This window comes from Macaca mulatta, chromosome 12 (genome assembly GCF_049350105.2).
Source record: "Macaca mulatta isolate MMU2019108-1 chromosome 12, T2T-MMU8v2.0, whole genome shotgun sequence".
Classification (NCBI taxonomy): Eukaryota; Metazoa; Chordata; class Mammalia; order Primates; family Cercopithecidae; genus Macaca; species Macaca mulatta.
Window position 1 is genome coordinate 136,841,496 of NC_133417.1, and position 70,055 is coordinate 136,911,550.

The window sequence follows — 70,055 nt, forward strand, 5'->3', positions numbered from 1 at the left end:
CCAAAGTGCTGGGACTGCAGGCATGAACCACCATATCTGGCCTTATTTTTTGAGATGGGGTCACACTCTGTTGCCTAGGCTGCAGTGCAGTGGTGCAATTACAGCTCAGTGTAGCCTCGAACACCTGGACTCAAATAATCCTCCCGCCTTGGCCTCCCAAAGTGCTGGGACTACAAGTGTGAGCCACCATGCCCAACCTCCTGCTTTTTAAAGTAATATAACAATCTTTCTCCATGTTTCTGTGGAGGCTTTATACAGCCGCATAATATTCCATAAACTGAGTTTACCCTAAAATAAGAGTATTTAATTATTTAATTGGAGAGTCATTCTCCCCAAGAGAAAGGAGTTGAGTGCCAGGCACGGTGGCTCATGCTTGTAATCCCAGCCCTTTGGGAGGCTGACGCAGGTGGATCACTTGAGGTTAGGAGTTCAAGATCAGCCAACATGGCAAAACCCCGTCTCAACTAAAAATACAAAAATTAGCTGGGCGTGGTAGCAGGCACCTGTAATCCCAGCTACTTGGGGGGCTGAGGCAGGAGAATTGCTTGAACCTGGGAGGCGGAGGTTGCAGTGAGCTGAGATCCCGCCACCGCACTCCAGGCTGCAGCCTGGGGGACAAGAGCAAGACTTTGTCTCAAAAAAAAAAAAAAAAAAAAAATTAGCCAGGCATGCTGGCAAGTGTCTGTAGTCCCAGCTACTTGGGAGGCTGAAGCATGAACCTGGGAGGCGGAGGTTGCAGTGAGCCGAGATCATCCTACTGCACTCCAACCTGGATGACAGAGTGAGACTCTGTCTTAAAAGAAAAAAAATGGGACAGAGAGAGAGAGAGAGAGAAAGGAATTGAAAAGAAAGCAAAGACAAATTACTTGAGATGAATTTCCTCTTATGAGAACTACATGATAAAGGTAGAGAACTCTTTTTACAAGATGATGCCAAAGGCAAAGAAGGAAGCTCTTGCCCCTCCTAAAACTGAAGCCAAAGCAAAGGCTTTGAAAGCCAAGAAGGCAGAACTGAAAGGTGTCCACAGCCACAAAAAAAAAAGATCTGCACATCACCCACCTTCCAGCGGCCCAAGACACTGCGACTCTGGAGGCGGCCCAAATATTCCCGGAAGAGCGTCCCCGGGAGAAACAAGCTTGACCACCGCATTATCCTCAAGTTTCTGCTGACCACTGAGTTGGCCACAAAGAAGATAGAGGACAACAACACACTGTGTTCATTGTGGATGTCAAAGGCAGCAAGCACCAGATCAAACAGGCTGTGAAGAAGCTCTATGACATTGATGTGGCCACGGCCAGCACCCTGAATAGGCCTGATGGAGAGAAGGCTTATGTTCAACTGGCTGCTGATTATGATGCTTTGGATGTTGCCAACAAAAATGAGATCATGTGGCTGGGTGCGGTGGCTCACACCTATAATCCCAGCACTTCGGGAGGCCAAGGAGAGTGGATCACCTGAGGTCAGGAGTTGGAGACCAGCCTGGCCAACATGGCGAACCCCTGTCTCCACTAAAAATACAAAAAAATTAGCCAGGTGTGGTGCTGTGCTCCTGTAGTTCCAGCTACGCGGGAGGCTAAAACAGAAGAATCGCTTGAACCCGGGAGGCACAGGTCGCCATGAGCTGAGATCGCACCACTGCTCTCCAGCATGGGCCATAGAGCGAAACTCTGTCTCAAAAAAAAAAAAAAAGGCCAGGCGCAGTGGCTCATGCCTGAAATCCCAACACTTTGGGAGGCCAAGGTGGGCGGATCGCCTGAAGTCAGGGGTTCGAGACCAACCTGACCAACATGGAGAAACCCCATCTCTACTAAAAATACAAAATTAGCTGGGCATGGTGGCACATGCCTTGTAATCCCAGCTACTCAGGAGGCTGAGGCAGGAGAATCACTTGAACTCGGGAGGAGGAGGTTGCGGTGAGCCAAGATTTCGCCATTGCACTCCAGTCTGGGCGACAAGAGTCCATGAAACTCCATCTCAAAAAAAAACAAAAACGGGATCATCTAAACTGAGTCTGGCTGGCTAATTCTAAATATATATATATCTTTTCACCAGAAAAGAAAAAAAACTAAAAGTAGGAAAGTTTTGAACTAAGTTAAGATGGAGAAAACTTTCATATATATTTTATTTTGTATTTTATTTATGTACAGAATATATCTGAAATATATATTGTCCACATACCAGAATAAATATCTTTTGTTCTATACTAATCTCATTTAATATTTCTTTACAAATAAATAATCCTTTATATTTTGTTTCCCAATTTTAATAAATCTCTCTGCCTTTGCCATCAGTGCCTCTTCATTCCACTGGAGTCTTCCTTGGCACAGATTTTCAAGCATATGGAAACTTTTTTTTTTTTTTTGAGATGAAGTTTCACTCTGGCTAATTTTGTATTTTTAGTAAAGATGGGGTTTCTCCACTTTGGTCAGGCTGGTCTCAAACTCCCAACCTCAGGTGATCCACCTGCCTCGGCCTCCCAAAGTGCTAGGATTACAGGCATAAGCCACTGCGCCCGGCCCAAGCATATGAAATGTAACAAGGGTCAACATAAAGTGCAACATGTAGAATCAAAAACTGAATTCCAAATACAGAGTTTGTCCTCGGTGCCTATAAAATGCATGATGGTTTTAGTGGGCCACATGAGGGGACATCAAAAACTTTCTAACTATTCTCAACACACACACACAAACACACACACAAAGAAAGAAAGAAAGAAAATGGCCAGGCGTGGTGGATCATGCTTGTAATCCCAGCATTTTGGGAGGCCAAGGCAGGCAGATTGCTTGAGCCCAGAAGTTCAAGACCAGCATGGGCAACATAGTGAGACTTCATCTCTACAAAATATTTAAAAATTAGCCAGCCATGATGCACACACCTGTAGTCCCAACTACTCAGGAGGCTGAGGTGGGAGGATCCCTTGAGACCAGGAGGTCAAGGCTGAAGTGAGCTATGATTGTACCACTGCACTCCAGCCTGGGCAACAGAGTAAGACCCTGTTGAAAGAAAAAAAAGAAAAAAGAGAGAAGGGGAAGAGGAAAGAAACAGAAAGAAAAGAAGAGAAGTGAAGGGAAGGGAAAGGAAGGGAAAGAAAAAAGAAAAGAAAGAGGAAGGGAGGCAGGGAGGAAGGAAGGAGGAAGGAAAGAAGGAAGGGAGGGAGGGAGGAAGGAAGGAAGGAAGGAAGAGGGGAAGGAGGGAGGGAGATGGAAATGATGTGAGGTGATGGATATGTTAATTAGCTTGATTGTAGTGATTATTTCACAGTCTAACGTACATCAAAACATTAAGTCAGCCAGGCACAGTGGCTCACGTCTGTAACCCTAGCACTTTGGGAGGCCGAGGCAGGTGGATCACAGATCAGGTGTTCAAGACCAGTCTGGCCAAGATGGTGAAACCCCGTCTCTACTAAAAATACAAAAATTGGCCAGGCGCAGTGACAAGCACCTGTAATCTTGGCTACTTGGGAGGCTGAGACAGAAGAATCGCTTAAACCTGGAGGCCGGAGGTTGCAGTGAGCTGAGATCGTGCCACTGCACTCCAGCCTGGGTGACAGAGTGAGACTCCACCTCAAAAAAAAAAATGAAGTCATATACCTTAAATATATAGGTTTTTATTTCCTGGGTGAAGATAGGGAGCAGGGAGAACTTTCTAACTAAAAGCAGGGAGCAGTGTGGGGTGTGGGGCTTTGGAGTCAGACGGATGCCACTGACCTTGCTATGTGCTTGGTTTCTCTAAGCCTCAGTTTCCTCATCTGAAAAATGGGGAAATAACCCCTGCCCAGCATCAGGCCTACTGGCACTCAGTGCCTTATGCTACTCTTGATTGTTTAGGACTGGGAAATATTCAAACACAGACCAACCACTTGACAGGGATCTTGTAACTGTTAGAATTGGATTAGGATTACGTGTAGCTGCATGTAATAGAAAACCAAAAATAATCATTTGGGCACATATAGTGTTATTTTCCCTCACATAAAGGAATTCGAGAGGTTGGCGATAGTTTGGTCTGGTGGCTGCCAGACAGCTCCAACCATGGGACCCAGGGTCCTTCCATCCTTGCTGGGTCCACCCTCTTAGTGTGTGCCTTCCACCCTCAAGATTACCAAGAGGGTTGCTGGACCAATCCTCTTGCTGGACCAAGAGGGTTGCTGTTGCTCCAGCCTTCACATTCCTGATAGGGAGAAGATCAAAAAGATGTTAAACACTTTGAAGGATTCTTTCTGAAGTTCCACTCAATACTTTCTGCTTACTTCTCAATGGCCAGAACATGGTCACATGTTCTTACCTACCTGCAAAGGAGGCTGGGAAGTGTGTTCTTTTAGCTAAGACATAGCGGTTCTCAATAAAATCAGAGTCCTGACACTAAGTGTCAAAAGACAAAATTACAACAAGTTTACTTTAAAGCTGTCAGTTGGCTTTGTGATTCTAGAATCAGGCAACACTTGATTTCCTAAAATAGAATAAGGGTTCCAATGAATCAAGCAGTAAAAGTTGGCTTTACAGACAGGAAGAGGGTGGAAAAAAGCAGAAACTAAAAAACAAAAACCAGGCTAGGTGCAGTGGCTCACACCTGTAATCCCAGCACTCTGGGAGGTGAGAGGTTCACTTGAGCCCAGGAGTTAGAAACCAAGTTGGGCAACATGGCGAAGCCCCATCTCTACAAAGAATTTTTAAAATAGCCGGACGTGTCGGCATGTACCTGTAGTCCCAGCTACTCAGGAGGCTGAGGTTGGAGGAGTGATTGAGCCCAGGAGTTCAAGACAGAAGAAAAAAAACAAAATAAAACAGAGGGAACTTCACTATCATGCCACTTGAAGATTGAAACTGGCCTGTTTCTGTAATGTCACCACTTTGGGAGGCTGAGGAGGGCAGATTCCTTGAGCTCAGGAATTCAGGACCAGCCTGGGCAACATGGTGAAATTCCATCTTTACAAAAAGTAAAAACAAAATTAACCAGGTGTGCTAGAGTGTGCCTGTATTCCCAGCTACTTGGGAGGCTGAAGTAAGAGAATTGTTTCAGCTCAGAGTTGCCATCACACACTGAACTCCAGCCAAGGCCACAGAGCAAGATGCTGTCTCAAAAAAATACCCGGCGAGATGGCTCACATCTGTAATCCCAGCACTTTGGGAGGCTGAGATGGGTGGATCACCTGAGGCCAGGAGTTCGAGACTAGCCTGAGCTGAGGCATGAGAATAGCTTGAACCCGGGAGGCAGAGGTTGCAGTGAGCCGAGATTACGCCACTGCACTCCAACCTAGGCAACAGAGCAAGACTCTATCTCAAAAAAAGAAACCGGCCCATTTGGGAAACTGGCAATCATCTCTGTCTCCCGGTGATTTGGAACCTCAGTGTGAGTGACCCCATCTTGACATTTAGTCCAGTCTGCTGGGGCCTGGTGCAGGAGCCTCATCCGAAGCAGTAGCCTCCTATAATTTCTATTTAGCAATTGTCTGACACTAAGGAAGAAGGTCATCTGGGATGGGCAGCCATCATTCTCTCTAGGACTCCTTCACAAGCTACAGGCTGTACTCATTGGCCCCTCACACTCCAACAAGCCTGGGTTTGCCCTGTGACCTCTGAGGTGGCGGCAGGGTATCTGCGGTGAAAATAAACACTCAGTGAGCGAGGAGCCTGGTGTCAGAAGTGCAGCCAGCCTCAGAGGGTTAAGGTGGAGGCCGGCTGGGCTGAGTCAGTAAAAGGAGTCTGAAGGGAAGGCCTGATCCCAGAGCAGTGGAGGACGGAGGGAGCCAGCCAGGAGAGGCAGCAGGAGAGAGGACAAGGGCAGAGAGTTTCAGGGAGGGGAATTTTCCATACACGTATGACCATGCTGCTGATGGTACAGCTCAGCGCTGACAGCAGCTGTCACCTGCTGGTGTGGTGGAACCGGTTCTAATGGGAGGCCTCTGCCTGCATCAGCCAGCATCATTACCATGCCAGTCATTAGATATGTCTTTTTTCTTTTTTAAGGCACAGGATCTCGCTCCGTCACCTGGGCTGGGATGCAATGATGTGATCATAGCCCACTGTAGCCTTGAACTCTTGAGCTCAAGAAATCTTCCTCCTGGGTCTCAGCCTTCCCGGTAGCTGGGACTACAGGTATGCACCACCATGCCCAGCTAATTTTTGTTTTTTTTTGTACAGACAGGGTCATACTACTTTGCCCAGGCTGGTCTTGAACTCCGGGGCTCGAGCAATCCTCCCACCTTGGCCTTCCAAAGTTCTGGGTTACAGGTATGAGCCACCATGCCCAGCCCCTCATTGAACATTTTTAATATGCCTCCTGGGTAAGAGAGAGTGCTGGAAAGCTTAGTATTGAAGCCAGACAGGGTTCAAATCCCAGATTCAGCTCTTATTAGTAGTGTGACTTTGAGTAAGTCACTTATTCTCTGTGAGGCTCAGCGTGCCTGTGTGTAAACTGGTATACTAGTAGAACGGTACCTACCCAGAGTTGACGGATGATGGGAAGGATGCTACGCGCCTTTTCCTGCCCATAAGCTGTCACTAAATGTTAACCGATAACCCCTGGAGAAGCACACACACAACAGACTGAGTCTTCCTCTCCAACCATCTTCTTAATATAGGTTTTTTTTTTTTTTTTTTTTTGAGATGGAGTTTCGCCCTTGTTGCCCAGGCTGGAGTGCAATGGTGCGACCTCGGCTCACCACAACCTCTGCTTCCCGGGTTCAAGCGATTCTCCTGCCTCAGCCTCCCAAGTAGCTGGGATTACAGGCACACACCACCACGCCCGGCTAATTTTGTATTGTTAGTAGAGACGGGGTTTCTCCATGTGGTCAGGCTAGTCTGGAACTCCTGACCTCAGATGATCCGCCCGCCTCAGACTCCCAAAGTGCTGTTATTACAGCGTGAGCCACCGTGCCTAGCTAAGTACAAGTAGGTGTATCGAACTCCTGACCTCAGGTGATTCCCCGACCTCAGCCTCCCAGAGTGCTGGGATTACAGGAGTGAGCCACCATGCCCAGCCTAAATTGGGGTCTTGAGACACCAGTATAGACAGAGAGGTGCCGGGAGGGGTCCCTTATAAACACTGTTCTAAATCAACATCTGCATCCCTTCTCATTTGTCAAAGTCACAACTCTCACTCCTGTGGCCCTGTGGCTGTACTTGCCCCTGTACACAAGCCTCCAGCCCTTTCCAGAACATTTGTCATTTTTTTCCCTATGTACCAGCAAAGTTGGCAACAAACTGTCCTGTAGACTTAGCCCACCTGGAAGGCTGCTCCAGAAGCTCAAGACCCTTGCTCTACGGGTACCTGTGACATCACCAGTGGCCACAGTCCCTTGTGACCTCACCACTTGGACAACTCAGCCCAGCTGGGTTGCAGCCACTCCCTCCAACTGCCACAAATAGCAAAGGGCATAGATGACCCCAGGAGAGCCCTCGGGAGAGGCCGGCTCCACCAGCAGCCCCACACATGGCACTCCCGGGTCCCCCCTGGGCAGCGTGGCTGACAGCGTGTCTAAGGACAGCACAGCAGGAGGGCCCCAAGGTCAGGTCCCACTCACAACAGATGTCTTGGCGGTGAGCAGCTCTGCCGCATCCACCGACCAGCAGGATATAGATCAGGCCTCCCTCAAGACGGCCACCCCCGAGGCCATGTCAACATCTGGAGACAAAGACAAGGGTGCAGTTGTTCCAGAACATGGCCAGAAGACACCTGGAAAAATCACACCTCTGCTTCCCAGCCAAAACCCAAGTCCCCTGCAAACATCTATGAGCCTTGAGAATCCAACGTGGGACAGGCAGGTTCAAGACACAAGGACAAGTCAGAGTCTAGTGGTTTTCCCAAGTCACCTCCTGGGTAAGGACAAGACGTCACAAATGGCGAGTGTTCCTGAGAGAGAGCCAGAGTCAGCCCCCTTGGCCCCCAGTGCTGAGCCACAGTTCACCCAGCACACGGAGGCTCAGCCCGTCGGGAGTGATGCTGACGTCACCGCAGGTGTCAATGGCCAGCATGGCCCTCAGGCTGCCAGCACCACCAAGGCTGCTGAGGAGAAAGCTGAGCATCCAAAGGCCCCATACCCTGAAGCTGAAGTTTTGCCATCTGATGAGTCCCCAGTGGCAATGGGGGCAAATGTGGTGGACGGCTTAGGAGACCTGCAGGCTTGGTTCTTCCCTCCACCTCCAGTAGGCAGTGTGTCCCCGTCACCTGGCCCCCACGAGGTGGCCCTGGGGAGGAGGCCCCTGGACCCCAGCCTGTACATGGCCAATGAGGAGAATGGCTACATGTGCTCCATGACCAGTCTGCTGGGCAGGGGCGAGGGCTCCATCAGCTCCCTGGCAGACATCCTGGTGTGGTCCGAGACCACCATGGGCATGGCCATAGCCACAGGCTTCCTGGACTCCGGCCACAGCACCGTGGCAGATCTGCTGCACAGCTCGGGGCCCAGATTGCGCTCGGTCCCCAGCCTGCTGGGAAGCGTCAGCTCAGCCTTCTCCTCCGGGCTGATGTCAGGGACTGGCTCAGCCCTGCGCACCCTCACCCATGTGCTGGAGACAGTGGAGCAGAGGACGGTGGAGGGCATCCGCTCGGCCGTGCGATACCTGACCAGCCACCTCACCCCACGCCGGTTCCAGGCTGACCCCAACTATGATTAGATCCCTGCACAGGGACCCCCGAAGCCCTGGCTCAGTGACCTCCAGAGATCCCTGGGACCCTCACACCCTGCTCCCTTGCCCATTCTTGCTCTGGACGGTTCCCCCAGCCCATGCAATAAATCACCAGCGAGCGTTTATTTCTAAGCACCAGCCTCCTCCCTTGGGATGCAGTGAGCAACAAAACAGTGACAGGACAGGAGGGCTCAGGGTGTGGTGGAAACAATGTCTCCTGAGGGTTTCTCAGGCTGTCCCATTCAGGGGCTGGGGGCAAATGTGCAGACACAGAAGAGCCTGGGCAGAGCTGGGGGCAGTGTGGTAGGGGGTATCTCAGACCTGCAAAAACCCATCCCCACTGAACCTCCACCCAGGTAAGCTCTGAGGAGCCTTCCCTGGGGCCTAGGCTGGCCCAGCAGGCTCAGGCTGAGAGGCACAAGAGGCTGTACCATTGACAGTGCTGAGTCAAGCCATGTGGGTTCAAACCCCAGCGCCAGCACTTGCCCTGGGCGAATCACGTCACTCTCAGCCTACTTAGCTGTAGAAAGGAGAGAATAAATCCATACCGTGACGCTGTTATAAGACAGAAGGGAAGCGATGCAGGCCATAATGCATGGTGTCTGGCACTTGATAAGCCCACACATGGTGGCTGCCATTATCATTATCCTCCGATGAGCTGGGGGTGCAGGGGGAGCAGGAGTCTAAGCAAACCGACTGTCCCGGTTTGCCTCGGACTAAGGGGGTTTCTGGGTTGTAGGACTTTCATATTTAAAACTGGAAAACCCCAGGAAAACTTGGATGAGTTGCTCACCTTAGATCCAGGTCTCTTTACATGGTGGTTACTCTTGTCTGTGAAGATATGCATCTGGGAAAGCATTAGCAAGGCCCAGCCTTGAGTGCAGCGATGGTGCAGCCATCTGCTTCGGAAGCCGTTAGCCCACCCTCTGGCTAGACCCTGTGCAGCACCCGGTGGTGTGACCTGGTGAGTGATGCCCCAGCTGGATGTCCACTCCGGCCCCACCCTTAGCCGAGTGCCCTCAGCAGCTGTCACCCGCACGCTTTCATGTGCGGCCCTGGCCACGGATGGTTCACTCGTCCTTCCTGGTTCCCAGCAGAGTCTCCAAATGGGAGCTCTGGGGCCGCAGCCAGCCGACTGATGGGTTGTTTGACCTACATAGTGCTTCTCCAATTGTAAACTAATCGCTAGCATTTAAAAAATAGATCTTACAGCCGGGTGGAGTGGCTCATATCTGCACTTTGGGAGGCCGAAGTGGGTGGATCACTTGAGCTCAGGAGTTCGAGACCAGCCTGGCCAACGTGGTGAAACCTGGTCTCTACTAAAAATACAAAAAAATTAACTGGACATAGTGGTGCAGGCCTGTAATCCCAACTACTCAGGAGGCTGAGGCAGGAGAATTGCTTGAACCTGGGAGGCAGAGGTTGCAGTGAACCAAGATCACACCACTGCACTCCAGCCTGGGTGACAAGAGCAAGACTCCATCTCAAAAAAAAAAAGATTTTGCGTTAAAATCTGGATTTCTGCTTCTCTGGGAAAATCTAGGGCCCTCATTTCTTCAGGACCCCAGGCAGCAAAACTGCCTGCTTTAGGGTGTATGTGCTCACTGTCCACCACAGCACACCTGGCATGCATCAGGGACCCATGTCACCAGCCCCGCCCTGCGCTGCAGAAGGCTCACATGAGGAAGGGTGATGCCAGGCCCCAAGGTAGATACAAAGATGAGCCCGGTGTGCATACCTGCTTCCTCCAGGAGCTGCCACTTTCTTTTTTTCTTTTTTTGGATGCAGTCTCGCTCTGTCACCCAGGCTGGAGTGCAGTGGGACACCATCTCGGCTCACTGCAGCCTACATCTCCCAGGTTCAAGCAATTCTTCTGCTTCAGCCTCCTGAGTAGCTGGGATTACAGGTGCCCAGTACCATGCCCAGCTAAGGTTTTGTATTTTTTAGCAGAGATGGGGTTTCCCCATATTGGCCAGGCTGGTCTTGAACTCTTAACCTCAGGTGATCCGCCCACCTTGGTCTCTCAAAGTGCTGGGATTATGGGCATGAGCCACCTTGCCCGGCCCAGGAGCTGCCACTTTCTGTAGGTGCAACGGGAACTGTCCCCACGTCATGAAAGCAACTAATTCAGAGGAGTGAGATTGTAGATTTAGATCCCAGTAATCAGGGGATTCTCAAAGAACCAATTAAACCAGTCCCTAAAAGAGAGAAGGAGGATGCCTCCTAGACAGACGTAATAAGAACAAAAGCCGAGGCAGGCATGGTGGGGGTGCTGGGGGGTGGTTGTGAGCAACTAGGGCCCACTGCAGAGGGCAATCTAGTTGCCAGGGTGACCTCAAAATGTGCTCATTCATGCTTTCTTTCTTTTTTTTTTTTTTTTGAGATGTATTCTCACTCTGTCACCCAGGCTGGAGTGCAATCTCAGCTCACTGCAATCTCTGCCTCCTGGTTCAAGTGATTCTCCTGCCTCAGCCTCCCAAGTAGCTGGGATTACAGGCATGCACCACCATGCCCGGCTAATTTTTGTATTTTAGGAGAGACGGGGTTTTGCCATGTTGGCAAGGCTGGTCTCATACCCCTGACCTCAGGTGATCTGCCCGCCTCAGACTCCCAAAGTGCTGGGATTACAGGCATGAGCCACCATGCCCGGTCTCACTCATGCTTTCAATAAAATTTTTTTTTTTTTAGATGGAGTCTTGCTCTGTCACCCAGGCTGGAATGCAGTGGCGCAATCTCGACTCGCTGCAACCTCCGCCTCCTGGGTTCAAGCAATTCTCCTGTCTCAGCCTCCTGAGTAGCTGGGATTACAGGCACGCACCACCATGCGCAGCTAATTTTTGTATTTTTAGTACAGTTGGGGTTTCACCATGTTGGCCACACTGGTCTCGAACTCCTGACCTCAGGCAATCCTCCCTCCTTAGTCTCCCAAAATGCTGGGATTACAGGCGTGAGCCACCGTGCCCGGCCTCAACAAACATTTTTTGAACATCCACTATGTACCAGGCACTGCTAGACCCTGAGACCACAAGGGTGAACCAGCCATCAGACGGAACAGAAACCTAACTCAAACCAGATTAAGCAAAGAGATGAGTCAACCAGCACAACGGCCGGGTGTGGGCTGGGCCGGGCCAGGGCCAGGGCTCACCCTGGTCCTCAGGGCTCTGCCGTTCCGACTCGGCTCCCTGGGGCTGGCCCCCTCCGTGGTCAGGAGGCTCAGTCACCTTCCGAGAAAAGAGAAGCTTGTTCCCACTGGCTCTGGCAGGAGAATTGGGGGAGGACGCTGCCGGGCCTGGCTTGGTGCCTGTGCCCTCCCCTGAACCAATCACTGAGGCCACAGGAATGAAATCTCTCATCACCTGGCCTGGGGCCAGGGTCAGACCAGAATTGGGGCCCACAGCCAGCAGAGTGGTAGCAAGTATGTCCTTTGGGTCCAGCTGTCTTGAATCCTGACTCTCCTTCCCACAAACTGTGTCACCTTCAACTTCCCGTGCTCAGTTTTCTCACCTACAAAGTGATAATAGTACCTTCCCACAGGACTGTTGTGAGGATTAAATGAGTTAATGTGTCAAGTGCCTAGAACAGTGCCTGGCACGTAGTCGAGTGCTATGTGGTCACAGTCGTCCTGATGATTACTGCAGACGGGCCTGCGCAGCTGTGTGCCAGGGCATTCATGACTTCATTACAAGGGGAGTGAACATGGGGATGCGGCAGCTGCACACTGGCAGTTACCTGAGCTGAGTCTTTGCTGTTGGAGAGAGAAGGGCAAAGGCCTGGCAGCATGGCGATGGTGCCACCCTTGTGCAGAAGGGTGATGGGGGTGGGGGCTGCTCTATGAAGAGATAGTCCAGACCTGTGGCACTCAGGCTGGCAGGGAGGGGTGGCAAAGCAAAGGGAAAGGAGACATCGCAGGTGACCAGCTGGATTGAGGGGCCAGGAAAATAACCATCATGATTCCTGGGTGGCTTGAGCCTGGGCAGTTAGGAGACTTGAGGTGTCCCTGACAGATGGTGGGACATGAGGAAAGGGTTAGTGGAGGCTGGTGGGAAAGGACTAGATCATGTGTTTGTTTTTTTGTTTGCTTTTGTTGTTTTTTTGTTTGTTTTATTTTTTTAATTATTATTATTATTTTTTGAGACGGAGTCTCGCTCTGTCGCCCAGGCTGGAGTGCAGTGGCGCGATCTTGGCTCACTGCAAGCTCCGCCTCCTGGGTTCACGCCATTCTCCTGCCTCAGCCTCCTGGGTAGCTGGGACTACAGACGCCCGCCACCGCGCCCAGCTAATTTTTTGTATTTTTAGTAGAGACGGGGTTTCACCGTGGTCTTGATCTCCTGACCTTGTGATCCGCCCACCTCGGCCTCCCAAAGTGCTGGGATTACAGGCGTGAGCCACCGCTCCCGGCCTTGTTTTTGTTTTTACAATTTTTTCTCGCTACGTTGCCCAGGCTGGTCTCAAACTCCTGGGCTCAAGCAATCCTCCTGCCTTGGCCTCCCAAAGTGCTGGGTTACAGGCATGAGCCACTGTCCCAGCCATGTTTGCTTTTAGAAATGTTGAGTTTCAGCCAGGCACGGTGCTGTAATCCCAGCACTTTGGGAGGCTGAGGACAGTGGATCACCTGAGATCAGGAGTTTGAGACCAGCCTGGCCAACATGGTGAAACCCTGTCTCTATCAAAAATACAAAAAAATTAGCCATGTGTGGTGGTGGGAACCTGTAATCCCAGCTACTCGGGAGGCTGAGGCAGGAGAATCGCTTGAACCCGGGAAGCGGATGTTGCAGTGAGCCAAGATCGCGCCATTGCACTCCAGCCTGGACAACAACAGTGAAACTCCATCTCAAAAGAAAAAGTGGCAAGCGGCCGGGCGCGGTGGCTCAAGCCTGTAATCCCAGCACTTTGGGAGGCCGAGACGGGCGGATCACGAGGTCAGGAGGTCGAGACCATCCTGGCTAACATGGTGAAACTCCGTCTCTACTAAAAAAAAAATACAAAAAAAAAACTAGCCGGGCGAAGTGGCGGGCGCCTGTGGTCCCAGCTACTCGGGAGGCTGAGGCAGGAGAATGGCGTGAACCCGGGAGGCGGAGCTTGCAGTGAGCTGAGATCCGGCCACCGCACTCCAGCCTGGGCGACAGAGCCAGACTCAGTCTCAAAAAAAAAAAAAAAGAAAAAAAAAAAAAAGAAAAAGTGGCAAGCTAGCACACTTTTTCCCATCAAAGTGTTTATGAGGGGCTCATATTGACACCTAGAGGTCACTGCTACTCAACAAGGACATAGCTCATGCCCAGAACAGGGAAAAGTTATGAAGTCCCACTGGAACCACACAGCTCTGCCTTGCATTGCATTCTGCAGGGCCAAGTTCCCAGTCCCCCAGGGGGCTGTGACAGCCACGCCACATTGGTTGCTTTGAGTCTCCAGGGCCCCACCCCGGCCGACTCACTCTGTGCTGCCTTGAAACCCACTCAGTCCAGTGTCTGCTGGATGGACCCTCCCTGCTAGCTCTTCTTGATCCTCCCCTCCTTGCTGTGGGGTAAACAGTTGTGTTGGCAAACCCACCTGGCAACACATGGGGACCCCCAGGGATCCAAGTACTATCATACCTGGGGAGGCTGTCAGGGCTGCATGCTCAGGGCCGGGGTGTCCAGTACAGAAAGAAAGGGTACGCTCCAGCTCAGGATGGATGGCTGAGGGAGACATTGTAGAGTGAGAAAGAAAAAGCCCAGAGACAACAGAAGAAGAGGAAGCAGTTCCCAAAATAAAACACAGGAGCAGTCGGCAAGCGGGGTGACCTGGCCCATCAAGGGGACCTGGGCTTGAAGGCATGGGGATCACCCCCAAAATATGCCACTTTGGCATAAGGATTATTTGAGCTGAAGGCAATTGAGAAAAAGCAGACAGGATGAGCTTTCTGCCCTTTCCCTTTCTGCCTGAAAAACAGGGTGTGTATTTCCTTGTGAAGCCCCCTCACCTTGCCCATACCAGGAAGGGGAGAATGGCCTTATCACTGGAGAGAGATGGAACCGAGAAGCATCTACACAGACAAGCCTTATTAAATAGCCCTATCTACCATAGTGTCCCCTATATGTTTACCTTCCCACAGCTTACCACCCTTAAAAAGTCCAGAAACCACTTTCCTTTGCCTTATCACTTCTCTACAAATTTATCGTCCTTTGTTAGTATGGTATAAAGCCATCAAGTCTGCTTGGGTTTCTCTTCTATGAAGCACCACCACCTCCCCCATGCCAGGTAACACTTTTAAGGAGTCACGCTGAACCTATCCTGGTTTAGGGGTCCACTCGATTTGAAAAACAAAAATAAAACTTTTAACATCAAATAAAACATGTATGTCTTTTCTCTGTTTTGTTTTTGTTTGTTTGTTTTTGTTTCTGTCGTTTTGAGACAGAGTCTCACTCTGTTGCCCAGTCTGGAGTGCAATGGCACAATCTCGGTTCACTGCAACCTCCGCCTCCCAAGTTCAAGCAAGTCTCCTGCCTCACCCTCCCAAGTAGCTGGGATTCCAGGCATGTACCACTATACCTGGCTAATTTATGTATTTTTAATAGAGATAGAGTTTCACCATGTCTGGCAGGCTGGTCTTGAACTTCTGACGTCAAGTGATTGGCCTGCCTTGGCCTCCCAAAGTGCTGGGATTCCAGGCATGAGCCACTGCACCCAGTCCTTTTCTCCTGTTAATCTGTCATTTGTCCAATTATTTTGCAGACCCAGCTACTGAACCTAAGAGGGTAGGGAATACTTTTTCCTCCCCTACAAAGGCCCCATGTGGTCCACTGCATCCAACGGATGAAAACTGAATAAGGGGGGAGCACTATTAACTATTGAGGAGAAGCAGTTACTAGAGACAGAAGGAGGGGATAAAGAATGAGCAGTAGAATAAAAAGATGGCTGTGTGTAGGGTCCTCTTCTGTGTTGAGAAGTGAGGTATAACAAAGCCACAAATTCATCCCTACAAAGCCTGGCATTTCCTCACTCAACATATCAAGGAGCCTGGTTCTCGGCGCCTTCTGTTTATAGGTTAGGGTTAACGTCTGACAACAATCAGCATTTCTCTAGGATCAATAGCCATCTTTTTGGTGTGTTCTGCCAGGAGACATTGGCCAAGTAAGCTGAGGTCTGCACCAGCCAATAGGCATGGAGGCTGGACCAGGAGCCAGCAGGGCAGGCACAATGTCCTAACACCTGAGCCCAGTAGGGGATGGACTAAGGGGAGGGCACCAACAAGTCCTGGCAGACATCAGAAGGGTGTCTACCAGGCCGACCCGGCCTACCCGGCCTCCACCCCAAGGTTGGACTGTCCTGACCCCCTCAAAGAAGGCCTTGCTCCTCCAGCCTCTGGGAGTACTGTCATTGGATAGCCTTCAGCCTCAGCTTCTGCAGAGAGCACCTCACCCAAGGTGGTGAGGTCCCGGGTGGCCCAATCCCCACACTGGTCTGTGCAGGGGTCTGAGGTCTGACTATCCTGACCCAGCTTGGGATAACTGCAGCTCCAGAGCTCCCGCGGGGCTGGCTGGGCTGTTGTTGAGCCTGCACTACAGGATCGACCTCTCCCTTTCCCACTGTCTTCATTCTGCTCCTCTTCACAGGGCGTGATCCCAAATAGACATCCTGTGCACCAAACCCTGGCTCAGGGCCTGCGTTCTGGGGAAACCAAGATATTACCATAGGCTGCTAATTTCTCCCATCTGAAATGTGCTGCGGTGGGGATGAGGGGGGGAATTCAAAACATAGAAAAACTTCAAAGATTTTTTTTTTTATATCTCTCTTTTTTAAAAGTTAAAAATTTGGGGCAACTTTGAGAATGGTAAAGAAACCAAATCTTTGTCAGTGTTTGTACTTGCTTCGTAAGGATAATTTTTTTTTTTAAATTTTGTCAACACATCTCTGCTGGCAGGAATGTAGGACAATATTTCTGTTTAGTCTGTGGGCCCGTAGGTAATGGGTTAAAATTTCTATGCGACTGTCGTCCAGGTTATAGGTTTGGCTGGGTGAGGTATAGCTTCTATCAGGGAAAAGAGTGTCTCCAAAACAAAGGGATCACACATAGGACACTCCCCCAAGGAGGATGTGATAAAGTGTAGAGGTAAATGAAGTACTTAAGTACGTATTTAACTATTGAAATGAAAGACTTCCCCCTGGCTAAGAGGTAGCCCTATTTCCTAGACTGACTTGATCTTGAGCTTCCAGAGCCCCTAAGGACACGGACTGCGCCCTCTGCTGGAGGGAAGGCACCACCAGCCCACACTATGGGGGCCCAAGGGCGCTGTGGCTCAACCTGTAAACTCAGCACTTTGAGGCCAAGGTAGGAAGATGGTTTGAGCCCAAGAGTTCGAGACCAGCCTGGGCAACATAGCAGGACACCATCTCTACAAAACTAAAAAAAAAAAAAAAAAAAGAAAAGCCAGGTGTGGCAGCACATGCCTGTAATCCTAGCTACTCAAGAGGCTGAGATGGGAGGATCACTTGGGCCCAGGAGGTTGAGGCTATAGTGAGAAATGATCATGTAACTACACTCCAGCCTGGGTGACAGAGCGAGACCCTGTCTCAAAATAACAATAATAATAATAATAATAAAGTAAAACATAATTTTTAAACATTTTTTAAAGAAAGGGGAAAAAAGGACACAAGGACAGAGGGGCATAGACCCTCCAACTGAAGTGACTGCCAGAGCTGAACAGCACAGCAATGTAACAGTGCTCCAAGACTCAGACCTCAGAAAGCCCAGAGTCCTCCAGGAAGGACCCAGACACAGAGCAAAGGTCTTCATGGGTCGAGTCTGACTGAGGGGTCTCAGGGCAGGCAGGGCCCACTGACCCTGTGCCTAGAAGCACGCTGCCCCACCCTGTGGAGTCCTGCACAAGTGGACTCTGTGGCCCTTAGTGTCTCCAAACCTGTTTCCTCATCTGCAAAGTGGTTCTTCCATTTACCTCACAGAGATGCTGTGGTCAATAATGACTTTTTTTTTTTTTTTTTTTTTTTTTTTTTTTGAGACAGAGTCTCATTCTGTCGCCCAGGCTGAAGTGCAGTGGTGCCATCTCGGCTCACTGCAACCTCCACCTCCCAGGTTCGAGCAATTCTCCCACCTCAGCCTCCCGAGTAGCTGGGATTACAGGCACCGGCCATCATGCCCAGCTGATTTTTGTATTTTTGTAGAGATGGGGTTTCACCATGTTGGCCAGGCTGGTCTTGAACTCCTGACCTCAGGTGATCCGCCTGCCTCGGCCTCCCAAAGTGTTGGGATTACAGGCGTGAGCCACTGAGCCAGGCAGTAATGCATATTTTTCAAAAACAGCATTTAACAGTGGGCATGTGACAAATGTCAGTTTTCCTTTACTGGGATTTTCCACATGATCTGTGTATTGGTGAGGAACCTCTTAATTGAAAGTGACAGAAACCCAGCATGTAGTAGCTTAGGCGCAAACCGGATTAATGGGCTAGGTCAGGAAGGGCTAAGAGGAACTGGCTGTGAGGATGTTGGGTAGGAACTCAGTGCTGCCAGTACTCTGTTCCCATCACTTGTGTCCTCCACCTCCCATGGAGCTTCTTTCTCTCCACCAGGCTTCTGCTCCTTACAGGGACAGTGGCTCCTGGAGACTCCAGGCCCACAGGCTAGTCCTTGAAAAACCAGAGAGGAAAAGTCTCGGTTTCCCTTGTTGGATCTGATCAATCCTAGGAGGAAGGACCCTGGTTGGCCCAGCCTGGACCCTGTCAGAGCAGGCTGCTCCCAGAAAGGGGAAGCAGGGACCCAAAGCAGCCTGTCGCCTGTGGCTCCCCTAAGTCCCCCACTGCAAGAGGCACTGTCCTAACCCCCATCCCTCCTATATCTGAAGATTCTCCAGCAGATAATTGTTGCCTTTCCCAGAAAAATAGGCCAGGACTCCAGATGGGGTCCGATGTTCGCCTAAGGCCACACAGAGCCCACTCCTAGGTTCTGGGACCGGAGTGTACACACCCACGACACACAAACTTGCCTGTGTATGCCCTGCACACAACCAGAACCTTCCTTTAAACACATGCTTTGGAAAGAGCAAGGCACTCAGATCTTTCAATATTCAACCCCCCAACCCCATGGATTATATTCCTTTGCATCTCTGAATTTTAAATGTTAATCAATGAGGAAATAGAATTCACCTAAAATTCTGCTTTGGCTACTCACCTCCTGTATTTTATTAGTACTTTTCAAAATACAGTCTTCGGGGAGGAAAAACACCTCCCACCAATGGGCTCACCACACTGAACTTGAACAAGGTACGCAGGGTCCTTCAGTAAGAGATGGTTGGGATGACCCCAGCAGCAGATGGGTAAGTCGAGGCACAGCAGGGCAGGGGCATGGTGGCCGATTGCCGGTGGCCCCTGCGCAGGTTATGAGCCTTGTGTCCTGTTGTGGGTTCTGGCTTCAGCACTTTATATTCTGCTGCGGTGGGAACAGCCTAAGAACAGGGCCCGCCCAGAAACTTGGAGGTGGTCAGTGCAGATCCCTCTGGCCCCAAAGCCCTCACCCAGGGGTGGCCTGGCCTGGCCTGGCCTGACTGCCCCCAACCCCAGGCAGCGGTGGAGGAGAGGGATGTCACACAGCGCAAACGCCAGGGGGAGCACAGGAGTGGGGAGGGCAACCAGGGATGAAGCAGAGTGGAGTGCGCAGGCCTCGCGTCTCCTCCCCCAGGGCAGGTGGCCAAGCTCAGAGATTTCCTGGGTGATTAGGGGGAGGGGCGCGAAAACGCCCCTTGCTGCCACCTGCTTCTTGTTGCCAGAGCAGGAACCCAGGTTGGGGCTTGGGGAGCAAATGAGGCTGGGACAGAGCACGGGGCAGTCAGATGGGGTGAGGCGAACAAAGGCCTCTCTCTGCGAGAGAAATCCCGACTGGCTGCGGGGCGCACTCAGGCCACAATGGGGCTTTCTCCGGCCACAGGCGGCCCGGCCAGCCCGAGGGCAAGGCAGGGCGTCTGCGCTGCCGCGGGCCAGGCGACACCGCTTCCGCGAGAGAAGAGCAGCTCCCGTGCCGGGGCCGGAGCCGGGGCCGGGGCCGGGGCCGGGGCCGGGGCCGGGGCTCCGAGGCGGGACCAAGGGCGCGGACGGCCGGCAGGGCCGGTGAGATAGGCCGAGCACCCCCAGCCCCAGCCCCCAGCCCAGCCCCGCCCGGCCCAACCGGCCCTGCCCCGCCGTCTCCATGGCTACCGTGACCTCAGCGCCTGGACGGGGAGGGAGAGGCTGAGCCGGTTGCTACGCGACGGCCCAGTGACGTCAGGCAATTGAGTTTGGTTCCCAAGGCAACTGGCCGGGCAGCTGGGCCGGGAACTATTTGTGTCTGTCCCCAGAGGGGCTGCGGAGCCTCCAGGGTCTGGCGCAGCTGAGGAAATGCACTCCTGGCCCGGGGCAGGCGGGGGCCGGGACACAGAGGCCCTTTCAGCCCCGGGAGGCCGCGGGCCCGGGCGGGGCGGGGCGGCACCCTGCAGGAGGACGCCCGGCCTTCTCCCTACTTCTGCCTGGGAGGCCCCTGGCCCGCCGGGCTTTGTCCTATTTATAAACGTGCTCCTGAGTAAACTCCCTGAAGAAAGGGGCCTCTGTGCGCAGCAGCCCGGCCCACAGCGCCGCCCTCGGCGCACAGTAGGCGCTCAGCACGGCCTTCTCATGGGACTGAGGACAAGCACCAATCCTTGGGAGCTGCCAGGTGCCTCTAGCACCCAGAACCCCTGACATCGAGCGCCTGGACACCTGTTCGCGGCGCCCTGTGAGCTGATGGGCTACATAACCTCTGGGCCGCAATGCTAGAATAAAATGCGTGGCCACTTGTTCCAAAACGATGGAGGGACGGTGTGGGAAACAGGCCCCAGCCCTGTCGACTGAGGGTGAATGCACTAGTGAAAGTGACAATACAAGGGTAAACTGAGGCAGGCGGCATCAGCCATAGAGGAGAGAGGATAAGGTTCCAACCTGGGGCGTAAGAGGAACAAGATGCGACAGGAGCAGAAGGACCATTAGGTGTGCAAAGATAAAGCAGAGACCTAAATTTGGGTCTGAGAGCTAGCCCAGGCCTGCCAGTGGCAGTGGCTCAAGACGTGGGGCGCAGGGACTGGGTCTCAGGCGCAGGGACTGGGTCTCCGACCCAGTGATGCCATCCACCCAGGCTTCTCCCAGGCTCCTCCCCTGGGCACTCTGTCACTACAGGGTGACATCCAGGCCCCTCACGATCTGTCTCCAGGGAGCCACCACCTCCCCCAGCCCAACAGGCCAAGCACTGACATCCAAACCAACTCCCTGCCCAGAAGGCAGGGCATGCTTTGTCTGTCTGGCCCAGGGAGGCATCTGCCCATCCGTGTAAACCGCAGCGTCGCTCCTCAACAGTCAGCGACTGCCTTCTGACAGCCTGACCAGAGGCTCTGCGTGTGGGAGGCTTCTGGTATCTCTGAAAGAGCGGCTCCAGCCTGGCTTCCAGGGCAGGGACTCTCCACTGCCAGATCTGCAGACTCTCCACTACCAGAGCACCTACTGCAGTTGGGAAAAGCCTCAGATCTATGTCCTCTCCTCTCTGGGTGGAGCAGGCACCATGATCCCTGTTTCATGCACAAGGACATTGATGCTCAGGGACTACAGGACTCGTCCAAGGATGCATCCGAGCCCATGTCCCACCTAGGTTCCCCAGTCTCTCCCAGACAATCCCTCAGAAAACAGTCCTCGGCCCCAGGAACCAGAGCTGCTGACCAGGCCCAGCTACGTAATTTGTGGAGCCCAGTGCAAATTGAAAATTTGAGGCCCTTTGTTAAAAAATTAAGAGGAGGCTGGGCACGGTGGCTCACATCTGTAATCCCAGCACTTTGGGAGGCCAAGGCAGGCAGATCACTTGAGTCCTGGAGTTCAAGACCAGCCTGGCCAACGTGTCGAAACCCTGTCTCTACTAAAAATACAAAAATTACCAAGGCATGGTGGCTGGTGCTTGTAATCCCAGCTACTTGGGAGGCTGAGGCAGGGAGAATTGCATGAACCCAGGTGGCAGAAGATGCAGTGAGTTGAGATTGTGCCACTGCACTCCAGCCTGGGCGACAGAAGGAGACTCTGTCAAAAAAAAAAAAAAAAAAAAATTATGAAGAGGCTGGGTGTAGTGGCTTATCCCAGCACTTTGGGAGGCCGAGGCGGATGGATCACCTGAGGTCAGGAGTTGGAGACCAGCCTGGCCAACATGGTGAAATCCAGTCTCTACTAAAAATACAAAAATTAGCCAAGTGTGGTGGTGCATGCCTGTAATACCAGCTACTTGGGAGGCTGAGGCAGGAGAATCGCTTTAACCCTAGACGCGGAGGTTGCAGTGAGCCAACATCATGCCACTGCACTCCAGCCTGGGCGACTGAGTGAGACTCTATCTCAAAAAAAAAAAAAAAAAAAAAAGAAGAAGGATTTCAAGACAATGTCAAGAGACCATCAAACTAAGGATGGGACCCATGTGACTGCACAGGTCATACGCTCATGAAGCTGGCCAGGATGGCAAGTCCAGGACGCCAAGCCAGCCTCCTTCCTGGGTACCGTCCACCTCTTCCCTTGCTCAAGGTCCATCTAGTGGCCAGTTCCTGGGATTTCTCTGACCCGCCACTCCACGCAGGCTGGACATCCAGGGCGTCCTCAGAGAGGTCCACTAGATATTAAGGGACACTGCCCAGTACTTTCCCATCAAAGACCAAGACCACAGAACACTTCCGGAAACGCTTCCAGAAATGCTCAATCCTGCCAGCACTGGAAGTTTGCCTGCCTATTTTCAGCTGAAGAACATTTGCTCTTGAAGAAAATGTAGCAGGGCCGTCTACCTAAGGTGAAACGTACCAACTGACAGATGAAAATCTGACACTGATCAACATTAAAACAATATATAAGAACAAAAGTCAAGGGCATGTTTGTGGCCTCCTAGAATCCACATCATGCCCATGATTTGTCTCACTCTGCCCTTGGAGAGCGAGGGGAGGGAACTTCTGCCTTGGCCCACCTGGGTTTGTCTGCCCTGGAGTCAGGCCACGCCTACTCCCCTTCCAGTCTCTGCTGGGGTCCCTACACGCTCTGTGCTCTCTTCCAGCTTGTCTGAATCCTGCCCTCCTGTCTGAGTGCCACGTGGTGGGCAGCTTGCTGGGCTGCCCAGATGCCCCACAGAACTGCAGGGCTGCTGGCCTCAGACAATATGGCCCTCCGCTGTCAGATGCCGCCAGAGATGGCCTCAACCAGAGGAAATGCCTCTCAAAAGCCCACATCTCCCTTTCTTGGGTTCACTCAATGACTGGTGAGCAGTGGCATCCTGATGAGTGACGAGGCAGGTGAAAAGGTCCAGCCCCCTTGCCCCAACTCAGGACAATAATACAAGACCCACTGGGTGCAGTGGCTCACGCCTGTAATCCCAGCACTTTGGGAGGTCAAGGCGGGTGGGTCACCTGGCAGGGTCAGGAGTTTGAGACCAGCCTGGCCAACATGGTGAAACCCCATCTCTACTAAAACTATGAAAATTAGCTGGGTGTGGTGGTGTGTGCCTATAATCCCAGCTACTCGGGAGGCTAAGGCAGGAGAATCACTTGAACCCAGGAGGCAGAGGTTGTAATGAGCCAAAATTGTCCCACCACACTCCAGCCTGGGCGACAGAGTGAGACTCTGTCTCAAATTTAAAAATAATAATAATAATAAAAGACCATCCCTGCTCCAGAGCTCCCCTTGGGGTCAGCAGGGCCTTCCAAGTTCTCGCTCTGCCCCTCCTGCTGCCTTCCCCCAGAGATGCTGACCCCAGGAGCACTCCCTGATGAACCTCCTCCCTGACAGTCTCCCTCTCAGAGTTGGCTTTCTAGGAAAGCTGACCTGCCTCCACGAAGCCGCGTCTCCCCTACTTGGGGCACCTGTGGGCCCCTCCCACCTCTTCAAATGCCCTGTAACAGTCATCCATTCAGCAGATCCTCATTGAAGGCCTACTATGTGCCAGATGCTGTTCTGGGTGCTGACAGTAAAGCAAAACGAAGCAGACACCCCTCCCCTCATGGAGATCAGGCCTGCAGATGAGCAGGCAAAAAGCAACCAAAATTTAATACAATGACATTAAACATCCTACCACAGAATGATACAACAGAGAATCTGACTGTAGCTGGCGGCACCTGCTTTAGATCACACTTTCTCTGGGTCAAGAAAGGTCTCTCTGAGGAGCCACGTCTGAATCAGAGGCCAGTTCCTCGACAAGTTGAGAGATGAACATTAACCAGGCAAGTTCAAAGGCTCTTGGGTGGGAAGGAAATTGAGGTGTTGGATTCAAAGGAACAAAAGATAAATCGGAGTGAAGCTGATGATGGGAGATGAGGTGAGATGCAGGACCAGAGGGCTGGGGGGGTTGGCTCACGGTTGTAATCCCAGCACTTTGGGAGGCCAAGGAGGGCAGATCACTTGAGGTCAGGAATTCAAGACTAGCCTGGCCAACATGGTAAAACCTCATCTCTACTAAAAATACAAAAAAATTTAGCCAGGCATGGTGGCGCGTGCCTGTAGTCCCAGCTACTTGGGAGGCTGAGGCATGAGAATCACTTGAACCTGGGAGGCAGAAGTTATAGTAGTCCAAGATCATGCCTCTAGGTGACACCAGTGAGACTCTCTCAAAAAAAAAAAGAAGAAGCAGGACCAGAAGATGCAGGGCCTTGAAGAAGAATCTAGAAGAATCTAGCTTTCTATTGTGAGTGAGTTGGGAGCGTCAGATGGTTCTAAGCAGGGCATCATGGAATCTTTTTTTTTTTCTTTTTGAGATGGAGTTTCGTTCTTGTTGCCCAGGCTGGAGTGCAATGACGCGATCTCAGCTCACCGCAACCTCCACCTCCCAGATTCAAGCCATTCTCCTGCCTCAGCCTCCTGAGTAGCTGGGATTACAGGCATGCACCACCACGCCCCGCTAATTTTGTATTTTTAGTAGAGATGGGGTTTCTCCATGTTGGTCAGACTGTTCTGAAACGCTCGACCTCAGGTAATCCACCGACCTCAGCCTCCCAAAGTGCTGGGAATACAGGTGTGAGCCACCGCGCCCAGCCTGGAATCTTTACCTGTTTCAAGCCATCACTGGCCGTCAGACAGAGAATGAATTCATCACAAGAAATACCTGCTGTTTGGCACGTGAGCATTTCTGGAAGTATTTCTGGAAGTGTTCTATGGAATGGCTGTAAGGTTTTGGGTTTTTGGTTTGTCTGTTTTTTGTTTGTTTGTTTGTTTGTTTGTTTTGGCCATTAGGTTTTTTGGTTTTGGGGGTGTTTTTAGAGATAGGGTCTCATGTTGCCCAGGCTGGACTCAAACTCCTGGGTTCAAATGATTCTCCCACCTCAGCCTCCTGAGTAGCTGGGACACAGGCACGCTCCACTGCACGCGGCTGAACATTAGCTTTAACCTGCATTTGTGCAATATCCTGTCTGCTGTTTAGGGGCTAGAATCCAGCACTTGGACTTGTTTAGATCCCCCAAACTGCCTTGCTCTGAGTAGGTGTTCAATGAACATTTGAACATTCAATGAGTTAATGCTTCCGTTTTAGCTATGGTCTTCCGGGTTTTGTTTTGTTTTGTTTACACAGAGTGTTACCCAGGCTTGAGTGCAGTGGCACAACCTCAGCTTACTACAACCTCTTCTTCCCGGGTTCAGGCGATTCTCCTGCCTCAGCCTCCCGAGTAGCTGGGGCTACAGGTGCCCACCACCATGCTGGGCTAAATTTTTTGTATGTTTAGTAGAGACAGGCCCTCACCATGTTGGCCAGGCTGGTCTGGAACTCCTGACCTCAAGTGATATTCCTGCCTCGGCCTCCCAAAGCACTGAGATTACAGACGTGACCCACTGTGCTAGGCCTGATCTTCTGGTCTTGCTTCTCAAAGTGTGGTCCTCAGACCAGCATCTGCACCAGCTGGGAGCTTGTAGGAAATGCAGAATCCGAGCCCCACCCAGGCCTACTAAATCAGAATCTGCCATTTAACAAGATCCCCAAGACATCCTAATGAATGGTAAAGTTTAAGAAGCACTTCTAGAGGGCAGAATAACTCAAGGGCCTCAGAGAAACCCGTCACAGACAGCAGGAAGGGGGCAGGGGTTAAAAGAGAGGCAGCCCTTAAGCCCAGCTGGGATGGAAGAAGATTTTGATTGGAGGTAAGAGAAGGTACATTCCAGGCTAAGACAAGGCTGGGAAGGAGGAGGCAAGTGTGAGGGTGGAGGGCCAGTGGTCTGAAGCAGCCAGCCCCAGGCGCCAGCAAAATGAGGAGGTAGAAATTCCCAGAAAGGCAGGAGAGGCCAGCCACAGTGGCTCACGCCTGTAATCCCAGCAATTTGGGAGGCCAAAGCGGGTGGATCACCTGAGGTCAGGAGTTGGAGACCAGCCTGGCCAACATGGAGAAATCCAGTCTCTACTAAAAATACAAAAATTAGCTGGGGGTGGTGGCAGGCGCCTGTAATCCCAGCTACTGGGGAGGCTGAAGGAGAAGAATTGATTGAACCCGGGAGGCGGAGCTTACAGTGAGCCGAGATTGCAACACTGCACGCCAGCCTGGGAGATACAACAAGACTCAGTCTCAAAAAAAAAAGGCAGGAGAAAGCTCTCTTGGAGAGCAGCCCCTCAGATGGCCAAACAAGACTGCGAGTTAGGTGGCGTGAGGCTGAAAGCTGGCTCTGCCTCCCACTAGCTGAGTGACCTTGGGCAAGTTATCATACTTAACTCTCTGAGCCTCTACAAAGTGAGGATAATAATAGATGTGCCAGCTGTTGGGGGCGGGCAGGAAGATTAAATGAGATAACACATATAAAACGCTTGGCACAGGAGAAAGGTGGGGAGCGTTCAGTAAATGGTAACTGTGATGACGATTAAAGTGCGGGCTGGATTGGGAAGACCAGGAGGGGGCACTGAAGGCTTCTGAGACAGGGAGTACTGCAGCCCGTGTTTTAGGGAAATAAATCCAGCAGGAGCACCAGGGACAAGGACAGGAGGTTGGCCAGAGGCTGTGGGTAGATGGGAGGTTGGTGTAATGGGGTTGCGCAAGGTATTGAGAGGTGCTTTGGAGCTCAGAGAAGGGGAAGCAGCTGCCCTGGGGCAGAGGGAGGCTGGGACAGGATGGCTCTGGGCTTCTAGGCTAGGAGATGAGCCGAGGGCAGGCAAGCTCCGGGAGAGACGTGCGGTGGGAAGTGTCTGGCTGGGGTACGGTGTGGAGGAGGGCTGCAGGGAACAGCAGAGAGGGGAGGTCTGAGGCATGGGAGGAGGATCAGGACCAGAGTCAGAGAAAACCTTCAGCAACAGGGGTTTGTGGATGCCTCAGGATAGGTGAGGCTGCTCCCAAGAAGGAGGTCCTGAGGGAGCAGTAGGTAAGCTCAGATGCACACAGGGGACTCAGTTGGGGAGTCTCCCTTAAAAGTGGCCACTCTGAGTCACTGAGTATGAGAGGTGACTCACCTCTGGCAGAGAGGAGGCAGGTCAAGTAACAAAGCTGGTGCTTCCTGGGATGCCATCTATGGGCCAGTCCCTGGTTTGCAAATCCCTTCCGTGCATGAACTTATCTAAAGCCCTATGAGGTGGAGCTAGTACTGGCACTATCCCATACTGCAGATGGAGAAACCGAGGCCCAGTGCGGTGGGGGTTATTGCAGACTCTTCGGCCAGGACACAGGCATTTGGCTAAACCTAGTGTTTGTGGCAGGGTCTGTTCTGATTGGCTGATGCCTGTCCTACTGGTTAGTCAATGTTTTGAAGGTCACCCTGGTTACACAGCTGGATGGAGGAGGCGGAATCCCAACCAACCCCTGGGGCTGAAGCCCTGCTCTGAACCACGATCCTCTCTCCGTCTAGCGCCGCAGCGCACCTCAGGACAAGTAATGTGCGTCGAAGGGCTTTGGAAACTGTAAGGCACAGTATAAATAACAGTTTCCTTCATTCCACCTGGGCGGGAGAAGCCTGTTGAGGCCAAAGAAGTTGGGCCATGAGAAGGCAGAGGAAACGCTGCTGTGGGGAACCAGCATTCTCTCTGCTTACTCAACGGGGAAAGTGAGTCAGAAGGGAAGCCTCCCTGAGTGGAGCCCCATGGTCAGCCTCTGGGAGGTTCTCACGTGCCAGACGCCATCGGGCACTAACCAGGTTAGCCTAGACTTGTCCCCAGGGACCGTCCAGGCTCTCCTGCAACTGGCCACCAGGGGGCGCCGCTCCCCCAGCCTTCCTCTTACTGACCCTACCCGGCCGCCCTCAACCTGCTCGCGAGAAACCAGGCCTTGGAAGGAGTCCCGGGGAGCAGGCACCAGAGACTTTGAAAAGTGGCAAAGACGCGGGAGATGCTGAGTGGAGGTGGGAGTTCGTCCCTGCCCCACTGGGAGGGAGAGGGGAAGTGGGGACGGAAGCCTACATATACCCGTTTTCAATTCCCGAACCAGCCCTGCGGAGGAGCGCCTGTTCCCATTTTACAGATGAGGAATTCGAGGCCCAAAGATGTTGGGTAAGATCAAGAGGCTAGGGACACGCAACGCTGGGTCATTTGCTTCTAACATCAGTTCCCAATGGCACCACAAGCAAATGCTAGCTCATTTGGCCCTGTCGCCTGGCGGGTCCCCCCTCCCGCGCCCCCGTTGATCCTATGTTCTGAGTCGTGGCCAACACTACAACCTAGTCCCCCCACTGTGTTCCAGCAACAATTCCAGCAGCCCCTTCTCCAACCTGAACTTTCTGGAAGCCTGGACACCTGCTTCATTGTTCTCCAGGGACCCCCATCAGCCACCCACCCCACACCCTCCCCATCTGGGCAGAGCCAGGAGCCCCCTCTGCAGCCCTGGCCTGCTTAACATCCCTCCCCCACCCCAGGGACCCCGCGGGGTCAGGCTTTGCTCCTCGCAACCCCATGGTAGGCAGCAGCACGAATAAACAATGGGACATTTGAACCAGGAAGAGCCTGTGGTTGAGGCCAAAACAGGCACCAAGGTTTTCTCTAAGCTCCTACCAACTCCTTTTATGGCTTCTGGGCCCAGTTCCTTCTTCATAAAAAGTCAGAACTGGAAAAGACTTCGAGTCACTGGGTCCAGCCTGAACCAACACTTTAATTTTCTACAGAAAAAACCCGTCGTGCCGCCTCCCCCGCTCCAGCCAGGTTTACAGCACCAGGATCGGGCCGGCAGCGTCCTGCACCGGAGGGAAATTCTAGCCCTGGGGCGGGTCCTGGGCATGTCCGCCCGGGGAGGCCCAGTCCCTGCACCTGTAAAATGGGGGGCGGGCCTAACCGTAGCTTCTTCAAAGGTCCCCCGCCCCCAGCTTGAGGTCCTGTATCTAGCCCCGGGGACCCGCCCTAACGAACATCTATTTCGGCCCCCTTGTCCAACCGTTTCCTTCCCTCTGCCGTGAGGGAAGCTCGCGTGTGTGGGCGCACGTGCGTGCAAGTGATCATGTGTGTGCAGGAGCCCGTGGCAGCCGGAGGCAACTTGGAACACGCGTCCGCGTCCGCGCCTGGGCCTGTGCGCGCCCCCGAGGTGCTGGCCTCCCCTCGCCAGCCAGGTGGCCGTGTGCAGCGCCGCGTGTGCCCCGCGTGTACCAGCCTGGGCCGCCCGCCCCTCGCGGCTGACAGCACGCGGTGCGCGGCATCCGGAACGTGGGAGCTTCTGGTTCCCAGTCCCGGGGACCAGCGCCCCCTCCCCGCCAAAGATTTTTTTCTGCTCCACGAGGCGCGCTCCCGGGTGGGGGCCGAGAGCAGCCCAGCCCGGGCCGGCCTCCTAGGGCGGTGAATCTGCCGGGAGCGCGCCGCCCCCACCCAGGCGCCCCGATGGGTTTTTCCATGACTGCATCCGGCCTCGGGCAGCCTTTGTTCCCGCCGTCCCCGGCCTGCCCGCGGGGCGGCCCGCCTCTCCCTGCGCGCCGGGGATTTTCCAGGGCTCAATTGGAGCACTGGCGAGCCGCCTCCCCGCCCCCAGCCTCCCGCGCCCCGACTGCCCCGAGTCCTGTTTCGGGGAGCCTAGCCCTCTCTAGACGCGCCGCTCGCTCCCCCGTCCCCGCCTCCAGGACCTGCGTCCTCCCAGCCCCACATTTGTGCGCAAAGTTGACGATCACCAGGCCCGCGCGCTTCGGCATTTCGCGAAGGCGCTGCCCGCGCCCTGAGTCCCTCCCTGGGGCTGCACTTTGGAAAGGACGGAGGTCTCATCTGCTTCGCAGTTGCAAAAGGCCTCACGTTTTCACCAAGGGGCAGGTGGTGCAGTTGGGGCCCTGGGAGGCCTGGCCCACCGCGGAGCGGGAACCGGAGCGCGCGCGCGCGCCCGGGAGATCTCCGTGTGATCAGCGCGCGCGGCAGCTCCCTGGCGGAAACACCTCCCACTTCCACTGGAGAGTGGGCTCACCCGCGGGCGGAAAGTGACACAGCTGGGGGACGACTCCGTGCTCCCCAATCCCGTCCCCGCTGTTAGTAAGGAAGTGGAGATAAACCGAAAAGGGGCCTTGGAGAAAGCAGCAGGGCGGGGTGAGGGAGTTGGGAGGGATTATTTGAGAGAGTGAGGTCAGGCTCAGAGCCCCAGGTCCCTCTCAGATCCCCCGTGCCCGTGAGAACTACGCGTACGCCACCGATCCTGCCCGCGCGGGGTTGAGTTTCGTTTGTGTCTCCGCGCTCTGCGACTCTGCGCGCCTGGGGGCCTCCCAGCTATTGCCTGGCTATTCTGGCGGGAAAAGTGTAAGAAACGCTGTTCGCCCTGCAGGAGAAGCCAGACTCGCAGGGGTGCTTCAGGCTGGGGAAGGGTGCCTGCCTCTGTGGGGTTTTTGGAATCCCAGGTGGCGCCCTTCCTACAGCCCGGCAGAAGGCAGCCATGCCTTGAGGTGGGGAAAGATCTGGAGGTGCGGGTGGGAGGAGGACGGAGCAGGAGGGACACCCGGATCCGCAGAGAGTCAGAGGCCGGGCGCTGTCTTGCTGTGCCAGGTGGGAGGGAACGCCCCGTCGGCCCTTTGAGCGCCAGCTCCCTGGCCTAACCAGTCATGAGGGAACCCGCAGGCCGCTCTGGAAGGGCCCTTCCTCCAGGTGTCCTCTTGATCAGCTTTCCCTGCTCTTTAAGGTGTCCCTGTGTCTTGACCCCCTCCCCTCTCCACCCTCTTATTTGCTCTCAGAGGCAGCACACCAGCCCCCATCCCCAACCATCCGAGGATGAGAAAGTCTTGGTCCTGGCCGGGCGCAGTGGCTCATGCCTGTAATCCCAGCACTTTGGGAGTCCGAGACGGGCGGATCACGAGATTAGGAGTTGGAGACCAGTCTGGCCAACATAGTGAAACTCCGTCTCTACCGAAAATACAAAAAATTAGTCGGGTGTGGTGGTGGGCACCTATAATCCCACTACTCGGGAGGCTGAGACAGGAGAATCGCGTGAACCAGGGAGGCAGAGGTTACAATGAGCCGAGATCGCGCCATTGCACTCCACCCGGGTGACAGTGCGAGACTCGTCTCTAAATAAATAAATAAAATAGGGCCGCGCGCGTGGCTCACGCCTGTGATCCCAGCACTTTGGGAGACCGGGGCGGGCTGATCACGAGGTCAGGAGTTGGAGACCAGCCTGACCAACATGGAGAAACCTTGTCTCTACTAAAAATACAAAATTAACCGGGTATGGTGGCGCATGCCTGTAATTCCAGCTACTCGGCGGGAGAATCGCTTGAACCCTGGAGGCGGAGGTTGCAGTGAGCCAAGATCGCGCCATTGTACTCCAGCCTGGGCAACAAGAGCGAAACTCCCTCTAAAAAAATTAATAATAATAACAATAGGCCGGGCGCGGTGGCTCAAGCCTGTAATCCCAGCACTTTGGGAGGCCGAGACGGGCGGATCACGAGGTCAGGAGATCGAGACCATCCTGGCTAACACGGTGAAACCCCGTCTCTACTAAAAAATACGAAAAACTAGCCGGGCGAGGTGGCGGGTGCCTGTAGTCCTAGCTACTCCGGAGGCTGAGGCAGGAGAATGGCGTGAACCCGGGAGGCGGAGCTTGCAGTGAGCTGAGATCTGGCCACTGCACTCCAGCCTGGGTGACAGAGCGAGATTCCGTCTCAAAAAAAAAATAAAAATAATAATAATAATAATAATAATAGGCCGGGCGCGGCAGCTCCGACCTGTAATCCCAGCACTTTGGGAGGCCGAGGCGGGCGGATCACGAGGTCAGGAGATCGAGACCATCCTGGCTAACACGGTGAAACCCCGTCTCTACTAAAAATACAAAAAATTAGCCGGGGGTGGTGGCGGGCGCCTGTAGTCCCAGCTACTCGGATATTCGGAGGCGAGGCAGGAGAATGGCATGAACCTGGGAGGCGGAGCTTGCAGTGAGCCGAGATCGCGCCACTGCACTCCAGCCTGGGCGACAAAGAGAGACTACGTCTCAAAATAATAATAATAATAATAATAATAATAATAATAATAATAATAAATTAATTAAAGGAATAAAAAAATAAATCCTTGATCCCACACCTGGGTTCCCTGCTGCTCACAGGATAACTCAGATGCCCTTTGCCCTTGTAGAATTAGTGGGAGATTCCAGAAGCAGAGGCACAGCCCCTGGCTGGGACCCAGCCCTCCCATAAGGGGAACTTTAACTGAGACACCTGCTTCCCTCCTCCATCAGTCCCCAGAACACCATGGCGACAGAGGCCTTCAAGGTGCACAACTCCTCACCTAGTATGCCGACTGATATTGACTAGACCGGTCAGACAAGCACGGCCTCCTTAGACTCACCTAAATATCTTGGGGTAAGCAGGATGCCATCCAGTTCCCAGAATGATAGCACTTTGGCATCTCCTTTCTTCTTCCTACGCCTTGCACAGGGGAGTAAGTCATGTTTAAGATCTAGTCAATTCCAGTGGTGCCAATGGTAATGGTGCCAATTCAAGTGGTGTCAGAGGGTTTCTACCTGTCCTCCCTGGCCAGGGCCAGCCTTGGGGCAGCAGGAGAGAAAAAGAGCCTGTTGGCAGGTGCTTGGTCCCAGGTGTGACTCCCATAAGGGGGCAAACATCAAAGGTTCTGTCACTCAGAGATGAGGTGATTGCACCACTAAATCCTATTTGTTGTTCCCTTCAATCTCCACGTCCTTGCTCAGGCTGAGAATATTCTATTTTTGTTTTGGAGACAAGATTGCACTCTGTTGTCCAGGCTGGAGTGCAGTGGTGCAATCACCTCCCTGAAGCCTCAACTTCCTGGGCTCAAGTCGTCCTCCTGCCTCAACCTCCCGAATAGCTGGAACTACAGGTGCATGCCACCACACCCAGCTAATGTTTTGGATTTTTAGCAGAGATGGGTCTCGCTGTGTTGCCCAGGCTGGTCTCAAACTCCTGAGCTCAAATAATCTTCCAGGCTTGGCCTCCCAAAGTGCTAGGATTACAAGTGTAATCTTAAATCCTGGCCTGAAGCATTATTCCTCTTCATCACCTGCCACTTACTCAAACATACACTTTCCAGAATTTTCCTTCTAGTCAGAATGTTTTCTCCTCCCTTTAAAGGCAGAGTTCGGGAGAGCAGAAACAAAAAGGAATGCTTTGATCTTGATACATTCTAAAAATGGATTAAACTTCCAATAGTGATAGCAAACACTTAGTATTTGCTATTTTCCAGGCTGTTCACATATATTAATTCATTTAACCCACATAGCGACTCTGGGAAGTGGGCACCATTATCACTTCCATCATATAAATGAGAAAACAGGCACAAGAAGTGAAGCGATCTGTCCAAGGTCACACAGGCAGAGGCTCAGCTGGGCGTTGACCGCGGCAGCCTGGCCCAGAGCCTGTGCTCCTATACTGTGCTTGTAAAGTTTTGCACAGGCAGACCCAGGAAGTGGTGTTAATATACATAGCTCATCTGTAGAGTACGAGGCAAACAATAGGTGCCGGGGTTTAGGAGACATTTTTCTTAGGCAGAGTCACATTCATAACGGCGATGTCTGCTGCAGTTCCCACTTCGTGGCTGTTACAGTTGTTTTATGGGTTTTTTAAATCACAATTGTCAACTGAGAAATGTATGCCAGTCAGATCGTTACCTTGATGGAAGAAAACTCCAAGTCCTTCCAGCAGTAATGTGCATCCTATAATATTTCTTCATTTCATATCTATTGACCCGCTTGCCTGTGCCCAGCGCTGAGCAGAAGCTAGGGGGAACACTCTTAGCAGGAAGAGAGCTCACTTCACCATCTTCTTGGGGAGGCATCACGTCCATGTAATAGTGATACCTTCAGTTGCCAAAGGGAGCATTTCAATTGACCAGCAGCGAATATCTGATGAGGACTCATGGCCAACCGACATGAAGGTGGGCTCATGATCCCTTTGGTCTCCATGCCCTTTTGAGACGCCTCCCACTTGGGTGTGGGTGGGGCCGGTGACTTGCTTCTAACTAATACACTATGGCAAAGGTGACAGGATGGATGTGACTATGTGTGTGTAGGTTATATGAAATTGTAATGACAGTTTTGCTAGGCTGCCTCCTTCCTTGTTGGCTTACAAGCAAGAAACTGATGCCCTCAGTTCAACAGCCTACTCGCAGCTTAATTCTGCAAACAAGTACATGACCTTGGAAGAAGATCCTTCCCCAGTGAAGCCACAGATGAGTCCCTAACCCTGGCCTGCACCTTGACCACAGGCTTGGAGAGGACCCAGATGAGCCATGCTCAGACTCCTGTAAGAAAATTGTGGGGGCCGGGCGCGGTGGCTCAAGCCTGTAATCCCAGCACTTTGGGAGGCCGAGACGGGCGGATCACGAGGTCAGGAGATCGAGACCATCCTGGCTAACATGGTGAAACCCCGTCTCTACTAAAAAAATACAAAAAACTAGCCACGCGAGGTGGCGGGCGCCTGTAGTCCCAGATACTCGGGAGGCTGAGGCAGGAGAATGGCGTGAACCCGGGAGGCAGAGCTTGCAGTGAGCCGAGATCCGGCCACTGCACTCCAGCCTGGGTGACAGAGCAAGACTCTGTCTCAAAAAAAAAAAAAAAAAAAGAAAAAGAAAATTGTGGGACAGGCCGGGCGCGGTGGCTCATGCCTGTAATCCCAGCACTTTCAGAGGCCAAGGCGGGCGGATCACCTGAGGTCAGGAGTTCAAGACCAGCCTGACCAACATGGTGAAACCTCATCTCTACAAAAATACAAAAATTAGCCGGGCATGATGGCACGTGCCTGTAATCCCAGCTACTTGGGAGGCTGAGGTGGGAGAATCACTTGAACCCGGGAGGGGGAGGTTGCAGTGAGCTGAGATGGCACCATTGTACTCCAGCCTGGGCGACAGAGAGACTCCATCTCAAAAAAAAAAAAAAAAAAAAGAAAGAAAATTGTGAGGCTGAGTGCGGAGACTCACGCCTGTAATCCCAACACTTGGGGAGGCTGAGGCAGGTGGATCACGAGGTCAGGAGTTCGAGATGAGCCTCCACCATGGTGAAACCCCATCTCTACTAAAAATACAAAAATTGGCCAGGTGTGGTGGCACATGCCTGTAATCCCAGCTACTAGGGAGGCTGAGGCAGGAGGATCGCTTGAACCTGGAAGGCAGAGGTTACAGTGAGCCAAGATCTCACCACAGCACTCCAACCTGGGCAACAGAGCGAGACTCTGTCTCCAAAAAAAAAAAATAAAGGCCGGGCGCGGTGGCTCAAGCCTGTAATCCCAGCACTTTGGGAGGCCGAGACGGGTGGATCACGAGGTCAGAAGATCGAGACCATCCTGGCTAACACGGTGAAACCCCGTCTCTACTAAAAAATACAAATAACTAGCCGGGCGAGGTGGCGGGCGCCTGTAGTCCCAGCTACTCGGGAGGCTGAGGCAGGAGAATGGCGTGAACCCGGGAGGCGGGGCTTGCAGTGAGCTGAGATCCGGCCACTGCACTCCAGCCTGGGCGATAGAGCAAGACTCCGTCTCAAAAATAAAATAAAATAAAATAAAATAAAATAAAATAAAATAAAATAAAATTGTGATATAATAAATATGTCTTTTTGAAGTTTGTTTCATTTTCAGAGATGGAGTCCTACTATGTTGACCAGTCTGGCTGTGAATTCCTGGGCTCAAGTGTTCCTCCTGTTTCAACCTCCTAAGTCTCTGGGACTGTAGGTATGTGCCACTGCACCAAGCTGAATGTGGATTGTTTTAACCCTCTACCTTTGTGGTGACATTCTTATGCAGCAACAGAGAACCCATATAGAACCTATTAGGTAAAAAGTCCTCTGTGGGGCTGCTAGAGGGTACCAAAAAGTATAAGGAACCCAGCACTTCAGGAGCTTCCCAACAGTCAAGGTGAAAAAGGAACCACAGCGTAGTTTTACTATTTGAAAAAAGAAAATGTTTCCAAAGATTGAACCCAGCCAAACATAGTGGCTCTCGTTTGTAATCCCAACACTTTGGGAGGCCAAGGTAGGAGGATTGCTTGAGGCCAGGAGTTTGACACCAGCCTGGGCAACATCATGAGACCTCCATCTCTACACAAATAGAAAAGAGGGAAACTGGTTCCTGATTCTAAGAGGAATTTATCACGTGGACAGTATGTACAATCTGTGAACAGAGCATTGAGTCTGTAGGGACTGGACCACCTGCAATTCAAGAGTCCTCATCCTGCCTCCTTTGGGTCTGACCTCGTGCCACATCACACCCTCCTGCTTGCCACCCTCCTGGACTGCCCTTCCTTCTCTGCCCATTGCCTCCTACATTTCAAGGACCAACCGGGACCTGTCACTCCTTCTTCAAAGCCTTTAATTCCCAAGCAGAATTACCTGCTTTCTCCCTAAACTCCCAGATCACTGTTATCAAAGGCATAACATTGTATTTTTCATTTTTCACTGTTTTTATTGAGCACCTGCTAAATGTTGGGCCTCCTGTTAGGTGCAAGAGACACAGTCACAAATGCAGCACAGGGCTGTCCTTGGGGGCCTGCAGGCTGTGGCACCGTGGTCATGGCCCCATCCTTTCTACCACATAGGGCCTGTCCTCTCTTTGCATCCTTGGAGCTAGCATGACACACAGCAGCCTCGAGTCTCAGCATTTGTGAAATGAATGATTGAGGCTGAGCAGACCTTTCTCTGCTAGCTCACAAGCAGTTGCTGCCTTCCTGATAGGCTTTAGGAAAAGTGCTAGCTTAAAACATGTCCCCAAGTAGCTGAATCTCTAGGATATCATGATTCCATGGTGTCCACATGAACTCAACATTCAACCTGTCGAGAGCAAAAGTCAGCAGAAACTGACTGTTTCCCTGTTATTGATATGGGCTGTGGGGGCTGACTGTAATTAATCAGTAGGGTCAGCAGCCTTTGAAAGTTGCTCGTGCTTTCTCATAGCGGTGTCTCCGTAGTATGGATGGAGATGCGGAACATCCTGTGGCAGTGATCCGAGATTTATGCATCTGCTTTATCTGAAAACTGAAGGAATTTAGCAACAAGTTAAGAGGGAAGGCGACCAAGTGTGGCCCTATTTGCTTTGTTGCTCAGCACCTAGCCCCTCCTGTAAACAGGAGGGGCTACGCAAGTCCTTTGTCACTAGCTGCAGCCTTACCTGAAAAGACCTCTGGGGTGCTGCCTGCACGGTCAGGAGGCGGGGAGTGTCTGAGGGCCCCCGAGTCCACAGACCGGCCCTGAAGGTTAGCCATGGGGGCAGCCCACTCCATCCTCCCACCCCTACCCCGACTTCCTGGCCTTCCCAGGCGAATGTAGGCCACCTCGTGTTCAGTTTCCTGGAGAGTCTCCTTTCCCTAGCATCCCGGTCCCCAGGGGAGGGGTGAGAGCTGCCCCTGTCCCCGATCTGTGGGGCCTGGCCGCCTTCCGCAGGGCTGCGCGCCATTCCCGCATCGTGCTGCGTCTTGGATGATTTTCCTGGCTGTGGCCCAAGCACCTGGAGCCTCCATTATCTCTGCTCAGAACTTCCTAGCCTCTCCAAAGTCCTCCAAGGAGAATCCCCGCCCCACGCCCAGACACTGATGCGGGCCTCCAAGAGGTTGTTTTCCTTTTTTTTTTTTTTTTTTCCTGTAGTGTGACAAGGTTCCTGGAATCCACGGGAGTTTTACTACATTCCCTGGGACTTGTTTACCGCAGATGCAGATTGCGGCGGCGCTGGGTGCGGAGGACGAGGGGGGCGGGAATGAGCCTTCTCCCCGGAGCTGGAGAACCTGTTTCTGTTTCTGTTTTCTCACTGTCTGGTCTGCCCTCCTTCCCTCTTAGGCAGAGCTGATGCCCCATTTTCATCTAAACTGCAGGAGAAATGGTCTCAGAAATGGCTCAAAACACTGCCCCTGGATCCCATAATCTAAACTTTAAAATATTCCGTGAGACATGCCCCTTGTATCATATCAGCTCTCCTCTTCCCTCTGTCCTCCTTAAATCTGAACCATTTTTGGTGTCCTCTCTCTCTCTCTCTTTTTTTTTTTTTTTTTTTCGAGACAGAATCTCGCACTGTCGCACAGGCTGGAGTGCAGTGGAGCGATCTCAGCTCACTGTAGCCTCTGCCTCCTGGATTCAAGCGATACTCCTGCCTCAGCCTCCTGAGTAGCTGGGATTACAGGTGCCCACCACCATGCCCAGCTAATTTTTGTATTTTTAGTAGAGACGGGATTTCACCATGTTGGTCAGGCTGGTCTCAAACTCCTGACCTCCCAAAGTGCTGGGATTGCAGGCATGAGTCACCGCGCCAGGCCGGTGTCCTCTCATTTTTATTTTTATTTATTTATTTATTTATTTTTGTAGAGTTGGCATCTTGCTTTGTTGCCCAGGCTGGTCTGGGACCCCTGGCACCAAGCTATCCTCTCACCTTTGTCTCCCAAAGCGTTGGGATTACAGGTGTGAGACACTGTGCCAGGCTTGGTGTCCTCTCTTTATACTGATTTTGCTGTTTGATCCTTGACTCTAATTTTGGCCTGACCTCTTGGCCAGATACCTGGGACGCCTTGGCTCCCCTCTCGGACCTGACCCAAGCATCTGGAAGGGCTGCCTGCTCCACTCTCTCTGCCTGTCCTCAGTGCCCTGCGTCTGCCCAGCCCCAGCTCCAGGCCCAGGATGCTGCTGCACTGGGGCCTCTGCCTCTCCAGGCTCCAGCTCTTCCTCAGCTAAACAGCTCGGCCCCAGGCAGTTCACAGCTAAAGTGTGGGACTAATAAACACCATAGGGGCTGGGTATCCCAGCACTTTGGGAGACTGAGGCAGGCGGATCCCTTGAGGCCAGGAGTTTGAGACCAGCCTGGCCAACATGGCAAAACCCCATCTCTACTAAAAATACAAAAATTAGCCTTTCATGGTGGTAGGCACTTGTAGTCCCAGCTACTCCAGAGGCTGAAGCAGGGAATCGCTTAGACCTGGGAGGCAGAGGTTGCAGTGAGCAGAGATCTCACGACTGGGCAACAGAGTGAGACTCTGTCTCCAAAAAAAAAAAAAAAAGTGGTCTGAAAGCTGGGCCCAGGGGCAGACATGATGACGCACGTCTGTAATCCCAGCACTTTGGGAGGCCAAGCTGAGAGGATCACTCCAGCTCAGGAATTTGAGACCAGCCTGGCCAACATAGTGAGACCTCGTCTCTAATGAAATTCAAACAAAAAATGAGCCAGGCGTGCTGGAATGCACCTGTAGTCCCAGATACCACCAAGGAGGCCGAGACAGGAGTATCACTTAAGCTGGAGACGTTGGGGTGGCAGTGAGCCCTGATCGTGCTACTGCACTTCAGCCTTGGCAACAGAGTGAGACCCTGTCTCAAAAAAGAAAGAAGGCCGGGCGCGGTGGCTCAAGCCTGTAATCCCAGCACTTTGGGAGGCCGAGGCGGGCGGATCACAAGGTCCGGAGATCGAGACCATCCTGGCTAACACGGTGAAACCCCGTCTCTACTAAAAAATACAAAAAAAAAAACTAGCCGGGCGAGGTGGCGGGCGCCTGTAGTCCCAGCTACTCGGGAGGCTGAGGCAGGAGAAAGGCGTGAACCCGGGAGGCGGAGGCTGCAGTGAGCTGAGATCCGGCCACTGCACTCCAGCCTGGGTGACAGAGCAAGACTCCGTCTCAAAAAAAAAAAAAAAAAAAAAAAAAAAAAAAAGAAAGAAAGAGAAGCCAGGCACGGGGGCTCACGCCTGTAATCCCTTGGCACTTTGGGAGGCTGAGGTGGGCGGAGCACTTGTGGCCGGGAGTTCCAGACCAGCGTGGCCAATATGGTGAAACCCTGTCTCTGCTAAAATACAAAAAATTAACTGGACATGGAGGTGCACGCCTGTGGTCCCAGCTGCTTGGGAGGCTGAGGCATGAGAATCACTTGAACCTCAGAGGCAGAGGTTGCAGTGAGCCAGGATTGCCCCACTGCACTCCATCCTGGGCAACAGAGTAATTCTGTTTCAAAAGAAGAAAAATTCCTGGTTCAAGCAATCCTCTCGCCTCAGCCTCCCAAAGTACTGGGATTACAGACATGACCCACCACACCCACCCCTCCCCACCTGCCCCGCCAAGCCTTGATTTCTTAATATTTTATTAGATATTTGTTCATTTTTTTTTTTTTTTGAGACAGTTTTGCTCTGTCACCACGCTGGAGTGCAGTGGTGCGATCTTGGCTCACTGCAACCTCCGCCTCCTGGGTTCAAGCAATTCTCCTGCCTCAGCCTCATGAGTAGCTGGGACTACAGATGCACACCACCAAGCCCAGCTAATTTTTGTATTATTTTTAGTAGAGACGGGGTTTCACCATGTTGGCCAAGATGGTATCAATCTCTTGACCTCATGATCCACCTGCCTCGGCCTCCCAAAGTGCTGGGATTACAGGCATGAGCCACCGCACCCGGCCATTTGTTCAAATTTTTAACAAATATTTATATATTATTTTATGTAAGCTGGTGGGCCTATTTTAACACACACTTTATGAGTTGATATTTAAGATGCATGTTTACTGTTATAAGGAAAAACATAACTCTTCAACAATTACAGTAAAATTAATACTTTCTTGCCACTGTAATAAAGGCATATTTGAATTAGAAAAAAAAAAATGTGGTTTGAGTAAATCGTAAAGAAACAATGTTTTGGCGGGGCATAGTGGCTCACACCTGTAATCCCAGCACTTTGGGAGGCCGAGGCAGGTGGATCATCTGAGGTCAGGAGTTCGAGACCAGTGTGGCCAATATAGTGAAACCCTGTCTATACTAAAAACACAAAAATTAAGCTGGGCATGGTGGCGGGTACCTGTATTCGCAGCTACTCGGGAGGCTGAGGCAGGAGAATCACTTGAACCCGGGAGGCGGAGGTTGAAGTGAGCCAAGATTTCATCACTGCACTCCAGCTTGGGCGACAGAGTGAGACTCCGTCTCAAAAAAACAAAAAAAAATTTTTTTTAATTTCTTTATTTTTTTGATTCTTTTTTTATTTTTATTTTTGAAACAGAGTCTCACTCTGTCACCCAGGCTGGAGTGCAGTGGTGTGATCTCGGCTCACTGCAGCCTCCGCCTCCCGGGTTCAAGCAGTTCTCCTGACTCAGCTTCCTGAGTAGCTGGGATTACAGGTGCACGCCACCATGCCTGGCTAATTTTTGTATTTTTAGTAGAGATGGGGTTTCACCATGTTGGTCAGGCTGGTCTCAAACTCCTGACCTCATGATCTGCCCACCTCGGCCTCCTAAAGTGCTAGGATTACAGGCGCGCACCACCATGCCCGGCTACCAATGGTTATGATTCTAATACTCAGCACTGTTCGACTGTTTCTGGGATGGAGACAGGGAGATAGCCTTTGTGGGTCCCCTTCTGCCATATAAAGGGCATACAAAACTCCATTTCAAGGGTCTCTCAGGAGCAGCATTGGTGTGCAAGAAAGGGGAGCTTCTGAAGTACCCATTTCATGCCTAGAACTCAGCAAAGAATTCACTCTCAATAGTTGAATGTCCAAATGTAAGGACCCCTGAGCATCCCCCCAGTCCTCGTTCCACAATAGGAGGCTAAGAGAGACCCCACCAGCAGCACCCAGGCCCCCCTTGAAGCGAGCAGTCCTTCCCCCATTGGCAGACACAATCCCCTAGGAACCATCCTTTGCAGGGGTGCACTATGGGCAAAGCCACACTAGTGGGGATACGGGAATATACAAAATGGGTATTTACAGCCAGAGATATAAACAAGGCTCAAGGAGCTATCAGGTTGTAACCAGATAGCTGAGCAATCTCTTTTACCTGAGCACATATACAATGGTATGTATATGTATCACCCAGAAGATTATACCATTGCAGTCTGTTTAGGGAGTGGCAGGAGTAGAAATGAATTATCATGAAGATCAAGTAACTCGGAGATGACCTCTGCCATGTTAAGGGAGCTAAAGATATTTAGCCCACTGCTATAGTTGGACTTTATTTTTATTTTATTTTATTTTTGAGACAGAGTTTCGCTCTTGTCGCCCAGGCTGGAGTGCAATGGCGTGATCTCCGCTCACTGCAACCTCCACCTCCCAAGTTCAAGCAATTCTCCTGCCTCAGCCTCCCGAATAGCTGAGAATACAGGTGCCCGCCACCACACCCAGCTAATTTTTTTTGTATTTTTTAGTAGAGACGGAGTTTCACCATGTTGGCCAGGCTGGTCTCGAACTCCTGACCTCAGGTGATCCACCCGCCTTGGCCTCCCAAAGCGCTCGGATTACAGGCGTGAGCCACTGCTCCCGGCCTTTTATTTTTATTTTATTTTATTATTATTAGTTTTTGAGACAGGGTCTCACTTTGTCACCCAAGCTGGAGTGCAGTGGCATGATAGTGGCTTAGTGCAGCCATGACCTCCTGGGCTCAAGCAATCCTCCAACCTCAGCCTCCTGAGTAGCTGGGACCACAAAAACATGCCACCACGCCTGGTTAATGTTTCATTTTTTGTAGAGACAGGGTTTTGCCACGTTGCCCAGGCTGGTCTCGAACTCCTGAGCTCAAGTAATCCTCCTGCCTCAGCCTCCCAAAGTGCTGAGATTACAGGTGTGAGCCACTAAACCAGGCCTAGCTGGATTTTAAAAGGAGGAGTTAAAAACCTAAAGTGAAAATTAGCTAGGCATGGTGCCTGTACTTGTAATCCCAGCTGTTTAGGACGCTGAGGCAGGAGAATCCCTTGAGCCCAAGAGGTGGAGGCTGCAGTGAGCCGTGATCGTGCCACTGCACTCCAGCCTGGGCAACAGAGTGAGACCCTGTCTCAAAAACAAACGACAACAACCACAACAACAAAACCTAAAGTGGAAGGGGATTTGGTTTCTAAAAGACACAGGCTGGTAAATAAATGAGGCTTATTCTGGGAAGAAAGGTCAGAGTCTTTGGATTTCTTCCTCCCTCCCACCACATTCCAGGAGAGAGTTTTCAGTTCATTGGCAGGTATATTTCACAACATCCTTGGGGGCAGGAAAAAAAATAGCCATTTATTTTTGGAGTTGAGGACGGAATAATTCTGGAATGGCTTTATTCTCATAATCAGGGTTAGACTTGCCTGATTCATGTAGACCAAAGTGTAGTAACGCAAAAGACTTCATTCCTCCCATGGGAAAATCGCTGCACATTCCAGGGCATTCTGTGGGAAGAGCAGAAATTCCAGGGCATTCTGTGGGAAGAGCAGAAAGCTCCAGACCCATACAGGGTAAAGCTCTTCTCAGGCTGGCGACAGTGAAACTGTGGGCAGAGCACAGTCTGGAGTCACGGGCTTCACAGAGAGGGGATCTGGGGAGGGGTCCCATGCATGACTCAGAAGGTCCTGGGTGGATCTGTAGTCCAGGATTAAGATGGAAGAAAGGTCCCAGCTGCATAAACAGTCAGGAAAAGATTGGGAGCAGTGCAGATTGACTGGAAAATATGTAAGAAAAATCTTTTTTTTTTTTTTGAAACCTACCAAGTTCAAAGCGATCCTAAGGCCTCAGCTTCCTAAGTAGGTGGGACTACAGGCACACATCACCACACCCCGCTAATTTTTTTTTTGTAGAGATGGGGTTTTGCCATGTTGGCCAATCTGGCCTCAAACTCCTAAGCTCAAGCAATTCACCCACTTTGGCCTTCCAAAGTGCTAGGATACAGGCATGAGCCACTGCACCCAGCCAATCTTTTTTTAAAACATTAAATCTGAGCCTGGCACGGTGGCTCATGCCTGTAATTCCAGCACTTGAGCCTGGGCAACACAGTGAGACCCCATCTCTATTAATTTTTAAAATAATGTATAAAAAGAAATAAAATTTAAAAAGAATAGTATGGTCAGATGTGGTGGTTCATGCCTGTAATCCCAGCATTTTAGGAGACCAAGGCAGGTTGATCAATTGAGGCCAGGAGTACAAGACCAGCCTGGCCAATATGGTGAAACCCTGTCTCTATTAAAGATACAAAGAAAAAAAAAATTAGCCAGGTACGGTGGTGCACACCTGTTGTCCCAGCTACTTGGGAGGCTGACCCAGAAGAAGAGCTTGAACCCAGGAAGTGGAGGTTGCAGTGAACCGAAATCATGCCACTGCACTCCAGCCTGGGTGACAGAGTGAGATTCCGTCTCAAAAAAAAAAAAAAGGTCCCTTTAAATAAACAAATAAAAAGATAAAAAAGAATAGTAAATCTGCTGGGCATGGTGGCTTATGACTGTAATCCCAGCTATTCAAGGGCTGAGGCAGAAGGATCACTTGAGGCCAGGAGTTCAAGACTAGCCTGAGTAACATAGGGAGACCTCGTCTCATCTCTAAAACAAAAGAAAAATAGTAAATCTGAAAATGCCAGATACTGGTAAGCATATGGGGAAATGAGTACTTTTTTTTTTTTTGAGACAGGGTCTTACTCAGTTGCCCAGACTGGAGTGCAGTGGCACAATCTGGGCTCACTGCACCCTTGACAAACCTAGGTTCAGATAGTCTTCCCACCTCAGCCTCCAAAGTAGCTGGGACTACAGGCACTCACCACCACATCTGAGTAATTTTCGTATTTTTTGTAGAGATGGGGTTTCGCCATATTGCCCAGGCTGGTCTCAAACTCCTGAGCCAAAGTGATCTGCCTACCTTGGCCTCCCAAAGTGCTGGGATTACAGGCTTGAGCCACTGTGCCTAGCCTGAAATGACACTGTTGTTGGTAGGTACTTTGGGAGGACATAGCAATACCTGGTAATGCTGGAGGTGTGTGCATGTGCTCTTCAAAGTTCCTTACCTAGGCTTTTGGAACAGGTGTTCAAGAAAACAAGTACAAAGATATTTACTGGAGCACTGTATGCAATTGCAAAAAAAGTTTAAAAAGCCTCCCGAATAGCTGGGAATACAGGTGCCCGCCTGATTTTCTCTCAGCCAAAGAAAAGACAAAATGAACCCAAACTTGCTCAGGGTGGTATTCTATGCTGCAGTTAAAATGGATGAACAAGATCTTCATTTTTGGTCAGGCGCAGTGGCTCACACCTGTAATCCCAGCACTTTGGGAAGCCGAGGCAGGCAGATCACCTGAGGTCGGGAGTTCGAGACCAGCCTGACCAACATGGAGAAACTCCGTTTCTACTAAAAATACAAAAAAATTAGCCAGGCATGGTGGTGGGCGCCTATAATCCCAGCTACTTGGGAGGCTGAGGCAGGAGAATCACTTGAACCCGGGAGGTGGAGGTTGCGGTGAGCCAAGATCACGCCATTGCACTCCAGCCTGGGCAACAGAGCAAAACTCCTTCTCAAAAAAAAAAAAGCGAAAGTTGGCTGGGCACGGTGGCTCACGCCTGAAATCCCAGCACTTTGGGAGGCTGAGGCGAGCAGATCGCTTGAGCTCAGGAGTTCGAGACCAGCCTGGGCAACATGGTGAAACACCATCTCTACAAAATATACAAAAATTAGCCAGGCATGGTGGCTTGTGCCTTTTTTTTGTTTTAGAGACGAGACAAGGTCTCCCTATGTTACCCAGGCTGGTCTTGAACTCCTGGCCTCAAGTGATCCTCCTGCCTCAGCCTTTTGAGTAGCTGGAATTACAGTCATAATCCCATGTACTTGGGAGGCTGTGGCAGGAGAATCGCTTGAACCCGAGAGGTAGAGGTTGCAGTGAGACAAGGTGGCGCCACAGCACTCCAGCCTGGGTGACAGAGTGAGGCGCCTCTGTCTCAAAAAAAAAAAATAAAAAAAAGAAAGAAAGAAAGAAAAAAGAAGGCCGGGCGCGGTGGCTCACGCCTGTAATCCCAGCACTTTGGGAGGCCGAGGCGGGCGGATCACAAGGTCAGGAGATCGAGACCACGGTGAAACCCCGTCTCTACTAAAAATACAAAAAATTAGCCGGGCGCGGTTGTGGGCGCCTGTAGTCCCAGCTACTCGGGAGGCTGAGGCAGGAGAATGGCGTGAACCCGGGAGGCGGAGCTTGCAGTGAGCCGAGATCGCGCCACTGCACTCCAGCCTGGGCGACAGAGCGAGACTCCGTCTCAAAAAAAAAAAAAAAAAAGAAAGAAAGAAAAAAGAAAAAAAAGCAAAAGTTGCAAAATGGTACACACAGTGATTCCATTTACATAAAGTTCCAAAACACACACACAAAATAGCACAAAATAGTAAGTTCTGTTTAGAAAGACATTTATAATATGTAGCATATAATATGTAGTAAAACAACAACAACAAAAATACATGGGCGTGATTTACACCTACCTCAGGATAGTGGTCACCTCTGGGGAGTGAGGGACAGAAGAGCCGTAGAGGGCTTTGGTTAGTTCTGTAAAGCTTTATTTCTTTTTTAAAAATCTGAAGAAGGCTGAGCGCAGTGGCTTGCACCTGTAATCCTAGCACTTTGGAAGGCTGAGGTGGACAGATTGCCTGAGCTCAGGAGTTCGAGACCGGCCTGGGCAAACACGGTGAAACCCCGTCTCTATTAAAATACAAAAGAAATTAGCCGGGCATGGCGGTGTGTGCCTGTGGTCCCAGCTACTCCAGAGGCTGAGGCAGGAGAATTGCTTGAACCTGGGAGGTTGTAGTGAGCTGAGATCGCGCCACTGCACTCCAGCCTGGGCGACAGAGCAAGACTCCGTCTCAACAACAACAAAAAAAAACTGAAGAAAATGAGGCAAAATATTAATATCTATTTAATCTTAGTGGTAGACACATATGTGTTTATGATATTTCACTTTATATTTGTGCTGGGCTGAATAGTGGCACCTCCAGAAATGTCCACCCACTATCCTAATTCTCAGAACCTTCATGTCGTAAAGGAAACTTTGCAGGTATGATTATATATATATCTTGAGATGGGGAGATTATCCTGAATTTTCTGAGTGGATCCAACATCATCACAAGGTTCCTTGTAAGAGGGAGGCAGGAAGGTCAAAGTCAGAGAGCGGAAATGTGACAACGGAAGTGGAAGTTGGGGTAATGTGTTTTGAAGATGAGGGAAGGGGCCACGAGCCAGGGAGTATACAGACAGTCCTAGAAGCTGGAAGAGACAAGGAAACAGATTCTTCCCTGAGGCCTCCAGAAAAAACATGGCCCTGTCAACACCTTCATCGGAGCCCTCTTTTTTCTTTTTTTGTCACCCAGGCTGGAGCGCAGTGGCGCAATCTCAGCTCACTGCAGCCTCAACCTCCTGGGCTCAAGCGGTCCTCCCACCTCAGCCCCCCAAGTAGCTGGGAGTACAGGCATGCGCCACTGTGCCCAGCTAATTTTTGTATTTTTTTTGTAGAGACAGGGTTTTGCCGTGTTACCCAGGCTGGTCTCAAACTCCTGAGCTCAAGTGATCCACCCCCCTCGGCCTCCCAAAGTGCTGGGATTACTGGCATGAGCTACCATGCCCAGCCCTTCACTGTAGACTTCTGACCTCCAGAAATGTATGAGAATAAATAAATTCGCATTGTTTTAAGTCACTAAATTTGTGGTAATTGGTTACAGCGGCAATAGGAACCTAATTCAGGACTTCTGGGAATGTTTCATCATTTTAACTTTTTGTTTGTTTTTCTTGTATGACGTTAAGTGACGAGAGACCCGAGTCCTGTCTGTTGATCTCTTCCTGTTCCTCCTCCTTCAGAGGAGGTGGGGAGCTGTTCAGGAGCGTCTCAGCCAGACGTATCACGAATACATCATGAGACTTATGTGCGAAAGACAGAGCTACACACCCATCTCAAGGGGGCCTGGGGTTTCCGGAAGACCTGGTTGTCAGAAAATGTTTCGGGGCTGGGGTGAGCTGCACTAGGGGAACCTCTGAAACTGGTCCCTTTCTCCCTGGTGGGTGGAGCTGCCAGAAGCTCACAGAAGGCTGAGGGTGACAGTTTGCAGAGATGAGCTTTGAGGCACCAAAAGGAGCGTGCCTGGAACACTCTCCTCACCCTCTTTATCCACCTCCTGAAAAGGCTGCATGGACCAGCCAGGGGCTGGCCAGTGTGGAGGAGATGTGTCTGGAAAGGGAGGTGCTGGATGTCAGATGCGCAGGTCCTCCTCCACCACCAGAGCAGCTCGGCAGTGAGGGTGGCAGCGCGGTGCTCACAGGGGCTGACACCCCTCACTCGGGGCAGTGCCCTCCCGGGCTCCACCTGAGAGCTGAGCCCGTGCAGCTGTGAGGTACTCAGCCAACAGTGCTCACTCACTGAAGTTGGGCTTGAGAAGAGAAGGAGCCTGATAGGAGAGGAGGGTTAAAAGGCATGTGAGGACCTAGAAAAAATTATGTTCAGAGGAAAACACCGGTGCATATTTCTATGCGTGCACATGTGAGTGTGTGAGTGTGGGTTTGTGCACAGGCATGTATGTAGAGGCTACAAATAAGAATGCAATGTGCCTGCATCTGTGTGTGTGTGCATGTAGAGACCAAGGGTAAGGGTAAGGAGACGGTGTGATGGTATGTGTGAGTGTGTGTGTGTGTGAGAGTATGTGTGTGTGTACAGGCTACAAATAAGCAGCATGCTTGTGTGTGTGCACGTGTGTGTGTGCACATGTGCGTGAACGCAGGCATGTGTAAGTATTTCTTGACCAGCCTGGAGACCCTGGGAGTATAACAGCATAGGCCCCGTGAGAAGAGGGCCAGGACGAGGAGAACAGGAGTGGAAAATGGCAGGACTAACACACATGTAGGGAATAAGTAGAGGAAACAACTGACTCTCTGGCCAAAGCTTAAAGGGCCTGACTGGCATGGTGGCTCACACCTGTAATCCCGCACTTGAGCCCAGGAGTTCAAGACCAGCCTGGGCAACACTGCCAAACCCCGTCTCAACAAACAGTACAAAAACGAGCAGGGCATGGTGGCGTATGCCTATAGTCCCAGCTACTCAGGAAGCTGAGGCAGGAGGATCTCTTGAGCCCCAGAGGTCGAGACTGCAGTGAGCCAAGGACGAGGCTGCAGTGAGCTGAGATTGCACCACTGCACTCCAGCCTGGATGACAGAGAGAGACTGTGTCTCAAAAATAAATAAATAGAGAGAGAGAGAAAGAGAGAGAGAGACAGAGAGAGAGGAAGGAAGGAAGGAAGGAAGGGAGGGAGGGAGGGAGGGAGGGAGGGAGGGAGGGAGGGAGGAAGACTGCTAGGCCTGCAAGCCCAAGCTGGGCTTGGCAGAAAGGAGGGGAGGGAGGGAGGGAGGAAGGAAGAAAGGAAGGAAGGAAGGAAGGGAGGGAGGGAGGGAGGGAGGGAGGGAGGAAGACTGCTAGGCCTACAAGCCCAAGCTGGGCTTGGCTGGTCACGGGGCCCATCCTGAGGCACCATGTTACAGGGTAGGGTGAGGGGATAGAGAGAAACGGGGCAGTTCCAACCGTAGGCCAGGGCCAATCTGCTTTCATGTCTACCCTGAGGATGAAGCCATCCTGCTGGAGACAGGAGAGCTGATAGGTGACAGGCCTGGGCCGTACTAGGGAATGAGAGGAGGGAATTGAGTGATGTAAAGGAAAGCTCGGGTGACCGGGTAGCTTTTCCATAAAAGGGTGTTCTCCAGGCTGCCTTTCCTCATGGCAGTGGGGTCTCCCACAGGTCCCACGAGATCTGTGCCCTGGGAAAGCCCAGGACAGCCCAACTCCATGGTGACAGTCATGTGGGTGAGGGCCTGAATCCTGACTCAGCCTGTTCACTCCATCCTCTTCAGCAGAGGCCTCCTCACCCCAGACACCCGGCTCAGCACCATGGGTTCGGTTACCTGCAGTCCAGCCTCCAGGCCTCTCCCCAAGAGCCCCTCAACTGTTCATCCTGCCAACTGCTCTCCTTACAGGGTCCGCCCCCACCTCCCTGGCCTCATTCCAAGGTCCCACACACCTCGGAGCATGAGGCTTCAGGGAAGACTCTGTCCATGGGAGACTGCAGGGCCAGGGAGGGGCTGGGTGAAGCCTCCGACTTGCCTGGCTCAGAATATTTATCAACTGCATTGTTTATTAAGACAATAAAACATGCAATAACATTCTGACACAGGAGGTGCGGGATTTAAGTAAATATAACATAAAACAGGCCCAGGAGAATTGGGTATATAGTCAAGAAACAAAAGAAAATTACAAATCATTTTTTTCTTTCCATTTTAGCAACAATACTGCAATGAACATTTTTGTTCCTGCATTTTGGACGTCTTAAATATTCCTTCCAGGATAATTTCTAGGGGTGGAAATGACCGGTCAAAAGGAATTGGTAATTTAAAGGCTTAATTTTCCTCCAAAAAGGCTCTTCCCATTTTACACATTCTTAGAAGTAATTAGTGAGAAAGCCTCTCCTCTAAGTGATACTCATTTGCCAGTCTGATAGGCGAAAGGACAAATGTTTCAAATGGTTTTACTTTGCCTTGTGTTGAGTATTAAAGAGACTGAAGATTTTCTTCTCTTATTAACCATCTGGTTCATCGTTGATTCATCTGTCAGCTCGCACATTCTCCATATTTCTCCTTGGTGCCCTATTCTTTCTTTTCTTTTTTTTTTTCTGGAGGCAGAGTTTTGTTCTTGTTGCCCAGGCTAGAGTGCAATGGCACAGTATCGGCTCACTGCAACCTTCCCCTCCTGGGTTCAAGCAATTCTCCTGCCTCAGCCTCCCGAGTAGCTGGGATTACAGGTGCCCACCACCACGCCAGGCTAATTTTTGTATTTTTAGTAGAGATGGGGTTTTGCCATGTTGGCCAGATTGGTCTTGAACTCCTGACCTCAGGTGATCCCCCTGCCTCGGCCTCCCAAAGTGCTGAGATTACAGGTGTGAGCCACTGTGCCTAGCCGGTGCCCTATTCTTTTTTTTTTTTTTTCTTCTTCTTCTCTTTTGAGATGGAGTTTTGCTCTTGTTTCCCAGGCTGCAGTACAATGGCATCATCTCGGCTCACTGCAACCTCCGCCTCCTGGGTTTTAGTAATTCTCCTGCCTCAGCCTCCCAAGTAGCTGCAATTATAGGCGCCTGCCACCACACCTGGCTAATGTTTGTATTTTGGTAGAGACGGGGTTTCACCATGTTGGCCAGGCTGGTCTCGAATTCCTGACCTCATGTGATCCACCCACCTCGGCCTCCCAAAGTGCTGGGATTACAGGTGTGAGCCACCGCACCCGGCCCCTATTCTTTAAAAAAGCCCTTTCCAGGCTGGCCACAGTGGCTCACACTTGTAATCCCAGCACCTTGGGAGGCCAAGGCGGGCAGATCACCTGAGGTCAGGAGTTCGAGATACGCCTGGCCAACATGGTGAAACCCTGTCTTTACTAAAAATACAAAAAATTAGCCAGGGATTGTGGTGGGTGCCTGTAATCCCAGCTAGTTGGGAGGCTGAGGCAGGAGAATCACTTGAACCCAGGAGGTGGAGGTTGCAGTGAGCTGAGATCACACCACTGCACTCCAGCTTGAGCAACAAGAGTGAAACTCCATTTCAAAAGAAAAAAGTCTGGGTGTGGTGGCTCATGCCTGTAATCCCAGCACTTTGGGAGGCTGAAGCAGGCAGATCACTTGAGGCCAGGAGTTCAAGACCAGCCTGGGCAACATAGGGAGATCCCCATGTCTACAAAAATGTAAAAATTAGCCAGGTGTGGTGGTGCACACCTGTGGTCCCAGCTACTTGGGAGGCTGAGGTGAGAGGACTGCTTGGGCCCAGGAGGTGGAGGCCGCAGTGAGCTAACATTACACCACTGCACTCCAGCCTGGGTGACAGAGTGAGACCTTCTCTCTCAAAAAAAATTAATTTAAAAAATCTAGTGGAGTTTTGGTTTATTTCCATCTTTGGCACTGTGCTGATTAATCTTTTCAGGTAAAATCAGGGAGAATAGAAAGAAAAGTTGAGGGAGGAGGGAAGGAAGGAATTTGATCTTTGGGAGGAGGGGCTGAGTGTGACTTGGCAAGAGGAGGCATCTAAGGGCAGAAACGCTAGAGGGAAGGGGCGAAGGGCGCAGACCACCAAGGAACCTCCAGAGGCTGACGTCTCCCAGTGGGGTCCACAGAGGTCCCAGTTCACTGAGGCTCATTGCTCTAGGGAGGGAAGGAAGTGGGGGAAGGAAAAGGGGATGCATGGGGGAAAGATCTGCACGACCATGTGTAGCCCTGAAGGTGTCCCTAGGTCAGTCCTGTGGGGTGACAACACTGGAGAGGCCTGCCATAGCCTCTGGAAACCAGATTATCTCACCCAAACCAACACAGGCTTGGAAACATCCCAAGAAGGGGACAGAATTGATGGAGTTCAGGACATACCACCCCAAAATATGGCACCTCAGCATCTGGAATACCCTAGAAGCAGAAAGGGCTCTCTCACCCTCATCTCACCCTGCTCCTCTAAAGCAGGTCATAAGAGTCTCATTCCAGAGATGCTCTCCCGATACTGGGAGGAGAGGAACAGCCTCATCTCCAAAGACACAGGGACACAGACAAGACTCTGAACAAACAGGCCTTGCTAAGTCCCACGCACCCACCCCCACCAGTTTACTACCATTAGATCATATTTATTTATCAAACCAAACTTCTCCATGACTATACACTTCATCATCAAACCTAACATAAAAAATACACAGGTTGGCCGGGCGCGGTGGCTCACGCCTGTAATTGCAGCACTTTGGGAGGCCGAGGTGAGTGGATCACGAGGTCAGGCGATCAAGACCAGCCTGGCCAAGATGGTGAAACCCCGCCTCTACTAAAAATACAAAAGTTAGCCAAGCGCCGTGGTGGGTGCTTGTAATGGCAGCTACTTGGGAGGCTGAAGCAGGAGAATCGCTTGAAGCCAGGAGGTGGAGGTTGCAGTGAGCCCAGGTTGCACGACGGCACTCTAGCCTGGGTGACACAGCAAGAATCCGTCTCAAAAAAATAATAATAATACACAGGTTAGGCCGTGCACAGTGACTCATGCCTGTCATCTCAGCACTTTGGGAGGCTGAGGTGGAAAGACTGCTTGAGGCCAGGGGTTTGAGACCAGCCTGGGTAACAATATGAGACCTTGTCGCTACAGAAAAAGGTAGCCAGGCATAGTGGTGCCTGCCTGAAGGGCGAACTACTAGGGACGCTGAGGTGGGAGAATCATTTGAGCCTGGCAAGTGGAGGCTACAGTGAGCCATGACTGTGCCACTACACTCCAGCCTGGGCAACAAAGCAAGACCCTATCTATATACATGCATACGCACGCGCGTGCACGCACACACACACACATAATTTAAAGTGATTACTTGCTCCAAAGTGAGGACAGTTGCCTGATAGATTTAGACCCAAGCAACATTGGATATGGGTTATTTGACCTTTGTTACAAGCGGGTTTTCATTTATTTTTTTTTTTGAGACAGCCTTTCTCTGCCGCCCAGGCTGGAACACAGTGGTGCCATCTCAGTTCACTACAATCTCCGCCTCTCAGGCTCCAGCAATTCTCATGCCTCAGCGTTTTGAGTAGCTGGGATTACAGGCATGCACCACCACACCCAGCTAATATTTTGTATTTTTAGTAGAGATGGGATTTTACCATGTTGGCCAGGCTGGTTTGGAACTCCTGGCCTCAAGTTGATCTCCCCACCTCAGCCTCACAAAGTTCGGGGATTACAGGTGTGAGCCATCATGCGCGGCCTGCTGGCTCATTTTAATGTCACTCTGGGCCTGATAACTGAAAAGGACTCAGATTCCTCAGATAAAAGCTCTTTTCTTCTCTCACCTGTTTCTTTGGGTTTTCATTTACAAAGCTTCCTGTGTCATGTAAAACTTACATTAAATAAATGTGAAGCCAGGGTGGCCTCACATTCTCTGCCTCAGTCTCCCGAGTAGCTAGGATTACAGGCGCCCACCACCACGCTTGGCCAATTTTATTTATTTATTTATTTTTTTAGACGGAGTTTTGCTGTTGTTGCTCAGGCTGGAGTGCAATGGTGCGATCTTAGCTCACCACAACCTCCACCACCTGGATTCAAGCAGTTCTCCTGCCTCAGCCTCCTGAGTAGCATGTGCCACCATGCCCAGCTAATTTTGTTTTTTGTTGTTGTTTTTTTTTTTTTTTTTTTTTTGAGACGGAGTCTCGCTCTGTCGCCCAGGCTGGAGTGCAGTGGCCGGATCTCAGCTCACTGCAAGCTCCGCCTCCTGGGTTCACGCCATTCTCCTGCCTCAGCCTCCCGAGTAGCTGGGACTACAGGCGCCCGCCACCTCGCCCGGCTAGTTTTTTGTATTTTTTTTTTTTTTAGTAGAGATGGGGTTTCACCGTGTTAGCCAGGATGGTCTCCATCTCCTGACCTCGTGATCCGCCCGTCTCGGCCTCCCAAAGTGCTGGGATTACAGGCTTGAGCCACCGCGCCCGGCCTGCTAATTTTGTACTCTATTTAGTAGAGACAGGGTTTCTCCATGTTGGTCAGGCTGGTCTCAAACTCCCAACCTCAGGTGCTCCACCCATCTCGGCCTCCCAAAGCACTGGGATTACAGGTGTGAGCTACCACGCCCAGACTATTTTTTTGTATTTTTAGTAGAGACAGTGTTTCACCATCTTGACCAGGCTGGTCTTGAACTCCTGGCCTTGTGATCCACCCGCCTCGGCCTCACAAAGTGCTGGGATTACAGGCATGAGCCACTGCGCCTGGCCCATTGTATACTCTCAAGGTGCCAAAGTTCTGGCAGTTTTTGGTCTTTGTTTACCAAGTTAGAATTTTAAGAATTGTTACAAAGTTGATAAGCTTGGCTTTCTCCCACACTCAGAGGTTTAAAAAAACCTCAAACATGATTTGTCTGTGATTTTTTTTTTTTTTTTTTTTTTTGAGATGGAGTCTTGCTCATGTTGCCCAGGCTGGAGTGCAATAGCGCAATCTTGGCTCACTGCAACTTCTGCCTCCCAGGTTGAAGTGATTCTCCCACCTCAGCCTTCCGAGTAGCTGGGAGTACAGGTACCCTCCATTATGCCTGGCTAATTTTTGTATTTTTTGTAGAGATGGGGTTTCACCATGTTGGCCAGACTGATCTTGAACTCCTGACCTCAAGTGATCCGCCCCCCTAGGCCTCCCAAAGTGCTGGAATTACAGGCATGAGCCACCGTGCCCGGCCTGCCTGAATTTTATTTTATTTTATTTTATTTTATTTTATTTTATTTTATTTTATTAATAAAATCTTCTGTTAATTTTAAAAACTGTTTTTGTGTGCCTGTAGTCCCAGCTACTTAGGCTGGAGTGTTTAGCGTTTCCACGGATGAATTTGAAAAGAAATGAGCCTGGGCGTGGGGGCTCATGTCTGTAATCCCAGCACTTTGGGAGGCCAAGGTGGGTGGATCACTTGACACCGGGAATTCAAGACCAGCCTGGCCACCATAGTGAAATCCCGTCTCTACTAAAAATATAAAAATTAGCCAGGCTTGGTGGTGCACACCTGTAATCCCAGCTACTTAGGAGGTTGAGGCAGGAAAATCGCTTGAACCCAGGAGGCAGAGGTTGCAGTGAGCTGAGATCGTGCCAGTGCACTCCAGCCTAGGCAGAGCAAAACTCCATCTCAAAAAAAAAAAAAAAAAGAAACCAAACACCACATGTTCTCACTCATAGATGGGAATTGAACAATGAGAACACTTGGACACAGGAAGGGGAACATCACACACCGGGGCCTGTTGTGGGGTGGAGGGAGTGGGGAGGGATAGCAATAGGAGATATACCTAACGTAAATGACGAGTTAATGGGTGCAGCACACCAACATGGCACAGGTATACATATGTAACAAACCTGCACGTTATGCACATGTACCCTAAAACTTAAAGAATAACAAAAAATTTTTAAAAATTTTAAAAATAAAAACTAAAAATCAATAAAAAAGAAAGAAAAGAAAGCAAACGTCAGAGGCATTATTTGTAACTTACTGTAGATATTTCAAAACAATCCTTGGCTACTACTTAGAAGTTACAGAAATAGACCGTTTGGTCACTGGCTGATTAAAATGGAAAAGCCAAAGGTTTTCCAGGGGGAAACAAAAGGAGGTGAGGAGTCTCGACTGAGCACTCAAGAAAGAGTGTGTGTTACTGAGGAGTGACTGGGAGTTGGAGGCCTTGTCTGGACGCTGTCCAAATCCGGGGAAGTGTTCTGGGGGGTAGATGAGTGGGCTCTTCAGTCCCCCAGCCGGTTCTGTCTTGGAGGCTATTCCCAACAGACACATTTGTTTGGAGAGGGGCTGTATTGGCCAGCCTGCTTCCCGCAATTCTGTTTGCGCCCAAACAGTATGAGTGTGTTGTCCCAACGTGGGTGCGTCCCTGTGCAGCACTGCTGTGTTGCTGGGCAACCCAGTGTGTGTCCGCTTAGAATTCTCTTTAGTCCTGGAGTCTAAGGCAGAGCTGGCATGGCTGGCATCCAGGGCTGCGGCCGCCCCAACCTAATCAGTCTGGGGTAGCCTCTGCCCTCCAGTTGTAGGGTGCACAAAAGCCCGGGAGGTGTGGCTGGGGACCTGACACACTGCTGCCTCTGGAGGCTGTGGCTGAAATGGGAAGTTTCCATTTGGCCGTGTGTGTGTGTGTGTGTGTGTGTGTGTGTGTGTGTGTGTGTGTATGAGTGCATGTGCACTTGTGTACGCTGAGTGTTGGACTGTTCAAGGCTCTAGCAGGACCCTGCTCATGGCTGAGAGTTTAGGGAGTGGAGCTTGCCCTTCCAGGGCGGTTGTCCCTCTCTGGGGGCCAGCTTTGGGCATTGGGTGGATTTGGCCACAGTGACAGCATTTGCTCTTTTTTTAAATTTTTATTTATTTATTTATTTTGAGACAGAGTCTCACTCTGTCACCCAGGTTGGAGTGCAGTGGCACGGTCTCGGCTCACTACAACCACTGCCTCCCGGGTTCAAGCAATTCTCCCATCTCAGCCTCCCGAGTAGCTGGGACTACAGGCACCCACCACCACACCCGGCTAAGTTTTGTATTTTTAGTAGACACGTGGTTTCCCCATATTGGTCAGGCTGGTTTTGAACTCCTGACCTCAGGTGATCCGCCTGCCTCAGAATTCCAAAGTGTTGGGACTACAGGCGTAAGCCACCACGCCTGGCCTTGAGGGTAATTTTTTTTTTTTTTTTTTTTTTGAGACGGAGTCTCACTTTGTCTCCCAGGCTGGAGTGCAGTGGCACGATCTCCGCTCACTGCAAGCTCCGCCTCCCGGGTTCACAACATTCTCCCGCCTCAGCCTCCCAAGTAGCTGGGACTACAGGCGCCTGCCACCAGGCCCGGCCAATTTTTTTTTTTGTATTTTTAGTAGAGACGGGTTTCACCTTGTTAGCCAGGATGGTCTCGATCTCCTGACCTCGTGATCCGCCGCCTCGGCCTCCCAAATCCCTGCTGGGATTACAGGCGTGAGCCACCGTGCCTGGCCAGTAATTTTTTTTTTTTTTTCTCTAGACAGAGTTTCGCTCTTGTTGCCCAGGCTGGAGTGCAATGGCGCCATCTCAGCTTACTGCAACCTCTGCCTCCCAGGCTCAAGTGATTCTTCTGCCCCAGCCTCCCAAGTACCGGGATTACAGGCATGCACCACCACGCCCGGGTAATTTTTTTTTTCTTTTCTTTCTTTTTTTTTTTTTTGAGACAGAGTCTAGCTCTGTCGCCCAGGCTGGAGGGCAGTGGCGCGATCACAGCTCACTGCAAGCTCCGCCTACCAGGTTCACGCTGTTCTCCTGCCTCACCCTCCTGGGACTACAGGCGCCTGCCACCACGCCCAGCTAATTTTTGTATTTTTAGTAGAGACGGGGTTTCACCGTGTTAGCCAGGAGGGTCTAGATGTCTTGACCTCGTGGTGCTCTGCCCGCCTCGGCCTCCCAAAGTGCTGGGATTACAGGCATGAGCCACCGCGCCCGGCAGCCTTGTCATTATTCTTGCAGGAATCTTTTAAATTCGTTATTTGGAACCAGCACGAAGTGTCTTGGTACCAAGTGTAGTGATCACTCAAGACAAAAATGAAATAGCCTGGAAATGTGGCAAGGCCAACTTGTATGTTCCAAAAACAGGTTCTGAAATGAATTTGTGTTTTTTGAGACAGGGTCTCACTGTCGCCCAGACTGGAGTGCAGTGGTGCAATCACAGCTCACTGCATCCTCGACCTCCGGGCTTTAGTGACCTTCCCACCTACAGGTTCTTGCCACCACGCCAAGCTAATTTTTTTATTTTTTGTAGAGATGGGGGTCTTCTTATGTTCCCCAGGTTGGTCTTGAACTCCTGGCCTCCAGTGATCCTCCCGCCTTGGCCACCCAAGGTGCTAAGATTACAGGCGTGACTCACTGTAGTCAGCCCTGAAAATATTTTTTTAAAAAACAAGTTTAAAAATACAATATTTTGAACAGTCAAAGCTACATCTTTGAAATAATCACAGAACTTTCTAGGATTATTCCTTTGAAGTTCTGTTCTATTTTGATTTTTAAAAGATCTCTCTTAATACTGTAGAGATGCAAATAGGGGTTCAGGAAGAACAGCTGACCCATTCCTGCAGCACAGGGGGAGGGAGACCGAGCAGAGCCGGGGCTGCAGCGGATTCCCGAGGGTCCCAGCGGCCGCGTCCTGCGGAGGGTTTCCAGTGTTTCTGTTTATATCTGTGCGTCTCTGGGTGTGTCTCCCTCTGGGTTGTGCACTAGCAGGCTCTAGGCGTGTCCCATCTCCGAGCAGCTCAGCCAGGAGGTGTTTCATCGCTGCAGGGAAATTCCAGAGGGCAGCTCCTGCCACAACTGCGGTGAGACATAATTTCCTTCCAAGGAAACCAGTTCTCAGCAGCCAGAAATGAAACAGTTTCCACTCTGGGAGGGAGCGGGAGGGTGTGGCTGCAGGCGGGGCAGAGCTGCCCGCCTGGAGGGCCTGCTGGCCGGCCTGGCTCCCCGAAGCCTCCAGTCACTGTTATAAATTTAGACCTTCTATTCTGGTCCGTGCTGCTCACGCCTCACCCCGTGGCCACCGGTCAGCCAGTTTCCCCGAGCACAAGTGCGCTCCCGAGGGGCAGAACGCGTAGGAGGTAAACGGTGTCCTGACCTTCCTTCTGTGGTGGTGTGGAATTGTGAAGTGGAATGGAAGAAAGACCAAGACCAGAAAAATCCTCCGCCCTAACAAATTTCAGAACCAGGGACCCCGTGTCCACGCGCCCCACTGACTTCACAGACAGAAACATGCTTGTCCCACAGCCGTTTGTGGAGAGTCAGCCGCGTGAGCCACCAAGACTGGGTCCCCCTTCACGGTCTGGTGGAAATTCAGACAAGAAGAGAGCTGATTAGTGAGCAGGAAGAGAGTGCATGTTCAGGGCAACTTGAATCTATGCCTGGGGGCGGGTCCAGGGCGGGGAGGGAGTAGACCAAGAGCTGTGAATCCCAGCATTGTCAGAGGCCGAGGCGAGAAGCTTGCTGAAGCCCAGGAGTTCGAGGCCAACCTAGACAACATAGTGAGACCCAGTCTCACAAAAAATACAAAAATTAGCCAGGTGTGGTGGCACACACCTGTGGTCCCATCTACTATAGATGCTGAGGTGGGAGAATCGCTTGAGCCTGGGATCGTGTGTGCCACTGACTTCACAAACAGAAATAGGCTTGTCCTACTGCAGTGAGCTGAGATTGCACCACTGCACTCCAGCCTGGGGGACAGAGCAAGATGCTGCCTCAATCTATATATATAAACAAAGTTAGCAAAATCTATGAGAATTAAGGCCTGCTTTACCCTAAAAATTATTTTTTAAAAACCATACACGCTGGGCATGGTGGCTCACCCCTATAATCCAAGCACTTTGGGAGGCCAAGGCAGGTGGATTGCTTGAGTCCCGGAGTTGGAGAGGAGCCTGGGTAATATGGTGAAACCCCATCTGTAACAAAAAAAAAAAAATACAAAAAATAGCTGGGCTTGGTGGTATGTGCCTATAGTCCCAGCAACTCTGGAGGCTGAGGTAGGAAGATCGCTTGAGCCTGGAAGGCAGAAGTTGCAGTGAATGGAGATCGTGCCACTGCACTGCAGCGTGAGTGACAGAGTGAGGCCTTGTCTCAGAAAAAAGAAAAGGAAAGAAAAGAAATCATGTAACCGTAATTCCTATAATTTCCACTTCATTCTGTTCCCTGCCCAAATGCCCCTGCCCTGACCCTCCAAATCAGTCCCCGCCTCTCACTGCCCCTCACCCTGCTTCATGTTCTCCCCAGTGGCACCATCATCTGACAGTAGCATGCATCCGTGAGTCTTACAGCTTCCTCCCCAAGAATGCAAGATCCAGGAGAGCAGGGAGTTAGCTTTGCTCGCTGCTATGTCCCCGGTTCCTAGAGAAGTTGCCTGTATTAACTAAACACTTACTATGTACCAGGTGGTGTTAAACATTTTAGATGGGTTTTCTAATTTTATCTTCATGATAACCTATGAGGTTTTTACCCAAGTAGGAAAAGGAAGCCGGGAGAAGTTGAGGATCCTGTTCAAGGACACACAGAGAACCCGGGCAGTCTGTGCTGGCGTGTGTGCCCTTGGCCACTTCACTCACTTGGCCATGAGAACGTGCCCTTTCCACCCAGCCTGGCACATGCTCTGCGAGGAAAACCACCTCTCTCACTCAGCCCTTGCTGAGCTCCCTAGCCGGTCTCAGGAAGCCCCTGCTGCCCCCACCCCCAACCGTCCTGGCCAGTGCCTGGGAAGAGGTGCATTCGTGCTGAAGGGATCCAGAATGCACACATGTCCTCCACTTGTGATTTTTTGACTTTACAATGGTGTGAAAGTGCGCTACATTCAGTAGAGTCCACGCTTCAACTTTGAATTTTGATCTTTTCCCAGACTGGTGATACTGTCAGTGATGCAGCCTCAGAAGCCACAGCGTGGGGTGAGCCACAGGATCAGAGGGTGAGCACCGCACTCTGCAGTGGACTGTGCTGCCCAAGGATTCTGATTTCTTTCCTTCCTTCCTTCCTTCCTTCCTTCCTTCCTTCCTTCCTTCCTTCCTTCCTTCCTTCCTTCTTCCTTCCTCTTTCCTTCCTTCCTTCCTCTTTCCTTCCTTCCTTCCTTTCCTTTCTTCCTTTCCTCCCTCCCTCCCTTTCTTTCTTTCTTTTTTTTTCATTTTGTCACCCGGGCTGGAATGTAATGGCGTGATCTCAGCTCACCGCAACCTCCGCCTCCCAGGTTCAAGCAATTCTCCTGCCTCAGCCTCCCAAGTACCTGGGATTACAGGCACCTGCCACCACGCGAGGCTCATTTTTTGTATTTTTAGTAGAGACAGGGTTTCACCATGTTGGCCAGGCTGGTCTTGAACTCCTGACCTCAAGTGATGTGCCTGCCTCAGCCTCCCAAAGTACTAGGATTATAGGTGTGAGCGACTGCGCCTGGCTTTAGGATATTTTCTTTTTTTTATGATTTTTTTAGAGACAGGGTCTCGCTATATTGCCCAGGCTGCAGTGCAGTGGCTATGCACAGGCTCCATCCTACTAGTGATCATCACAGTGTGATGGTCACAGTAGGATGATCACTTAGGCAACCTGGTAGTTCCCTGCTCCTGGGAAGTCACCATATTGATACCAAACTTATTGTGAACACCTGTTCGGCATACAGCATTAACGCCCTGAACTCTTGGGCTCATGTGATCCTGCCTCAACCTCCTGAGTAGCTGGGACTACAGACACAAGCCACCATGCTCAGCAATATTTTCAACTTACCATGGGTTTATCAGAACATAACCCCATCATAAAGGGAGGCGTATCTGTATCACTGGATAGAGCTGTTGTTTTGTTTTTGTTTTGTTTTGAGACAGGGTCTCACTCTGTTGCCCAGGCTGGAGTGCAGTGGCATGATCACGGCTCACTTCAAGCTCCACCTCCTGGGCTCAAGTGATCCTCCCACCTCAGCCCTCCCGGAGCTGTTCTTTTATCTCCACTGAATACCTCTTATCTAAAAGCAGGGCCTCCCAAAAGAATTCAACTGTCCTCAATATACTTTCCAGAAGTTTCACAACAGGGAAGACTGAGAAGTCAGCACAGTGTTAAGAAATCACCTAAACAGACATCATCACAAAAGTATCTCCACCTATTCCCCTAAAGGCCTCTTTTGTTTGTTTGTTTGTTTTGAGACGGGGTCTTGCTTGGTTGCCCAGGCTGGAGCGCAATGGCACAATCATAGCTGATCAAAGCTCACTGTAACCTCAAACTCCTGGGCTCAAGCGATCCTCTCGCTAAGAGCCCATTTAGTTTTCCTAAAAATAATTTGTTTTCCCATAAGTAGCTTTTCTTCCCCTCACTTCTCCTATGAAGATAATATGTAAGCCCCAAATTCTAACCACCTCCGTGAGTCACATTTTTCTGCAAACTCCTGCCTGCAAACATGTCTCTTGTTTATTTGTCTTTTTTTCTTTTTTTTTTTTTTTTGGAGATGGAGTCTTGCTCTGCCCAGGCTAGAGTGCAGTGGCGTGATCTCAGCTCACTGCAACCTCCACCTCTCGAGTTCAAACAATTCTCCTGTCTCAGCCTCTCAAGTAGCTGGGACTACAGGCACACACCACCATGCCCAGCTAATTTTTTTTGTATTTTTAGTAGAGATGGGTTTCACCGTGTTGCCCAGGCTGGTTTTGAACTCCTGAGCTCAGGCAATCCGCCCACCTTGGCCTCCCAAAGTGCTAGGATTACAGGCGTGAGCCACTGCGCCCAGCCGTTTGTCTTTTGTCAGCTTCATTTGCAGGCTCCAGAACGCTGAACCTAAGAATTCACCATGGTCTGCAATGCCGCCCTCAGCTCTGTGTGCCAGAGGGAATCCGTTTCTGGAGGACCAGCTCACACTAACCAGGAATGGATAGAAATAATGGTGCTCTAACACTTGTACTTAGGGACACCACAGCTAAAATCCTCTACCCAGAGACCAAGCTACCTCAGATCCCGCTGCCCAAAATTCCACCATCTAGTCATTTTGGGGGGTTAAAGCACCATAGTCCTATGAAGTCCCTTTGAAACGCAAATCCACTGCAGAGGAGTACAGAATTACTCAACTCAGTACCCCTAGAATTTTCGAGGTAAGAGAATCCTAGAAGTATCCTGAAATTTCTGGGGTTTTGTTTTTTTTTTTTGAGACACAGTCTCGCTTTGTCGCCCAGGCTGAAGTGCAACAGCGCGATCTCTGCTCACTGCAAGCTCCGCCTCCCGGGTTCACGCCATTCTCCTGCCTCAGCCTCCCGAGTAGCTGGGACTACAGGCCCCTGCCACCACACCCGCCTTGGCCTCCCAAAGTGCTGGGATTACAGGCGTGAGCCACCGCGCCCGGCCAGTATCCTGAAATTTCTAACAATGTCTGGGTATTCCTGTTTCTATGGAAAGATATTATTTTTCTTTTTTTTGTTGTTGTTTTTTGTTTTTTGTTTTTTGAGACGGAGTCTCGCTCTGTCACCCAGGCTGGAGTGCAGTGGCGCAATCTCGGCTCACTACAAGCTCTGCCTCCCGGGTTCACTCCGTTCTCCTGCTTCAGCCTCCCGAGTAGCTGGGACTACAAGCGCCCGCCACCTCGCCCGGCTAGTTTTTTGTACTTTTTAGTAGAGACGGGGTTTCACCGTGTTAGCCAGGATGGTCTCGATCTCCTGACCTCGTGATCCGCCCGTCTCGGCCTCCCAAAGTGCTGGGATTACAGGCTTGAGCCACCACGCCCGGCCAAGACATTATTTTTCAATGGACTGCTTGGAAATGATCTGAGAAAAATAAAGGGAAAAAAAAGGAGGACGCTACTTTTTTTTTTTTTTTTTTTTTGAGACGGAGTCTCGCTCTGTCGCCCAGGCTGGAGTGCAGTGGCGCGATCTCGGCTCACTGCAAGCTCCGCCTCCCGGGTTCACGCCATTCTCCTGCCTCAGCCTCCCGAGTAGCTGGGACTACAGGCGCCCGCCACCGCGCCCGGCTAATTTTTTGTATTTTTAGTAGAGACGGGGTTTCACCGTGGTCTCGATCTCCTGACCTTGTGATCCACCCGCCTCGGCCTCCCAAAGTGCTGGGATTACAGGCGTGAGCCACCGCGCCCGGCCTGGAGGACGCTACTTCTATGTAGATAAGGAGCAATTTCCAAAGCATAGGTTGTTAAATAAAAAAGCAAATGCAGGCCAGCTGGGCGCAGTAGCTCACGCCTGTAATCCCAGCACTTTGTGACGTCAAGGCGGGCAGATCACGAGGTCAGGAGTTTGAGACCAGCCTGGTCAACATGGTGGAACCCCGTCTCTACTAAAGATATAAAAAATTAGCCTGGCGTGGTGGTGGGTGCCTGTAATCCTAGTTACTCAGGAGGCTGAGGCAGGAGAATCAATTGAACCTGGGAGGGAGAAGTTGCAGCGAGCTGAGATCTTGCCACTGCACTCCAGCCTGGGCCACAGAGGGAGACTCCATCTCAAAAAAACAAACAAACAAAAAAATAGATTTTGAGGCCAAGGGACAGGGTGGGAGAGAAATTTCTCACAATATTTTTTTCAGCTTTTGAAATGTTGTCCCTTGTGCTCATGTATCTATTCAAAGAGCAGCTGTCCTTAAAGATTCTTTCCACCTGATATTGAAATTACAGATTTCCCTGCCTCCAGCTCTTACACCCCTGTTTTGTGCTCTGATGCTGACCTGCTCCCAGCGTCTTCCTCCCAGTCAGGCACACCCACTGCCTGGGGAAGAGGTGCCCCAGGGAACAGAAGGACCAGCAGGAACCAGCACCACCAGGGTGCCGTGTGGGCCAACCCCAGCAGATGGCAGCGTGTGGCCACTCAAGGTGGCCCACTGAGGAGGGGTGCCAGGACACCTGAGGCACAGGAGTGGAGACAGGGATGCCAGGAGGGAGGGCAGGCGGGGTGATTGTGAGGGTAGTTGGCGCTGGGCAGGGCTGCTTCCTCTTCTGTGCCACAGGCCCCCTGGAGTCTGAGGGGCCCAGGGACTTTTCTCAGAGTGGTTTATGCATTTTTATTTTTATTTATTTATTTTGAGACGGAGTTTCACTCTTGTTGCCCAGGCTGGAGTGCAATGGCATGATCTTGGCTCATCGCAACCTCCGCCTCCCGGACTCAAGTGATTCTCCTGTCTCATTCTCCCAAGTAGCTGGGATTACAAGCATGCGTCACAACGCCTGGCTAATTTGTTGTTTTTTTCTTTTTTCGTTTTTTTTTTTTTGAGACCGAGTCTCACTCTGTCGCCCAGGCTGGAGTGCAGTGGCGCAATATTGGCTCACTGCAACTTCTCCCTTCTGGGTTCAAGCGATTCTCCTGCCTCAGCCTCCTGAGTACCTGGGACTACAGGCGCGTGCCACCACACCCGGCTAATTTTTTGTATTTTTAGTAGAAATGAAGTTTCACTGTGTTAGCCAGGATGGTCTCCATCTGCTGACCTCGTGATCTGCTGGCCTTGCCCTCTCAGAGTGCTGGGATTACAGGCATGAGCCACCATGCCCAGCCTAATTTTGTGTTTTTAGTAGAGATGGGGTTTCTGCGTGTTGATCAGGCTGGTCTCAAATTCCCGACCTCAGCTAAACCTCCCGCCTTGGCCTCCCAAAGTGCTGGGATTACAGGTGTAAGCCACTGCGCCTGGCATTTATTTTATTTTTTGAAACAGAGTCTTGCTCTGCTGCCCAGGCTGGAATGCGGTGGCATAATCTCGGCTCACTGCAACCTCCACCTCCTGGGTCAAGCAATCCTCCTGCCTTAATCTCCCAAGTAGCTGGAATTACAGGTGCCAGCCACCAGACCCAGCTAGTTTTTGTATTTTTAGTAGAGATGGGGTTTCACCATTTTGGCCAGGTTGGTCTCGAACTCCTGGCTTGAAGTGATACTCCCGCTGCGGCTTCCCCAAGTGCTGGGATGACAGGTGTGAGGGTAATTCTTTTTTTTTTTTTTTTTCAGAGTTTTGATCTTATTGCCCAGGCTGAAGTGTGATGGCGCGATCTCTGCTCGCCACAACCTCCATTTCTCGGGTTCAAGTGATTCTCCTGCCCCAGCCTCCCAAGTAGCTGGGATTACACAGACATGCCACCACGCCTGGTAATTTTTTTTTGTTTTGTTTTGTTTTGAGACAGAGTCTCGCTCTGTCACCCAGGCTGGAGTGCAGTGGCCGGATCTCAGCTCACTGCAAGCTCCGCCTCCCGGGTTCACGCCATTCTCCTGCCTCAGCCTCCCGAGTAGCTGGGACTACAGGCGCCCGCCACCGCGCCCGGCTAGTTTTTTGTATTTTTTAGTAGAGACGGGGTTTCACCGTGTTAACCAGGATGGTCTCGATCTCCCGACCTCGTGATCCGCCCGTCTCGGCCTCCCAAAGTGCTGGGATTACAGGCTTGAGCCACCGCGCCCGGCCGGTAATTTTTTTTGTATTTAGTAGAGACAGGGTTTCACCATGTTGGTCAGGCTGGTCTTGAACTCCTGACCTCAAATGACCCACCTTCCTCAGCCTCCCAAAGTGCTGGGATTACAGGCATGAGCCACCATGCCCAGCCAAGGGTGATTATTTATAAATGTATTCAATAACTAGATCCAGTAGTGAGCCTGATAACTACGATTTTTTTTTTTTTTTTTTTTTTTGAGACACAGTCTCACTCTATTACCCAGGCTAGGTGCAATGGCGCCATCATAGCTCACTGCAGTCTCGACCTCCCAAGTTCAAGCAATTCTCCCACCTCAGCCTCCCAAGTAGCTGGGACTACAGACTCATGCTATCATGCCCAGCTAGTTTTGTTTTGTTTTGTTTTGTTTTGTTTCTAGAGATGAGTTCTCACTATGTTGCCCAGGCTCGTCTCAAACTCCTGGATGCAAATCCTCCCACCTCAACTTCCCAAAGTGCTGGGATTACAGTCGTGAACCACTGTGCCAGGCATTACCGTGATTTCAAAGTTATGATGAACATGAATGATATTCAAAATATGTTCCACAACTGTGGCGTGGTAAGAAAATACCTCAGCCAGGCATGGTGGCTCACACCTGTAATCCCAGCACTTTGGGAGCTCGAGATGGGCAGATCATGAGGTCGGGAGATCGAGACCATCCTGGCCAACATGGTGAAACCCCATCTCTACTAAAAACACAAAATTAGGCCGGGCGCGTTGGCTCAAGCCTGTAATCCCAGCACTTTGGGAGGCCGAGACGGGCGGATCACGAGGTCAGGAGATCAAGACCATCCTGGCTAACACGGTGAAACCCCGTCTCTACTAAAAAATACAAAAAACTAGCCGGGCGCGGTGGCGGGCGCCTGTGGTCCCAACTACTCGGGAGGCTGAGGCAGGAGAATGGCGTGAACCCGGGAGGCGGAGCTTGCAGTGAGCTGAGATCCGGCCACTGCACTCCAGCCTGGGCGGCAGAGCGAGACTCCGTCTCAAAAAAAAAAAAAAAAAAAAAAAAAACAAAATTAGCTGAGTGTGGTGGCCACGTGCCTGTAATCCCAGCTATTTAGGAGGCTGAGGCAGGAGAATCGCTTGAACCCAGGAGGCAGAGGTTGTAGTGAGCTGAGATCACGCCACTGATCTCCAGCCTGGCGACAGAGCAAGACTCCATGTCAAAAAAGAAAAAAAAAAAAGGCCAGGCACAGTGGCTCACGCTTGTAATCCCAGCACTTTCGGAGGATGAGTCGGGCAGATGACGAAGTCGGGAAATAGAGACCATCCTGGCTAACGCAGTAAAACCCTTTCTCTACTAAAAATACAAAAAAATTGGGCCGGGCGTGGTGGCTCATGCTTGTAATCCTAGCACTTTGGGAGGCCGAGGTGGGTGGATCACCAGGTCAGGAGTTCAAGACCAGTCTGACCAACATGGTAAAACCCTGTCTCTACTAAAAATATAAAAAGTAGCCAGGCCTGGTGGCGTGCACCTGTAATCCCAGCTACTTGGGAGTGTGAGGCAGGAGAATCACTTGAACCCAGGAGGTGGAGGTTGTAGTAAGCTGAGATCATGCCATTGCACTCCAGCCTGGGCAGCAGAGCAAGACTCTATCTCAAAAAATAAATAAATAAATAATAAACAAGAAAAAAAATTAGCTGGGTGTGGTGGCAGGCACCTGTAGTCCCAGCTACTCGGGAGGCTAAGGCAGGAGAATGGCGTGAATCCTGGAGGCTGAGCTTGCAGTGAGCCAAGATTGCACCACTGCACTCCAGACTGGGTGACAGAGGGAGACTCCATCTCGAAAAAAAAAAAAGAAAAGAAAAGAAGAAAAAGAAAATACTTGTGCTTGCTTGCTTTCTTTTCTTTTTTTTTTTTTTTTGAGACAGAGTTTCCCACTTGTTGCCCAGGCTGGAGTGCAATGGCACAATCTCGGCTCACTGCAACCTCCGCCTTCCGGGTTCAAGCGATTATCCTGCTTCAGCCTCCCAAGTAGCTGGCATGAACCACCGTGCCCAGCTAATTTTGTATTTTTAGTAGAGACGGGGTTTTCCATGTTGGTCAGGCTGGTCTTGAACTCCCGACCTCAGACGATCCGTCCACCTCAGCCTCCCAAAGTGCTGGGATTACAGGTGTGAGCCACCACACCTGCCCTTTTTTTTTTTTTTTTTTTTGAAACGGAGGCTCGCTCTGTTGCCCAGGCTGGAGTGCAGTGGCGCGATCTCCACTCACCGCAAGCTCCGCCGCCTCCTGGGTTCATGCCGTTCTCCTGCCTCAGCCTCCCTAGAAGCTGGGACTACAGGTGCCCGCCACCACGCCTGGCTAATTTTTTTGTATTTTCAGTAGAGACGGGGTTTCACCGTGTTCGCCAGGATGGTCTTGATCTCCTGACCTCGTGATCTGCCCGCCTCGGCCTCCCAAAGTGCTAGGATTACAGGCATGAGCCACCGGGCCCGGCCCCCCCTCCTTTTTTTTTTTTTTGAGATGGAGTCTTGCTCTGTCACCAGACTGGAGTGCTGTGGTGTGATTGCAGCTCACTGCAACCTCCAATTCCCTGGTTCACGCGATTCTCCTGCGTCAGCCTCCCAAGTAGCTGGGATTACAGGCATGTGCCACCACGCCCAGGTAATTTTTGTATTTTTTTAGTAGAGACGGGGTTTCACTATGTTGGCCAGGATGGTCTTGAACTCCTGACCTCGTGATCTGCCTGCCTCGGCCTCCAAAAGTGCTGGTATTACAGGCGTGAGCCACCGCGCCCAGGTTAATACCTGTGCTTTCTATAGGTGACAAAGTCCCAGGAACTGCCTCTACTACTGTGGTGTGCTGCTTACATACACATGAAGGGAAATGCTAGAAGTCAACGAGAGATTAGTAAAAATCCCTGGTGTCACTTTTTCCCGTCCTAAATTCACCGAATCCTTAACTGTAGACTAAGAATCTAAGGAGCGCACGTCTGAAGGGGCCTCAACCCGGGAGGAAAAGCTGAATTTCTGGACACCTCCCTGAGCCAGAGTTGGATTCTGCTGTCATTCAAAGTTAGTGTGGGAGCCGGGCACAGTGGCTCACGCCTGTAATCTCAGCACTTTGGCAGGCCAAGGCAGGTGGATCACCTGAGGTCAGGAGTTTGAGACCAGCTTGGCCAACATGGTGAAACCCCCATCTGTACTAAAAATACAAAAATTAGCTGGCGTGGTGGCGGGCGCCCATAATTCCAGCTACTTGGGAGGCTGAGGCAGGAGAATCACTTGAACACAGGAGGTGGAAGAGGTTGCAGTGAGCTGAAACCGCACCACTGTACTCTAGCCTGGGCAATAAGAGTGAAACTCCGTCTCAAAAAAAAAAAAAAAAAAAAGTTAGTGTGGGAGACCTGGAAGGCAGAGTTGGGGCCAGGGATAGGAGGACGGCCTGGGCATGGTGGAGCTGTCACCAGGGACACTCTGCCCTGGCTGGAAGCTGGCCTGGAGTATGCATGGATAGATGCTCCGCCTGCCGCCTCCAGGCCCTCCAGTGACAACAGCAGTGCACGACTGGTCTGGCTGGGAGGACCGGTCAGGGCTCCCCTCTTCTCACGTCCCCAGCTCTCTCCCAGGCACCCCAGCTCCTTTCGCTTTAGAGGAGCCCGTGAATCTCTGGAAACCAGAAGGTACCCCAGGGCCCCTCTTCCACCCTCCAGAGCGTGGGTCACGTCACCTTGACAGTGGGCCAGCAACAAGGAAATGGGGTGAAGTGCATCCCCTCTGCCCTGTTCCACCTTCGCAGGAGCCTTGAGTCTAAACCTAAAAATAGCCCAGGTGCTCTGCGTCGCCTAGACAATTCCATCTTATGTCTGGGGTCAGGGCACGTTTTTTCCCATTTGTTTATTTGGTTTGTTTTTCCACTTTGTGTTACAATTTTTTCTTTCTTTTTTTGAGACAGTGCTGTGTTGCCTAGGCTGAAGTGCAGTGGTGCAATCTTGGCTCACTGCAACCTCCCCCTCCCCGGTTCAAGAAATTCTCCTGCCTCAGCCTCCC

The 70,055-nt window shown here is 51.3% G+C and overlaps 2 protein-coding genes and 1 long non-coding RNA gene across 4 annotated transcripts; 2 read left to right on the forward strand and 1 right to left on the reverse strand.

The window, feature by feature from the left end:
- Nucleotides 1–4,146: 4,146 nt before the first annotated feature.
- On the reverse strand, nucleotides 4,147–23,238 carry LOC114671436 (uncharacterized). 2 transcript variants are annotated; one of them, XM_077957897.1, is made up of 3 exons: nucleotides 18,787–23,238; nucleotides 14,216–14,299; nucleotides 4,147–4,167 (listed from the first exon to the last, which is right to left on the reverse strand). In XM_077957897.1, the coding sequence occupies exon 1, from the start codon at nucleotides 19,797–19,799 to the stop codon at nucleotides 19,035–19,037; it is 765 nt and encodes a 254-aa protein (XP_077814023.1). In that variant the 5' UTR covers nucleotides 19,800–23,238; the 3' UTR covers nucleotides 4,147–4,167; nucleotides 14,216–14,299; nucleotides 18,787–19,034. The 2 variants fall into 2 exon arrangements, with proteins under 2 accessions (XP_077814023.1, XP_077814022.1); XM_077957896.1 differs by lacking the exons at nucleotides 4,147–4,167; nucleotides 14,216–14,299 and adding an exon at nucleotides 16,540–18,245.
- TEX44 (testis expressed 44) lies at nucleotides 4,188–11,004 on the forward strand. The gene has a single exon (XM_077957893.1). It carries the CDS (start codon nucleotides 7,377–7,379, stop codon nucleotides 8,610–8,612), a length of 1,236 nt encoding a protein of 411 aa, XP_077814019.1. The 5' UTR covers nucleotides 4,188–7,376; the 3' UTR covers nucleotides 8,613–11,004.
- Nucleotides 23,239–27,439: 4,201 nt separating the features above from the next.
- LOC106992764 (uncharacterized) lies at nucleotides 27,440–28,523 on the forward strand. Its single transcript, XR_001438809.3, has 3 exons — nucleotides 27,440–27,920; nucleotides 28,007–28,068; nucleotides 28,259–28,523. It is a non-coding gene; the product is annotated as an uncharacterized LOC106992764 (long non-coding RNA).
- Nucleotides 28,524–70,055: the final 41,532 nt, after the last annotated feature.

Coding starts and splice junctions, on each gene's coding strand:
- TEX44 (XM_077957893.1), top strand. CDS start 7,377: ATGACCCCAGGAGAGCCCTCGGGAGAGGCCGGCTCCACCAGCAGCCCC.
- LOC114671436 (XM_077957897.1), bottom strand. CDS start 19,799: ATGGAGACGGCGGGGCAGGGCCGGTTGGGCCGGGCGGGGCTGGGCTGG.